Source organism: Neomonachus schauinslandi, chromosome 5 (genome assembly GCF_002201575.2).
Source record: "Neomonachus schauinslandi chromosome 5, ASM220157v2, whole genome shotgun sequence".
Lineage (NCBI taxonomy): Eukaryota > Metazoa > Chordata > Mammalia > Carnivora > Phocidae > Neomonachus > Neomonachus schauinslandi.
In genome coordinates, this window is record NC_058407.1 from 47040147 (window position 1) to 47112235 (window position 72089).

General features: G+C 37.5%; 1 long non-coding RNA gene across 1 annotated transcript; it reads right to left on the reverse strand.

The window, feature by feature from the left end:
* Positions 1 to 5334: 5334 nt before the first annotated feature.
* On the reverse strand, positions 5335 to 56581 carry LOC110570558. Its single transcript, XR_002479733.1, has 3 exons — positions 56456 to 56581; positions 6479 to 6574; positions 5335 to 5362 (listed from the first exon to the last, which is right to left on the reverse strand). It is a non-coding gene; the product is annotated as an uncharacterized LOC110570558 (long non-coding RNA).
* Positions 56582 to 72089: the final 15508 nt, after the last annotated feature.

The window sequence follows — 72089 nt, forward strand, 5'->3', positions numbered from 1 at the left end:
TCATTCCCAGTATATCTACCATCAAACACCCTCCCCTTCATCCAAAACACCTTGTAAGGTAGATGTTTTCAATCTAAACTGTAAGCCTCTGGCTCACATGAAAACAAAACGATTTTAACCACACACAAGCTCTAGCACTCAGATTTGTAGTTTCTACATGCTGCCCACACAGCACTTTGTGAGCATGTGATTAGGAGGAATGATGCACAATCACACCACATTCCTTCCCTCAGCTCACACATCAAGAACTTGCCCTCTCAGCTGCATTCTTCTCCAAACAGCCATGGTCACCTTAGCAACCCAATGCTCCTAATATGGACAGCTGGTCCATTTAAAGTCAGCCCTTCTTGGCAGGAAAAATGCTTGTTCTTCAAACTGGGGGAGAGAGGAGAGGTTTTCCTTTCAATACACATTACAGGGGTTGATTTAACTTGATCAGCACTTTTGTTCTGTGGCAGCAATTTGTGTCAAGTTTCAACCTATTCTGAGTTTTTGGTTTTTGGTTTTGTTTTTCTTTTTTAAATCTGAAAGCAAGCAGCTAAAAAAAAAAAAAAAAAAAAGGCAGCTCATATGGAATTCTAAAGAAGACTGGAACGTGAAACAAAAAAGGTATCTGAAATAACTGTATTCTTTCATAAAAAGATAAAGTTATCCACATTTTTTAAAGTTCAGATTTACTTAAATTACATTTGAAGTCTTAATATACAGTAAGAAATCAGAGTCAGAAGACCTGTCTTTTTAACACCATAGCCTATTTTTGAATAACAATAACATTGCTAAACTTCAAAGTCCTATAACTCCAATCTACTCAATAGACTATGAGTCAATCTGTGTTCCTTTATCCCACCACCTACATGTGAAATCTCTCACAATCTTTCCACAGGATCAAATGTCAACGAGGTATTGAAACCAAATGGTTATTATATCCAAGGGCACTCCAGACCTAGAATGCCCCAGGATAAAACTGGATTCCTCAAAACCAAACTTGATCTGTACTTATACCACTAAAGCTGGGCCTGAACCAAATTAAGTCACTCAGGAGAAAAGATACAGGTTTATAACACACTTTTCCTGATTTTCATACTACAAACAAATGATCTGGGGGGAAGGGATTACCATATTCTGAAATATGTGAGATCAAATTGCTCGTTCCATTCCCACAAACTGGGGATTCTAATTTTCCCATCCATCAAAACTAGACACCTAATCCTTAAGTAAACAGGCATATTCTAAACTTTAAAAAATCTAAATTTATGGCATTTGTTATAAATTGGAAAATTTTTTTAAGATTTATTTGAGAGAGAGCGCTCAAGTGCATGAGTGGGGGGGGCAGGTAGCAGAGGGAGAGGGACAAGCAGATTCCCCGCCGAGTGGAGAGGCCCACGTGGGGCTGGATCCCAGGATCCTGAGATCATGACCTGAGCTGAAGGCAGACGCTTAACAGACTGAGCCACCCAGGTGCCCCAAACTGGAATTATTTTTGAAATAATCTATATAACAGTAGCAGACAAAATTCAAGTTAGTTTATTAAAGCTATTTTAATGAACCTTAAGGTTAAGTGACTATCAATAATTATTTGTTGGCTAGATTTTTGTTTGTATATGTGTGTTTTTAAAACTTTTTAGGCTATGAGGCTCTTCCAGGTTAGAAACATTTTTTACTTTAAAACTAGTAATTAAATATTCTATATAGAGAAAATATCAGTTGACAGGGTGGCAGTGTAGATTAGTAAAAAGAACCTAAAGCTCACTCCACTCCTAGTTTCATCATTTGTAAAATGAGAATACTATCTGTTTTATTTATGCCATCTCTTAAGATAACAAAGTGAGAATAATGAAATTACTATGCCGTATAAAATACTCAGAAACTAATGAAACTAGAAAAAGGGACTATGTTACCTGATGTCTAATTCTCTGAACTGTTATTTTTAAAAAGAGTGTGGGGAGTATTCAACAATGCATGGGATACTAACTCAATAACAACTTGCAGAGTTGCTGGTCTTCCCATCAAAGATCTTATAAATACTTAGGTGCTGACATATAAATAAATAAATAAACCTCAATATTGGCTTCACTTTTAGCAAACATGAATTCTCTTACCCTTTTCCATTCCATTACTGAATCAGTAACACATTTTCTCTTAGCTCCCAGAACTAAGTGCCCCTAAGATCCTCCTCCCACACAAACTGCTCCCCACAAGGTACCTTTAGATTCTTCTATCTGTTGGAAGCCCTTCCCTGATCCAATCACAGCTATCATTATCCTTCTTCTAAAGTCAGGGATCACCCTATCCTCTCATAGGAGTGTTCCTCTCTTTCCTCTTCATTGCTGCAAGGCATACCATCACCATGGACCTGGAGCTTCTAAAGTTCCCACTCTCTGGTAGTTTCTAGTTAGGGGATCCAAGAGAAGTTGCTTTTGCTGATAATGTGCTACTACAGATGAAATGGTATTTCTGCATCCCAAATTTAGAAACCTGCATTTGTACTCTTCTTACTCTGTATTAGATTCAGTGATGGGAATTCACAGAACATGGTTATGCCTCAAAGAAATAAAAGAAAAAATAAGATGAATGTTCAAATATAATACAATGTAGAAATTAAAAAGTAATAGCTAATGTAGAAGTTCCAAAATATTACTGCTATCTTTCAACTATTAAGCTTTTGTAGCTAACACTGGAGATTCAAGCATTTTTTTTTTAAAGATTTTATTTATTTATTTGAGAGAGAGAGAGAGAGCATGAGAGGGGCGAGGGTCAGAGGGAGAAGCAGACTCCCTGCCGAGCAGGGAGCCTGATGTGGGACTCGATCCTGGGACTCCAGGATCATGACCTGAGCCGAAGGCAGTCACTTAACCAACTGAGCCACCCAGGTGCCCAGATTTGAGCATTTTAACACAGTTTCTAGAAGAAAAATACATGTTTTTGTTAGGCCCCACAATTCTTTCCTTTGACTGTTCTAACAGACTCTTAGCCTTTGAGACAGATGTTTATATTTCCTCTTATCTTCCATAGCATCTAATTCCATTCTTCAGATTCAATTCTAATATAAAAAAATGACCACAAATTGGGACTTTTCTTAAATGCTCATTTAATGTTCCTTATACACTTAAGGAATTTTACATTAACAGTTTCATTTTAATAAATAACCTAAAATACAATGTACCAGTTAGACAAAACAAATTAGATGAACACTCAGCAACATGGCCTAATCTTAGAAATAAAGAGGGAGGTGGGTGAAGGGGACTACAAGAATTTGACTAAGATCTAATGTATAATTTAAAATACATGAAATAATAAAACCTTTTATAAGACATAAAGGGATACATATCAAATATATTAAAAGGTCACTTATATGGGGACTAGTTATAAAGGAAAACAGAAAAACAGTCCTTTAATGAACCAATGATGATGGGTATGACACAAACTGAGGAATATCATTAACTCAGTACTCCTGTACTTGAGGTTAAAAACTGATACTTCAAACATAACCATCCTCTTTCATAGTAAACAGAGTTGCTCAAAAATTTAAACAATTTTTTAAATTGTGGTAAAGTATATGTAACATAAAATTTATCATTTCAACCATCTGCTAGTGTACAGTGAACAGTAATTTTTATTAAAGTTGTCATTGTCCTCTTAATACCTCTGACTGTGTAGGAGGATGATACTATATAGATATGAATAATCTTGTTTTGATTATCTTCTACTCTAAAAAAGCTATGGGGACACCTGGGTGGCTCAGTCAGTTGGGCTTCTGCCTTTGGCTCGGGTCATGGTCCCAGGGTCCTGGGATCGAGTCCCACATCGGGCTCCTTGCTCAGCGGGAAGCCTGCTTCTCCCTCTGCCTGCTGCTCCCCCTGCTTGTGCTCTCTTTCTCTCTGACAAATAAATAAATAAAATCTTAAAGAAAAAAAAAAAAGCTATGAAAGAATCGGCTTTTATAAAAATAAATATTTACCCAACACTTACAGGAGAGCCCTAAGGGTACCAGACAGTAGTATGATCCATCTTCATTGTATCACAGATTGTATTAATGTTTAAGAATTCAAACTTCATTTGCCCAAAGAACAGGGACAAAATGTAACAGATCAAGTTCACTAAGATTAAATCTTCTGAAATTTCTGTTTTCACTTTAAGCACAATGGTCCAGGAAAAGAACGATCTGGATTTCTCCTGAAGTACTGCCTTTGAGTAGTGCCCTGGAGGATCAGATAGTGCTACACACAGGTTCCACGACTCCCTCCCTTTACCCTCTAGAGACAGAAGAAAAATATAGGGGAAAAGCTTCACAAGAACTTGGAAGTAAAAACTATTGATGCTTTGCTCCCCCACTCTCTCCTCAGCAGCCAACAGGTCTCTTTATTTTAACCCTTTGTTTTCAGTTATCAGGATAAAAACTGACCTGATTAAACCTGTGGCAATTCCAAAAATAGGTGGGAAAGATGTGTCTGGGAGTGCATGTTCCCCTCAGCACAAAGGACAATAAATGAGAAAGAGTTACTGATCTGAATAATTCACTTTATAAACATTTTCCAGTTGACAGATTAAATTCATCTGCAGTGATCACTACTACCTATACCAAAGAGTTCCTGAGAAAATTTAAACAATGTAACTTCTTAAGGCCAAGCAATTGATTTTAAGCACACCAATAGGTGATTTTACTATCTACTCATTTGACCATTTCATCCTTCAGAAGTCTAAAAAGTATAACAATCTAAATCAATGTTGATTTAAAATTCATTGTAAAGATGATCATTTAGATTTTTTAATACTAAATGTTACTAAATATTTTATTAGCTACGTAGTAGAAAGCATTCCACTTTTTAAACTAAATGTAGGAGTTCTATAATTTTCATTGGTGGAAACATAGGTAAGTAATCTCCCTTAACTTAAAGCCCCTAAAAGAGCTTCCACGACTCCTCTACCACCCCAAGTCATTTAGGTAATGTCCACTGAGGTAAAAGTTGAATGGGCCCCAAGGGAAGAAGAAAACTTTTTTCCTAAAATGGAAAAACCCAATCCTAAGGATGCTAAGAATAAGTTCCTTAATAATGCTAAGAATAAGGATGCCATGAAAAGCAGTACTTGAGTTCCAAAGGTGACTACTTTTATCACACCCTTTTAATCTTAACTCCAAATAAGATGAGGTGCACCTTGTTTGCAAATTCTGAGGTAGTAAAGGAGGAGCTAATAGTGATAATCTTGTAATAATCAAGAAAAGATATGAAATAAATATAGGGGAAAGGATTTAAAAAATCAAGAGCAATTAAGCCTATATTCAACTATATTTGTTTTATTACTATATTAACAATTTCTTACCTTGTGGAATTCTCTTCTGAGAAAAACAGATACAATTCTGTTCCTAAAAAAATTTCAGGTAGAAAAGTTGAAATGTTAGTTTCAAAACAGGAAGCCTCTTAAAAATAAAAAGTTAGCAAAATGCTGATAGAGTACATTCAGAATATCATGACATTTGGTATTACCAAAACTTAAGAGACAATAAGTCTCTAATAATAAAAGTATTTTAATATTTTTATTAAAATATTTATAAAAGTTATTATTTTTATTATTAAAAAAACACTATTCTACTATCAGATCATTTCTTCTAGGTACATCATAATGTCTTGGCACATTTTCATATTCTAAAACATCAGTACTCAATTGGGTTTTAGTCTGACCAAGATTTAGTATCCTGAAGGGTAGTTTTTAGGTATAATCTGTATGTCGTAAAATTCACCCCTCTAAAGTGTAAAATTTAGTGGTTTTTTACCATATTCACAAAGTTGTATAATCATCACCACCATATTATTCCAGAACATTTTAATTACCCCAATAAGAAACCCTGTACTGAAGAGTACATTTTTATTTGCAGGGAGAAACATCTGAAACAAATTTAATTTTAAAAGATATAAAAGAAGCATAATCTTCATGACACTATGATCAAAATGATGGGTTTTGTTTTTTTTTAAATGTATAGAACAGAGGCTGGGAAGGAAAACAAATATCCAAACATTTTAAAAGTAGCTGTGTTCGGATAGTGGTATTATGGTGACTCTTTTTCATATATTTCCTCTAAAGCTATGATTTTATAATATTACCTTTATGGTTCCTAAAAAGGTACATAAGATGAGGTGCACCTTTTTTGCAAATTCTGAGGTAGTAAAGGAGGAGTTAATATATTTGTGATAATCTTGTAATAATCAAGAAAAGATATGAAATAAATATAGGGAAAAGGATTAAAAAAATCAAGAGCAATTAAGCCTACATTCAACTATATTTGTTTTATTACAACACAGACATACATTTTCTAGAGCTACATGCTCTAATTTGTACTACAAACCAAAGTAAAAACAGAAATACAATCCAAAGTAAAAACAGAAATACAAGTTGACACTTATGTCCACTATACTTTTTATTCAATGCTTTTCAAAGTAGATAAAATAAGTATAAAGTTTAAAAAATTTTTGGCCACACTTACTAATCTGGTTGAAAAGCCACAGCTGCATCTTACTTTATGACAAATTGACTGTTTCATCACTTTTGCATCTGGGCATCTACTTCTTAATGGTCATTTCTGAAATAAAGATGTAGTCATTAAGAATATAACAAAAACATCAAATCTTTAAGACAATTTTCTAAATTTTCGTGTCTATAAAAGGAACTATCAAAAAATTTCTTGAGCAACCTTCTAATAAAAAACATTAACAGGGCTGAGGATGAGGTGTGAGAGATGGAATATATGCTATCATCCCACAAGACCAGAATTATACAGTTAGGTTACACACACTGAGTATAAAGATCTATAAATTCTTCAGTCCTCAATGCCTTCCACCCACCAGGGTCTTGCAATTCCTAAGAATGTCATTTACAGACTAGAAAAAGAAAAAAGGAAGATGTAGGAGGGGAGCCCTAAAACTCCACATTTGAAAACAATAAATTAGCTGATGATGCATGTTTGTCTCTTTCCCCCTCACACCTATAGAAAGGAAGCTCCAGAGGAGATTTTTATTGGCTTTATTTACTGATACCTTTTGAGCACTTAAGACAATGACTGCCATGCAGTAAGTGCTCAGTAAATATTTACTGAAAGAATAAACTGATGAGTGATGTAATTTTAATTGATGAGATATTTAACCTGGTACTATTTCAAAATGGCAAATTCTCAAAACGCCATTTTTCCACGCATAACCATTGATATCAATGCCAACTACATCATCATTATTGTTTTTTCCTCAGTAAACAAAGCCATAATTAAAAGACAAGACAAGGTACAAGCCTTCAAGGACCAGAACAAAGGCACATATCATTTTGTAATTTTGTTACTGCAATCTTTGGGGAAAACTTCTAAAAGGGGAATTGCTACATATATAATTTTGCTAAATATTGCTAAATGTTACAAGTAGGCTTTTTTTTTTTTAACATGTATGTTCTTTAGCTGCTTGTTGTGGAGACAGGTAGGAATATGAGAAACTCTTTTACATGGAATAAAAAGTTGACAAGTCTCAAGAATAACCCTCAAGGAGACCAGTAGTTCCCTACTTCCCATGCTATACCTGAATTAGTATTACACACAATGCTATTCTTTTTGTAAAAAAAAAAAAAGAAAAAAATGGGAAGACTACAAATATTAATACAGACTTGGGGTTTTTTTCTTTCAAAAGGAAAAAAGCACTGGAAGGATAAACCCAAATCATTTTTAAATGATTATCTACAGAAAAAAGAGAAAGCAGGCTGGAAGGGACAGAGATGGAAGTCAGACTTCTCAGACCTTGTTTTACAGTTTTTACATTGAAGACGTATTTTAAGATCAAATGAACATCAAATGATAATGACATTTTGAACATCAAAATGGTAATGACTACCATTGAAACATTAAATATATTTTTCTCTTTTAAAGATTTATTTATTTATTTGAGAAAGAGAGTGCACGCAAGCAGAGGAAGGGGCAGAGGGAGAGAATATCCAAGCAGACTTCCACTGAGCGCGGAGCCCAGCGTGGGTTCCATCCCATGACTCATGATATCAGGACCTGAGCGGAACACCAAGAGTCAGATGCTAGACTGACTGAGCCACCCAGGTGCCCCCGAAACATTAAATATATTTTTTAAAAATCATGGTCATCTTTAGAGGCTGCTACAGCACTAACTTATTATTCTGAAAGTTGATAAAGGGAAAGAATCAAGCACTTATCCTGGCTTTCTTATATGAAAAATACCTTAGAGTAACCAAGCAGCCAATAAGTGAAAGCTCTTTTTTATAGGATTCCAAATTATAAATGTAGAAGGAATGATAAAATTAGAAAATCATTTTTTAATACCTAATGAAAAAACGGATCTAAAAAATGATCAATGGTTGCTAAAACCATTAGGTAAAAGACTAATGGGAAACTTTATAATGGATAAAATCAAGTAGACAAAATTTGAACACAGCAATAACATCATTTAAAAATGGGTCAAACACTATGTGTAGAAATATTCATCGCTACGCATTAAGTGTTCATCCTGGGAGCTCCAGTTTCAAAAGACATCCATAATGTTACCACTTTAACACTTCCATTTTGACCACCATGATCCACGCCACCTTAGTTCTATCTGCATTACTCTAATAGTTCCCTATCTGATCTCCCAGCCTCTCCCTTTGCTCACCTCAATAAGTCAGTCAGATTCGTCCTTTTCAAAAGAAAGTCAGATCATGTCATTCTTCTGCTCAAACCCTCTAATTGAGTCCATCTCACTACTCTAAAAGCCAAAATCGCTAACAAAGGCCTTAAGGACCATGATCTGATATTTCCCTTCCACATCTCTCGGACATCATCTCCTACCACTTTCCCCCTTATTCACTCCATTCCAGCCACATTGGCCTCTTGCCTCTCCTTAAACACTTCAAGCACGTTCTCACTTCAGGGCCTAAGGACTTGTCTTTCCCTCTGCCTGGAACACCAGGTATCTGTCTGTCTTATTCCTCCTCCACTTCCTCTAGGACTTAGTTTTTACAAGTGATCTCATCAAGAGATAGGTCCTGGTACCCTAGGCAAAATATCTGCCTCAGATTTTCTTATCTGGCAGAGAATCTGTAAGGAGAAATATTCTGGAGATGATAATCATCCAAAATATGAAAGTCACCAATTACCATATCTTTGTGTCTAAATATCTGAAGAATTATACTGTCCCTTTTAAAAGATTCTCATGGTCCCAACTTCAAAGAATTAATGAAGATATAGCACGATAAAGAAGCACAATAGTGTGGGGGGTTTTTTTTGGTTGTTGTTCTATTTTTAAATCATCTGTATTATAACTCTAGGAAGGAATGGTATATGATGTGAATTAAATGCGTCCCATTAAAGGGGCACCTGGGTGACTCAGTCGGTTAAGCATCTGCCTTCAGCTCAGGTCATGATCCCAGGGTCCTGGGATCAAGCCCCGCGTTAGGCTCCCTGCTCAGCGGGGAGTCTGCTTCTCCCCCCTGCTCATGTTCTCGCTCTCTCAAATAAATAAATAAAATCTTTAAAAATAAATAAATAAATAAATGAGTCCCATTAAAAAACAACAACTAGCAAAATAAATGGCCCTTTCCTTGCACTCCTTTAGGGACTTCTCTTTGGGATTACATTATAAAGTTCCAAGCAATCTCAGGAAAAGTTTAAACTTTCAAATTTGTTACCTTTAGGCACCATGACCACCAGAAAGAATCAAAAGAACTCACTAACTCTAACATGACTAGACTAGCTATGACATGGTAGGGATGTTTGAACTTATTTTTCTTTAAATAAACAAACTCCCCTGGGCTAAAGCCTACTCTGCCTTTTAAACATCCTGTGGCTGGCAAGCTTCAAAATCTTAAGAGAGATAGCCAGGGGACAGAGAAAACAGCAAGTATGACTCAGTGATCACATTTAATAGTCTCTGAAGACCAAAACAAAGATACCAGTTCTGGCAAGAGATCTCTAGAACAGCCCCAAAACTGACTTATCCACATACCTTTCATCTGAACAATCTATTTTCACTTAGTTTAAGGTTCACAAAGCACTTGTTATGTGCCTATCAGACCTTAGGTACAAAAATAAACCAAGAGCACAAGAAAACAATCAGCAGTTTAATGTTAAAATCTGCTTTGTTTGGGGAGGGGGGGTGAAGAGAAGTCTTGAGTATTTTTGTGCAGAAATAACCCCACTCATTTAGAAATCAGACTTCAGCAAGATCAACCATGTCAAAGAAGGCTTGTGATATTAAAGTAACCCTTCTTGAGCAACTCTTTTTTGAGAGAGAGAGAGGGCATGTGCACACAGAAGGGGGGGGGCAGGGACAGGGACAAGGAGAGAGAATCTCAAGCAGGCTCCACACCCAGCGCAGAGCCCCAAGCAGGGCTTGATCTCATGTCCCTGAGATCATGACCTGAGCAGAAATCAAGAGTCAGTCGCTCAACCGACTGAGACACCCAGGTGCCGCCTTCTTGAGCAACTTCTGTGTGCCAATTATTTACATTAGCTCACTTAATTCTCAGAACTTCTCTATGGAAAAGGTATTAACAAAGCACACAGAGTGGTTAAATAACTTGTCCAAACCAGAAAGAAACAGCTCCAGGATGCAAAATCTGTTTTCTTTTCACTATTATAATCTGCAGTAAACTGGAATGAAATTATTAGTCACAAACACAACATATGCCCTATAGGAGTAACATGTAAATCCAGGTGGCTCATATAAGAAATGTTCCATTCTTCCAAAGCTGCTTTAGATAAGAGGACAAGGGGGGTGCTGCCTGGGTGGCTCAGTCGTTAAGCGTCTGCCTTCGGCTCAGGTCATGATCCCAGGGTCCTGGGATTGAGTCCCACATCAGACTCCATGCTCAGCGGGAAGCCTGCTTCTCCCTTTCCCACTCCCCCTGCTTGTGTTCCCTCTCTTGCTGTCTCTCTGTCAAATAAATAAATAATAAATAAATAAATAAAAATTTTAAAAAAGGACAAAGGGGAAGTTTCACTGTTACATATTAATAAGAAACTTATGGCATTAAGAGATGAATCAGAAAAATATGCAACATTGAGGTCTAAGGGAGTCGCACCATAGCTCACTAACTAGTATTCTTTCACAATGATTAACTTGTATCACCTCTAAGTCACTGACGGCTATTCCATACACTCAGAGAAGTCTGGGAAGAAACATTAAGATTTAACGGACGGGGTACACAGGTGTTTATCAAAACAGTTTCTGTACTTTTCCAGATGTTCAAAATATTTCTTTCACTCTTGATATATAGATACGTAGATATATACAAATACATACATTAAAGTATCCCATTAATTTCTTAAAATTTACAACAAAATTAGTAGAGTTAAGATTCCTAATTTTCCTTTTCTAGAAAATTCTCCCACGTGGAACACCTTAGTTCCTGACTCCACGGGATGACACTTATTGGCCTCAGTTCTTTATACTCAACAGAACCTAATGAGTCATCAGTCAGAAAATATTTTGTAGAAATATTTTTTCAGAAATGTAAATTTGATTATTATTGGATGCACCCACTGCCTAAGACACAATAAAATAAATAAAAGTAACATGCATATTGTAAAATAAAAAGGTAATTACAATCAAGGACACATCACTGAGGAAAGGTAGTCTTGCTTCACTAATGTCCTTAGTTATGTGAAGAAAGTGAAAATTCCTTGGAATGAATTATCCCCATTGACTAAAAAACACGCCATTTAAACAATGGACTCCTTTACAGAGAAGAGACTCAACAGACTGATGATTTAAAGTTTCCAAAGGCCTAAATACATATGCTGTTCTTCTAAATACTTGATTGTGTCCTGGGAATTGTCAGCATAAATTAACACTTAAAAAAAAACTCTCAATTTTAATTCATTGCACTGATGGTTAGGAATGATGAAAGGGAGGACACACTCTCCCCCAGAACACCAATTACGAATAATACAACCTATTTAAAAACAAAACAAAAAACAAAAAATAGGATTTTAGTGTTTCTTTCTCAATGACAAAATACTTTGTGTGCAGACCTATCATTAAGACTAAATAAACATAATAGGATAGCCTGCATGGTTTGAAGTCAATGTTGGGGGGCATCACCTACAGCATTTGCTATTTTGGTTTATATTTTAACAAAATGGAAGTGCATAGCATACAGAGTATTGTTTCTTAGAACTTTATCACACATACAATCTCTCCTACAGTTAATGTTTTTCTTTCTCTCTCTCCTTCCTTTCCTTCCCCTGGCACTCACACACACAGCATGAGTAACTATTATTTTTAAAAACTTTTGTTTTGAATACAAACATGCTAGGCACATGCTGGCCATGATATAAAATGTATTTCTTAGTAAGAAACAATAGGCCATCTTAACATGTGATTCTATGTAGAACATCAAGGTAAATATTTCCAGAGTTAATTTTCTTCCATATCTTCAACATTATACATAACAAGGAGATTTATACAAATCTAAGTATCAGAGTTTGTGGCTTTATTGTTTTTCATGAATTTTAATACTATACACAATAAAATAGTCACTATGGAGAGTGGCTTGATATTAAAGTAGGTTTACCTTTCTTTCAGGGAGCTGAGTTACTTAAATAGCAAAAGACCTCAGTATTTGATACCCTCCTCTTGAAGATGCTGTCATCATAAGTATGTGTCCCAGGAACTGTCACCTAACTCCATGAATGTCCTCAAAAGTGGAAACAATTTTTATAATACTCACTTCAGCCCTTTTCTTTTCTAGGTGGTAACCCATAACTTCAAAAATAGAAATCAACCAAGAAGGAGTTATAATTTTTTTCTACATTCCTCCTTTATCTGTTAGGAGGAAAATACCATCTTCATTCTTTAGTAGTTCTGGTGGGCTCTAAATATTTTTCAGCAATATATTAGAGACATTTTTTTCTACAACCGAACTCTTTTAAGATAATTTCTCAAGAATGGGCACTGTACAAGGGACAAAAGAAAGAAGGAATGACCAATGTCTTCAACTAGTTTCCAGCGAATTAAAAAGCAGAATTCATGTCACATGAAAAGACCTTCAATAAATCCATGTCCTGAAACACTCAATACAAGCTATACCTGGTTTTCTTTGAACTACAGCTATTAAATACCGTTTCTCCTAAAAATCCACAGAACTTTTCGGTACAGCCATCAGATAATTCAAAGGAATTCAGTGGCCCTACATAACTTGTCCCTCCTTCATGATATTCTATTTTTAAATGGCATGTAGGGGGGAAAAATGCTAGGAAGGAGGGTGAGAAAGACAAGCCTTATGAATTGGCCATATTAGAAATAACAGAACAGATTTTGAGAGTAGCAGAGAAAAAAAGACTGTGAAATCATTTTATATTTCACAGGTGAAGAAACTGAAACAGCTATGGGCAAAGAAAGAACTGAAGTTCACATTATAAATGGTATTCTCCCCCAGAGCTACCCATTCCAACAAATTTATAATAAGTATTTTAGCTTAATGCATATATAACATAAACAGAATGGAGTGCCATGCTGAAGAGTTTAAAAGAATGCATGAATTCTGAGTACAATACATAGGTTAAGGGAAATTAGAAATGGCCTGTGTGTCCTTTAGGAATGACAGAATTCCAGTAAGTAACCTGTTTCCTTACTGGAGCTCTTTAGGACAGTCTGGGTTGGATGGATCACTGTTCTGGCCCAGCAGGACATCTCTTAAAAGATGACTAATTAAATTCACCATTAGCTAATGTCCATAAAGAAAAGAAACTTGTCTATATGCCAATATCATACTTACAACCTGGTAGCTTAATAAAAGGACTATGCCCATTTGAGGATTGCTGGCCTGCTAAAATGTTAATAAAAGAGGCATAAATCTCAAAGTAAAGTAGTAGAATAGCCGAGTAAATAACATCAATTGCATTTATACAAAATTCCTTTGTATACAGCCAGCATTGGACAAAACAAGAAATTCATAGAAAAATAAGAGTTCTCAAATTAAAATGTACATCCTAAGAAAGATCAGACGAAGGTAAGGACAAAAAACATAGTATATTCAATATTAAAAATGTAATATGTAAAGAAAACAAAAATCACTTTTAATTTCATGGACATTTACCTTACATCAAGTATTTCTCTAGCACCGAACTCACATTTAGACTGCCTACAAGAGTATGTGTGTGGAAGGGCACTTGACCTACTCACTTTCACAAAAATTACAGCTGCCCATTTAGTCCCAAAGGCACAAGTGAATAAAATAACAGTATTATAAAGCTCTATTTTGGTAGCATAGAAAAATCTGAAGGACAGACAGACTTGTGCTAAAGCAATAATTAACAAGAGTTGTGGTTTATGAAGAAATACTCTAACTTGGCCGACATCACAGTAACTATGGGAGTTTCTCTTTATGATTCCTCCCCACAAAACCAAGTTGGATACACCCCAAGTTAAATAACAGCTCCTGTTTATTACTCCTAGATATCACATATTTTTTTACTTTAAAATAGAAGTACATAAGTCAATTTAAAATGCAAACTGTTACAGAGGCTTAAAATTTACTGTTTACTCTAGAGAAAGCATTGATTCCAACTTAAAAAAAAAAAAAAAGGCCTCAATGACTTTCCCAAAGTAGAGGAGGGGGAGTTCCACTGTGTTTCAAGCTGCCATTACAAATAACAAAGGACACAAAGAATGATGCCGCTTGTAGGATAACATGTGTGTCGCGTGCCCCCCCCCCATTCCTTCCATATGTATTTGTCTGTGTCTCCCTGGGGTGTGTGTGTATGTGTGTGTGTGATGTTTTCTCCCTTCCTGCCTCAGTCTTGGTCATGTCTATGTCCCCTCTCCTTCTTGTCCATCTGTCTCCCCTTACACTCAGTAACTGGCTTCCAAGCACTGATATTCCGAAAGAAAGCACTGTGTCAGGCTGTAGCCTGTGGCAAAGTCACAAAATGTGAAATTACAATTCACAAAATGAGAAAAAGAATCAGAAATTAGTCAGTTGAAAATAGAGAAAATTAAAGCCACAAATTTTCAACTTCCTTTAAAATGCCTAAATACATATATATGCCATACATAAGATTTTAATAAATTGAGTGGTCAAGCTAACAGATTTATTTATAATATTTTGAGATAAATGTATCGGGGGGATTTTTTAAAGAATCAGTTTAATACAGAGGTTATAAGCACAGGCTTTGGAATCATAGCTCTGAGTTTGTGTTTCAGCTCTAGACTGACTGTATGAACTCTCTTGGCCAATTATTTCATGTCTAATGCTGTGAGGATGGTCTGCGACAGGGCTTGTAAGACACTGTTAGCATGGTGACTATCACATAGTGAGGACTCAACACATATTACATATAAAACATCAGATGCAGTCAATGTTTATCTTTTTTTTTTTTTGGTCTGCTTAGCATCTGAACTTTCCCTTAAGTTTGGGAATTTCCCCACCTTATGATTTCAGAAGGTCAAATAGTTTTCCCGCATCTTAAATTTGAGAATCCAACCCCCCCAATTTTATGGTTTCAAAAGATTAAAGACTTTCTCACGTGTCCTATACATGTAGGACATGGGCTCTGCCAAATACACATGCCTAGCCTAGACTACGAATGGGCAACTAGTGAGCAGGCAAAATAGAGACCAAAAGGAACTCTTTCCCACATTAACGGTGGAGTAATTACAACAAGGTCAAGTTCAGGGCAGAGGTGGCAGCATTTAGAGTCATCCAGAGCTAGCCGTGTCACTGGGGCAGGCTGTGGCGTCTGTCAGTCTGTCTCTAGATGCTACCAGCATCCTCATGGGAATCATTGTGCAATGTGATTTTGGGCATTGTTTCTGGCTGCTTAGCCCTGAATACTGGTTCTCTAACCCTGGAGCAACAATTTGATGAGCCTCTGAGCTCTACTCAGTATCCCTTTAAAATACGTGATATGCTTGAATTGGTTTTTACTGCCACCAGGAATTCTTACTGACAAATCAGGTAAGGGTAACAACCATTTTCACTTGCCCCACCCCCACATGGGAAAAGAGACTCTACTTTAAATCTCTCCAGAGACACAAAAGTATTGTTCACTTTCAACCAACTGCTTTATCCTGTAAGGTCTTAGAAATCTTATCCTTATACATTTTAGATAATCATTTTCCTAAGAAAAATTATTGAATGAGAATGAGAAATAACATCAATTTTAGATTTATTTCAAAGGAATACAGTCAATAATAAGCAATGACACAAAAAAATAACTAAATGGAAGGAGTGACCATCATTGAGGTAACAGAAATTACCCTAACACGCCTAAAACCACCTTGTATCTATTCTCAACAGCTTTCTTCCCAGCAGGAGCTATTTACTTGAGGTTCTACAACCAAGGGGCTCCTCTGCCTCTTAAGGGTCATTTTAAGGTCAAAATTTTTAAAAATTATTATCAAAAAGCCTTAAATAGTCCTCTTTTGTTTTAACAAACAACTCGGTAAAATATATGTATTTAACAAAACTATTCAATTCTCTGTTAAAACGGTGCAGAGCAAGTAAGTACCTGATTGCCACAGGTTGATTTTTTCAATATATAAAACACACTCCTCTTCCTCTGCCAGATTTCTCTGCAGGGCTATTTTACAGTTCAGTAATGCTTTTTCCACTGTTTAGAATGTTACAGCTCAAATATGTTGGGGTTTTTTTTAAATATTTTATTTATTTATTTATTTGACAGAGAGAGAGATAGGGACAGCAGGAACACAAGCAGGGGGAGTGGGAGAGGGAGAAGCAGGCTTCCTGCCGAGCAGGGAGCCCAATGTGGGACTCGATCCCAGGACCCTGAGATCATGACCTGAGCCGAAGGCAGACGCTTAACGACTGAGCCACCCAGGCACCCACAGCTCAAATATGTTAATTTTATTACGTGTCAATATAAATGTGATACAAGGTTTGTGGGGAGGGTGAAACTGGGGGACTAAATGTGTTTTGTTTTGTTTTGGATCTCAGGAGCCAGTTACCATACAGAGTTAAAACTATGCTTTAATGACTAGAAGAACAATCTGAACAAAATCAAATATAGCCTTAAAAAAAAACCTGATACTCTTTTCAGATTAAAATTTAGAAAAATAATCAAGCATTTGACATCTAATATATAACTAATGTATTAAAAATTCGGTAGAATTAAAAAACTGAATTTTGGCAGAGATTTGTGGGGGAAGAAAAAAGGCCGCAGATTTTTAGGGTTCATGACAATCATGCATTAGATATCCTAAATTATGTTATAGGACAGAAGTAGCTGAGGCCATAAGCGTTAAACACATCTTACCCAAGGAACCTATCTTATGATTTCTAGCTCAGTAATATCATTAAAACATCTTCAGCCTGTCCTTCACATTGAGTCAAAATAAAGTTAATTTAACATCATATGGTTTTAATTCCTGGATTTTAAAATAACAAAAAAAATATTAAAACCAAGGCAAGGGATTTCAAAATCCAACTGTTAATATTCTTTTTAATATAAATAAAGGTCTGATTTATGATACTTTACACATACCCTGGACTTATCAATTAGAAAAAGTCATCGAGAAAAATAAAGACTTTTATAGTGGTCCATGACTTCATTTCTATATAACTTCCAAGATGTGTTATAAAGCGAAATCATGGGGTGCCTGGGTGGCTCAGTCATTAAGCGTCTGCCTTCAGCTCAGGTCGTGGTCCCAGGGTCCTGGGATGGAGTCCAGCCTCGGGCTCCCTGCGCTGCGGGAAGCCTGCTTCTCCCTCTCCCACTCCCCCTGCTTCTGTTCCCTCTCTCACTGTGTCTCTCTCTGTCAAATAAATAAATAAAATATTTTTAAAAATAAAGTGAAATCATTTTTGCCTATGTGCTAAGGGATATTTCACTAATCACCAGTTTTAATTTATTGGTTGTAGTTTACTGCATGAATTATACCTAAACAACATAAATCAAACTTATGGTATTTAACAATGACGACAACAAAATTTTTCTGGTTATAATCCACCTGCCCTAAAAGAAGACTATAATCCCTTACAGAAAAGTTCCTTTGCATTCAGTTAAAGCTAAACGTAGCTTTCTACTTAGGGAGTAAAAAGAAAAAGTTCACACAGAACCTAACTCTTCTTTAAATGACACATGTTAAAAAAAAATAAAATAAATGAGGCATGTTCAAGTCAGGCTTACAAGCTAACTATATTTGTATTTCATGAGAGGCCTAGAAGACACAAGACTAAAGAGGACTTAAGGCTATTTCTGGATTACTACTCTATAATGAGGAGTAATTTATGCTGTCAAACAACAGTAACAATCAAAACGCTTTAAAAAGGAGGCAGATGAGAGCTAACAAAGTCCTATCAAAATAAGGTACAAGAAACAAAAAATACCTGAAAACCCAAAGAGAAATGGGAGTAACTATGTGTATAAAGAGACAAAGTTTAAAGCAAGGATCGCAAACCCAAGGTGACATACAGTACTGCTACTTCCCCTCCTTCAAAAAACTGGCCGAAACAGGTAACAGGTGACAGCTCTATGGAGCTTGGCAGAAGCCTTGGAAACCTCTAGATGGTTATTACAAAGCAATGGGAGTTGTCAGACCAAACCAAACACTGCCATTCCTGGTTTAGACTGAGTGGAGGAAGATTTTAAAAGAAAACCATTAAGGAGGGAATGAGGGTAAAGAAAAACAGTAACACGAAGAGCCCCAAATATATACTGAGGTTTTTTTTTTTTTTTTAGGTTACATACAGTGTTTCATTTAATCCTCACAACAAACTTTAACACAGATCATGGAATTCAACAACTGACCTAACCCTCTATTCATCCTCACACATAATTTGACCAGAACAGAATTTTTTAATACAATTTTAATTATTTAATAATCATGTTTTTAATTGAAAGCCTGGAAAATATAATGGATGTACCAAAATTCATATCTTTTTTCTGCTTTTATAATTAATATTTTAATGAACACCTTGTACATAAATTTCTGTGCACATTTTTATTCCATTTATAAAGTATTATAAATGGAATTCTGGGTCAAAGAGTGTGAGTACATTCTGCCAGAACATCTGATTTTAATATTACTGAAATGATGAAGGGATGATGGCTCCTTGAGGAAAACAATTACGCCTCCTTCTCGCTTTGCATCCACAACACTCAGATGCATAAGCAAGTTTTCTATAACTGTTGACCTAATGAAGGCGGGTTCTTCCCTCAGCACACAGTCTCAGAAGGGAGATGTTAGAAGACAGCAAGCATGCCAAATATCAAAATCATCAATGAGCTGCCTAAAACTCTTCTTAGGAAGAAAAGAGCGTGAATACTGACACTGCTATCTAATATATTTCTGTTGAAAAGAATCTGGGGGCTCAGTCGTTAAGCGTCTGCCTTTGGCTCAGGTCATGATCCCAGAGTCCTGGGATCGAGCCCTGCGTCAGGCTCCCTGCTCGGCGGGAAGCCTGCTTCTCCGTCTCCCACTCCCCCTGCTTGTGTTCCCTCTCTCTCTGCCAAATAAATAAATAAAATCTTAAAAAAAAAAAAAAAAAGAATTTGGGGATCTTAGATTGTACTTAAAAAATACAGAACTTTAACCAGTACACAACACATGGAGGACACTATTTCTCCCAGTTAAAATTATCTAGATGCCATAATCTGTTATTGTCCATGGAGACCATTTCAGAACATGTTCATATTCAAAATGCAAAGAACTAAATATTTTAATAGTAGCTAGATTTGTCATTTTACTTTGATTTTCTATCAAAAATCATCATCTATTATCATCAGATTCTAATGATATTATAGAAGGCAATCTCCCCATAAAGATGAAAAAGAGCTTCACTATAAAACAATGTGCCAGGCATTGATCTAGCACTGCAGAAGTTATTGATTTAATCCTCACAACATTACATGGTAGATATTATCTCTATTTCACAGGTTAAAAAAACCTAAAGCACAGAGAGGTTAAGAAACTTGCTTATTTATCTGAACCCAGGCATTCTCACACCTCTATTCTCCACACAGAACTGACCTCTAGTAACAAGCAAAAAGCACTTAACAGTTTCTGGCGCAGCATTCAGTGGACACTGGTGATAAAGGGCATGATGACAATATACTTGCCAGAAAACAGGAAATTCAATCAATCCAGGTGGATTATTTTTTCATTTAGTAAATAATTATTCATTACTCATTATGGACCAAAAGCTGTATTAGAATGTGGGGGTACTCTCCACACCTTGTGAAACACTAGGTCCAAGAAAGAAAGGAGACAGATCATACAATGTAGTTATCTAGTGTAGAGAGATCTAATGTAGTTAGAATAAAATAAAACTGACAGGTGTCATGGCCCAAAAGGAGAAATTAATTCTGCCAAGGGCACTCAGAAGTGGCACAGGGGAGGAAATACCTCAACTACACTCTGAATAACAGACTTGTACAGAAATTTCTAGGTAACAGTCTATCTCCCAAAATCACTCCCCACAGGAGGGCCAGGCTCTCACTGCTGCAGCAGCAGAGAATATGTCTTAGCACAGTGGCACCATCTTGGGTGAGAAGAGGAGGTTGTAAATAGGTCTGAGGAATCAAAACCAGCCAACACAAAAGGAACCAGGGATAAAGAATGAGCACATCTATGAATCCTAATTTGACAGCCAACATAACTATAAAACTGCCTTTATTTGTCTGGCACACCTGTATCTAAATCCCTAATTTAAAAAAACTGGGGTGCCTAGGTGACTCAGGTGGTTAAGCATCTGACTCTTGATCTCAGCTCAGGTCTTGAACTCAGGGTCGTGCGTTTAAGCCCCATGTTAGGCTTTAAAAAATAAATAAATAAATAAATAAATAAACAAATAAATAAATAACTGGGCGCCTGGCTGGCTCAGTAGGTTAAGCATCTGCCTTCGGCTCAGGTGATGATCTCAGGGTCCTGGGATCAAGCCCCACATCAGACTCCCTAGCTCAGCAGGGAGTCTGCTTCTCCCTCTCCCCTGCCCCTGCTCTCTCTCACTCTCTCTCTCAAATAAATATTTTTTTTTCAAATAAATATTTTTTTAAAAAACTGAATTTTAAAAATGATAAATGAATAATATAGGGGGGAGAGCAGACCTTCAGTTAAGCAAGACTGACTTTGACTCCTTCCTGAAACCTCACCTTAAAAGGTTAGAATTTTTAGAAGTATAAAACTCATAAGAATAAAGAAAATGAAGAAAGATACATCAGCAAATGAAAGAAGTTAACAATATTCTGGAAGCTAGAAAGGGAGAAAAGTGGTAACTAAATTAACAAGAGCAAGAAAGCTGAAACCTAAACCCAAGAAGAAGCCATTTAGAAGCAAGCTGGTGAAGACACAGGGAGTTAAGAGTTTGGTAGGTACAGTTTCAGTTTGGGCTGATGTAAAAATTCTGAAGATTGATGGACAGTGGCGATTGTTACACAACAATGTGAATGTACTTAATACCACTGAACTGTACACTTTAAAATGGTTACAATGAAAAATTTTAGGTTATGTATATTTTATCATATTACCACAGTAAAAAAGAGAAGTAAGTGGATTCATGCTGGAGAAATTCAGATATTGGAAGCATGATGAAGACAAAAACGCAGCAGGGGGCTAGAAACGAGATGACAGATTGAAACTTCATTTAAGTGGCCTCCTCCCAAAAACCAATCTTCTCCTCATCCCTGATGAAAGAAAGTCTAGAGATGCATCTCTGGGGAGGATGGAGCAGAGACCCTGATCTCAGGAACACAAGCCACAACTGAAAGCAAGACGAAATTCCTTACTGAAAACCAGGAAGAATTATGTGAAAGTCTGCATTCTACATAGGATACAAAAGGCAGTCTCCAAGAAGAAAATGAGGCTGAGAGATTGCCTGATATATCCAGCCGTATTGAAAGCATCTTAGAGTTGTCAGAGAATTGCAAATGGATTAATAATAGGCACAAAGTACATAAAATTTCAAACTCAGATAATTGAGAAAACAATTAAGTTGGACAATAAAGGAAATGCAATCCCAGTGAATCTGTAACTCAGCTGAGAAAAATATTTCCATAGTCATAATAATTTAAATACTAAATAAAGAATTTACCCCAAAAAATCCGATATCCTATAAAAGGAACATGACAGAAAAGGAAGTTTATGTAAATGTTTGCAGGCAGTGGATTAATTACGATGACTAATCCTCATTTTTCTTAGAAGGAAGTCAAAATGAACTACTACTAAAATGAACTACTGTCTAAAATGAAAAGCCAACACAAAGCAGAACTGACTTAGAAAAATAAAGGCAAGTATCAGCACAAATAGCTAAAAGAACTGAAACTAATTGCCTCTAAAGATTGGGAATTAGAGGTAAAAAGAGGAAAGAGGACAACTGCTGTTTTATAAGCTTTGAAATATTACTCGACTTTTAAAACTACATATATACAAATATCACTTTAATTTTTATTTATTTTTTTTTAAAGATTTTATTTATTTATTTGAGATAGAGAGAATGAGAGACAGAGAGCATGAGAGGGAGGAGGGTCAGAGGGAGAAGCAGACTCCCTGCCGAGCAGGGAGCCTGATGCGGGACTCGATCCCGGGACTCCAGGATCATGACCTGAGCCGAAGGCAGTCGCTTAACCAACTGAGCCACCCAGGCGCCCTCACTTTAATTTTTAAATAAAAATTTAAAGAGGTAAAGCAGATTCTGTCATGTTAAAAAGATCTAAAATTGTCTCAATTGAGTATACATCATTTTTTTCAAACTATCATGTTGATTTCTGTTAATTCTACTGAATTTTCAGTAGTATTGAGGGCTAAATACCTTTCTTATAACACAATTCATGAACTGATACAGTATGCAATTCACTGGAGAAATACTTTGGGCATGCAGCAATTCTAAAGCCTAACTGTTTAAAACTACTCCATAAACACAGTGTTTTATTTATTCCTTTCCCCCTAAGAATATATATTCGGATATATTTATACAAAAGCTTATATTATTTGTAACTCTTGGGTCAAATCCAAATTTTGACATTTTCAATGGCTAGCATTTGTGAGCACCAGGGATGGCAGTGTTTAATTTACCTTTAAGTCTGAATGTCAAACAATACAAGTGGACAAACTGAAAGGCTACCTCATGGAAAAATATACAAAGTACTAAATATGCAAAAGAAAACAGGAAACAATCTTATCTGCAAGAACTGTAGCAACCTGCAACTTTTTAAAAGTCACATTCTTGTGGGTACAAATTCACCAACTAAATATAATCTAATTAACATATTTCTTCTACACAGTCAAAACCAACAACCTCATTCCAGAAAAAGAAAACGCTTCAAAGCACAAGATTAAAACCATGAACAACTACATCAGAATCTATTAATTTTTTTTAAATTAATGAAGTTCTTTTCATATAAAGATAAAAACCATGAGACTTGGTTTCCCTTCCCAATAGTACTAATGGACTATGCTGATTTACAACATATAACTGCTCAACTTCACGTACTAACTACATATTTCCAAATATAAACAACTTCTACAAAGGCTTAAGAGCCTTAAAATCACATACAGTAATCCCCCTCCTCCTGTCCATGTGTTTCAGTTACCCACAGCCAACTGCAGCCTAGAAGCAGATGATCCTCCTGACAGAGTGTCAGAAGATCAGTAGTAGCCTAATGCTACGTCACAATGCCTACGTCATTCACTTTGCTTCATCTCACCACGTAGTCATTTTATCATCTCACATCATCACAAGAAGGGTGAGTACAGTACAATAAGATATTTTGAAAGAAACTACATTCACATAACTTTTATTACAATATATTATTGTAGTTGTTCTATTTTATTAGTTATTGTTGTTAATCTCTTATTGTGTCTATTTAATAAGTTAAACTTTATCATAGGTATGTATGTATAGGAAAAAACATAATGCATAATAGGGTTTGGTACTATCTGCAGTGTCAGGCATCCTTGGATGTATCCCCTGCAGATGAGGGAGAAACTATTATATGTTATATTATTTACACTCAACACCCACATACTGAAACAAGAAAGAGTGAGAGATACAGCAACCAAAGAAAACCTTAAGTATTTATCAATGAGTGCCCACATGTTAGGAAACATGAAAGGGAAAGATGCATATGAGACAAGACTCCTGCACTCAAGGAGTTTGAAATTTAGCAATGCAGAAGAGGTGTGAAGTGTGTGTGGTGAGGCTTGCCAAGACTAAGACATGAAAACAATTCGTGAACAATATAAAAGAGTGAAACTGCTGAGTATTAAACTATGAAATATAAATGATAGTTATAAATTTAGAGAAGAGGGCATGTACTGAATGGAGCACTAGGTGTTATACGCAAACAATGAATCATGGAACACGACATCAAAAACTAATGATGTAATGTATGGTGATTAATGTAACATAATAAAAAAAAAAAAGAAAGGGGCCTATATAAGTACCACAGTGAAACAGAAAAAAAAAAAAAATAAAATAAAATAAATAAGAGTTGCCCTGAAAATGGAAATGGGCCTTGAACTGGGTCCCAAGTAGAAAAGCATCTGAAGAAACTTGGAGAGAAAGATCAATGCCTCTCTTTCTAGATTTTGCTGTATACTTAAATTTTTTCATAATGAAATACTGAAGGCAAACGTATGTAAAATTTTTAAAAAGTCATCTGAAAGACAATGACCCAGAAAAAGGAAAATAAATGAAGCAGTAAACAGAAGGAAAATTACCCACGAAGAAAAAATAAAAATCAACCACATATATTGTGTATCAATAAATGTTCACATTATTTTGATTAGTCTCATTCCATTATTTGAGGATGAGTAAGAGTGTTATAATCACACTTCCATAAAGAGACTAACAAAGTTTTGTTTAGCAACAAAACTGTTTAAGGACAGCTGAGATTTCCTGATTCCCAGTCCTATAATCTATCCATTATACTGCAGAGAACTTTACATGTTAAGTTTTTTACACTGGATTGACTTCATTATCAACCTCAATCTCCTACAACATCCAAAAGTATTGGAATGCTACAGCCACTGTAAAAAAGAAACAACACCCATTTTTGAGTAAGTATGATATAATACACGCTAGTCAAATGGGTCTTACCATCAAACTTTTATGATCAGAACCATGGTCTTTCCAATAAATTGAAATATGCTACCATTCCAGTGTGTCCTCTAGACAACAGGCCATTCTAATGGTCAGAGAAAGGGAGGATGATGCTCAGGTAGCAAATTTCAGAGCTAAAGTCACTGTTTCAAGAATTCATATACAGAATTTTTTCAATGTTTTATCTAAATTATTTTGGTTGTAAGCTGAAAGCAACATAAATAGGGATTAAAAATCAAAGAAGGGGCACGTGGCTGGCTCAGTCATAGAGCATGCAACTCAATTTTGGGGTCATGAGTTCCAGCCCCACACTGGGTATAGAGATTACTAAAAAATAAATGAATAAATAAACTTTAAAAAAGAAAAAGAAAAATGTTTAATATACCTAAATGAAACACTGTAAAATAATCACATTCATGAAATGCACAAGTTATTATGCCATATGGTTATCAGTCACAAACTTATTACAAGGTTTCTCAAAAATTATATTACTTGTTATACCTAAATTTTTCCCTTCTTTAAGTTAATAAGGTATACATCTACAAATGGTATCCATTCTTACTAGTGTAAGTAGCTTAATGTTCATCAAAGGGGCGCCTGGGTGGCTCAGTCAGCTGGTCATCCCGACTCTTGGTTTGGGCTCAGGTCATGATCTCAGCATTGTGAGATCAAGCCTCATGTCAGGCTCTGCATGGAGCTGAGAGTCTGCTTGTCCCTCTCTTTCCTTCTCTGTTCCTCCCCCTGCTTGTGCTGGTGCACGTTCTCTTGCTCTCTCTCTCTCTGCCGTAAGTAAGTAAGTAAATAAATAAATAAATAAATGAAATCTTAAAAAAATATATTCATCACAAACTGAAAAACACTCACTGGTCCAACAGGTAGGAGTCATAGTCCCTTAGAGTCTCTCTCACTTCCTTCTGTTTCCACATAGGCAAAAGCAGAAGACTCTCATGCTTCCCCATTACGCTTCCACTGAAACACCCCTGAGCAATAGCCAGGTGCTTGCTTCCTCCTCCTTCCACAGAAAGCCACCACTGAATTAATCGATCCCATTTACTTAGTATACAAAGGGTGTAATTAAGTTTCCTTCCAATATTTTTATGCATGTATATGTGTGACTGGGAGAAGCAGGGAAAAGAAGTCTTGAATAGAGGCACAAAATAACCAAGGACAACCTTCAGCCCTCTAAAGCAGCCATGGCATAATACATAGGCAACGTACCTGGAGTGGAAGACCAGAGTCTTAATCCCAGATCTGCCACTTTACTACTTCTTAGTTGAGTGACCTCCTCCTTCTAGCATTTCAACTTGCCATGTTTAGCCTCCCGTGGCACATCTTGAAAACTACCTTAACTTAGCAGAGTCTTTAATGATGATGATGATGATGATGATGATGATGATGATGATGATGCAGATGCAGAAAAAGGAAATGTAGCAGAAGCAGCAGCAGCAGAAGTAAAAGAAATAGAAATACAGAAATAGAAAGAGAGAAGTGGAGCTGATGGTGGTAGCAGTAGGCCTTAGGAATTGGTAACCATTTGAAGGCTGCAATATGAAGAGACTGGAGGATCCTACGATTCTGGTAAATGACTAAAAAAGCGCAAGAATTATCCTGTAAACTGTAATTTAAAATCTTATTTAACCAACATTTATATAGTGCTTATTACGTGTATCACTATTCTAAGCACTTTACAACTTATTTAGTCTTCATAATAACCTTATGACATAGGTACCAGTATCCCCATTTTACAGATGAAGAAACTGAAGCACAGAGATATTAAATCGCTTACCCAAGTCACCCAGCTAAGTGGTGGAGCCCGGATTCAAATTCAGGTCATCTGACCCTAAAATCCATGCTCTTACTCCACTAAGCAGCCATGTAGCTGTGGATGGATTATTTCTACTTACCTTTGGATATATTGTGTGGTTTTTAGTACACATCTTCCTGACCACATCTGTCTTAGATTAACATTTAACTTTTTAGGGGCGCCCAGATGGCGCAGTTGGTTAAGCATCCCACTCTTGGTTTGGGCTTCGGTTGTGATGTCAAGGTCATGAGATCAGCCCATGAGGTGGGGCTCTGTGCTCAGCCAGGAGTCTGCTTAAGACTTTCCCTCTCCCTCTGCCCTACCCACCCCCCCACCCGCCCTCATGCACACTGGCTCTCAAATAAATAAATAAATCTTAAAAAAAAAAACCTTAACATTTTATTATCTGTATCCTATCAATACGGAAATAACTGTAGTGGGTATCAAGAACAAACCAGAAACTGAGATCAGTGTCTTCTCAATCACATTCACAAACTCAATAAGGAATAGTAAAAATCACTGAAGTACTACATTAGTCTTTCAGGAATTTATTATTTTTAATTTTTTGAAAATATATCAGTTCATGTGCCATGCACACAAACACACAGAATATGGACTATTATGTATTAAATTATTAGTCTGTTTCAATGATCGTGTATTAGACTAATTAAATATTTGACCAACAAAATATAGCCTAATGGACACAGACACCATTTCACTTTAGTTACATTTCACTGATAACTATATATAAAAAACTCTATATAAACTTCCATATCTTACTAAAAATTACATCATATAATTTTTAATTGTTGCCACCACAAAGTTTTATCTAATAGCTGAGTATAGTATCAACATTTATTAAAGCCTCACTAAATATATTTGTTATTAATAGTAATATATCTTACTCAAATAATTTCCCCGAAAGAATACATATCGGCACTTCCCAAATTTATCAGCACAATTATATTTGTAGAACCATTCTAAAATACTGGATAAACTAGAAAGAGGACTAAAAGTTAATTTTAATTTTATGAAGGATCTAGGATCAAACCAAATATTATACAACCCAATTAAAACAACAAAATCAAATATATTCCTTGGAATATAGGACCAAAAACCAGACTTCTGGAAGTCTTATTAACATTAAGACAATAAACTAAATTTTGAAACAATTCCCAGAAGTATTAATGTTAGATGGGACTCTTCTCCATGAGGAGAAATTTATGCAAAATAAGCATGTCTTAAAAGCCAACTTAAACAGTATTAGGGTGAAAATAAAAGACATCTGAAGGTAACTTTACTGAATACTGGGAGAAAATTTTAGGTTAAAGTAGTATAAAAACATTAATTGAAGAATATGTGAAGAGAAGAGAAAAAATAAAGACACAGAACAGGGGGTTCTAATTAACCAAAGATGAAAATAACAGAAAACAAACAAACAAGGAATTCATATGCAGGAACATTTTTTAGAATTCACATTGAAAATTAATGGTACAGAGTAATCATCAGAAAATATGAGGTCCCATCTAAAGCATAAAGAGCATATATCACATTTTTCCATGCATACTCAATGAAGACTTTCCCTCCCGTACAAATACACAAAAGGGTTTTGTTGGTACAATTTACTATGCCTATTCTCAGCCCTAGGATATTTTTGTACCTAATCGCAAATTGGAAATGGGATGCTATCTGTCCTCAAAATGTCGAGTTACTGGCAGAACATAGCTCCATGTCTAATAAAACTTTTATGCTCCACTACAAGTCTTTTAAGTGGTATTCTTGTTTATTTGTAACTAAGACCACCTGTGTATTTTAAAATATAAATCAAAACTTATGGGACATACTGTTCACTGACTCAATAGATCTGAATTTTTCCCTAATATGAGAATACAATCTTAGTTATTAGCACTTATCATTAAACCCTACTGTTAAACAGATTAACTCATAGTATGTGTATCCTTCATCTTATGAAATTAGTTTTCCAAGGTTAATACACAGTGAATCCTACTTTCCCACCACTAAAAAGCAGAGACATGTTCCCACAGAAATATACACCCAACACATAAGCCAGAAACCGTCTACTACAAAGGAAGGTTGACATTTCCTTTGCTTCCATTTCCTCAGTGGTAGTATCAGGTACCATATGACATGCAGTACTCCTTAGGAATGGAAAGTGGAAACGTGTTAAGAATTAGAAGATTTCTACAACCAGATGCACAATTGTGACCAACTTAGGAAGCATGGAATTAGAACTGGTTGTCCATTTACTCACATGAGACTCTGACTACTTTGATGATGAAGGAAAAGTTTTGTGTGTGTTTCTAAAGTTATATTAATGTGCATTAAACAGAAAAGACATTATTACATTGTAAGAATTTTTCTACCTGAAAATATATATTTTGTAATGGGATGCAATTGCTAATATAGTAGACAAGTTATTTTCCTCTATAAACTATACTTTGTTTCATCAGTTTTCCTAAATAAACTCTCATTTCAGTCTCCCAAATAAACTCTCATTTCAGTCTCCCAGATCTATGCTTCAAATTGCTTTAAAAGCTCTGTCTAGTAAAAAATCTGTAAAGGGGCGCCTGGGTGGCTCAGTAGGTTAAGTGTCTGACTCCTGATTTCAGCTCAGGTCATGATCTCAGGGTCATGAGATTGGGCCCTGCGCCAGGCTCAGTGCTCAGCACAGAATCTGCTTGCGATTCTCTCTTTCCCTCTTCCTCTGTCCCACTCCCCCCACCTACCCTGCTCGCACTCTCTCTTTCAAATAAATAAATAAAATCTTTAAAAATCTGTAAAAATATTTAACTAATACCAATTTTCTTTTTGGGGGGGCAAAAAACCCTTGGTGATCTCATTTCTATGAAACAGCTAAACTCTGAGCCCCAGGGGTGAAGTAGGCCTTGAGAACCTACCCTTCTACTCTGCTTTCTCTCCTGAGCCACCATTCCCCATCTCATTCCCAGCACTGAAGAGGAAAATGGAGAAACACTGCTCCACCACTCTGGCTACTTACTACGAACAACTTCTGATGAAACTCCTCTTAGGAGCCCAAGGGAAATCCATTACTACCACTGTAGAAGCTTGTGATATCTAATAAAGGTACTGAGGAGATCTGTTGATGGTCCTCTTCACACACAGCAGTGGCAAGTGTAATACTTATGGGCAGCCATGCAACGGAGACCATCTGTGGTATGCAGAATTGTAAGATCCAAGATCTCTGCTTCCCAGTTACATACCCTGCACAGTCCATGGGACTGTGAATATGATAGATTTCACTCCCATGATCATGCTGACTTTTAAAAAGTTGGCTTTAAGAAAAAGTGATTATCCAGGTGGGCCTGAGCTAACCACATAAACCCTTTAAATCTAGGTCTAGAAATAAGACAGAGAAGCAGGGAGATTGGAGGGTGAGACAGATTAGACATGAGGGATATTCTCTATAGCAGGCTTTGAAGCTGGAAAGGGCCATGTGGCAGCCAACACAGGCAGTATCTATGAGCTAAGCGTGGCTCCTACTTAACAACCATCAAGGAAATGGGATCTCAGTCACACACTGCAAAGAAGTGAGCCCTGCTAACAATCTGAGCTTTGGAAGTAAGCTTCGGAAGATCCTCTAGACAAGAACTCAGCCCATATGACAATTTGATTTCAGCTTTGTGATACTCTGAGTAGAAAACCCAGCCACACTGCACCCAGACTTCTGACACACAGAACCATGAGCTAATAAATGTGTGTTGTTTTAAGCCACTGAGTTTGTGGCAATTTGTTACACAGCAACAGAAAATGAATACAAGGACTCCTGGGAGGGAAAGGGTATAGGCTGATACTGCGGCAGGTTTCCTTTTACCAATAGCAACAACACAACAGGAAGGCCTGACACAGAGCATAAATTTGCCTGAAAACTAAAGAAGGGTCAACATAATGAAGAACATGCTTGGAAACTGGAAATTGCCCTGCTTTCATTTCCTTCATATTTATCATTACCAAGCCACACATATTCATTTGTTTGCTGCTTCTTTGATTCACTGGAATGAAAGCTCCACAGAACAGGGACACGTCTCTTATTCTCTGCTGTATACCCAGCACCTTAAAAAATGCCTGGCACATAGACAGGCAATAAGTATTTCCTGAATGAGCAGTCCACAACCAAATTCACAGTAAATTGTATTATATATGAGGTTTCTTAGAATAAGAAACTGAAATAACTACATTATCAATTGGACATGCTGCACCCAGCAAAGTCCATCTTAATAAATAACTTCCCTTTAATACAAAACAGATACGTGTTTGTCCATACATAGTTGTTTCACAGATGCTCTTATAGATGCCTAAACTGATGCAATCCATTAAAGAATGTTTGCAGCCTGGTAACATATCAATAATAATAGAATGGCATTTTAGTAAACAATATGATAATGAAATCCCAACATAAAACTACTGAGGAATTTACTTTCAGTTGATGGGGCCAGTTCAAGTCCTTGCCTCTTTCCACACTCTGCAGAGCCAGAATTGAAGAATCCTAATATGCTTGAAGAAACTCAGAACCAGAAAAATCTCCAGAAGAGCAGCAGAGCATATTTCTACATAGTGGATCACATTTCCATCTGGTTTCTTTGTTGTAACAAATAGAATGTTGCTCAAAATAAGTTTAAAGGCCCTAATACAATATAAAAGAAATATCGTAATAATCATACTTCCACTAGATACAGACTTCAGACTCGGGCACTTTCCAGAGCATATAATGGCAAAAGAGATACCCAATTCTCTTTTAACACATTTCTTTTCTGCCAGAATCAATTACTTCTACAGCACTTCCCAACTTAAACACAGTACATTCCAAAAAATGATTTCTTGGTTGGTTGCTTGGGAGTCATGAACGTCTTTTTCCCCACAGAATCACTGTTATAAGTGGTGGTTAGGTGATGCAGTACTACACTTCAGGATGGTTATAGGGTTTAGGGGCCTGGCAACTGCCACTATGTATTTTGTCTACTTATATTTCATCTCATTCTTTAAAAGGGGGCAAGGGACTAAGGCTGAAATCATCATATGTATCAATTTAATGAATTTTCTCAAGTACTGCAATTCCTATATGTCTTTTTTTTTTTTTACATCTAAAAAGGTTAATCTTAAACCAGAACCACCTAAATTCAACTTAAAAAAAGGTGTGGAAAGCACATATTCTACTTAGATATTCTTGAAAATAAATTTTATAATGTAGAGAACAACAAAGTACTATTATGGGTAATTCACAGAATGATTTTAGCATTATAAACTCAAAGAACTTCCAAAATTTATTCAGAGTTCAAGGACAAATTTTCATTTTAAGGACAACAAAAATAAAAGTAAAGTGTTAATACACTAATTTCACCAACCCACCAAAAGTAAAAAGAACTTCACATCTGTCTGTGACCAGTGTTGGTTCATGCCCTGGAGTATGACTCAGAGACAAAAACTCTGCATAATAACTATTCCTCAAAATTTTTCACTATTCCTATGAAGATATACAATCAAATTTCCTCAAAATAGGATCCAAAAATGGGGGAAGAAGTCTTCTTCTTTAGGGAAACCGTAACTGTGTGCATGCACATGTGTGTGCATAGGTGTGTGTGTTATGTATTTGTCCATATATATGGCAACCTAATTCATGTTTACGCCTGGATCTACAAATTTCATTTACTGAATCATTACTATTGAAGTAACTAGTCCTACTAAGATCTCCGTCGTAAGCGTAACATAACCAAAATAATGTTCTAACAGTTACTTATTTGAAAGCCATGAATGTATTTTCCTCGTAATTGTCTTGTTCCTTCTCCACATTTTTCTTCACTATTTATATATACCCCAGATAAAACTGGCTAACACACCAAGAAAGTATTTTATCAATCTCTACATGTTTGCCGATGGGAATTGGCTGAATCCAAATATATGAGAATAACCAGAATGCAGAAACTTCTTGGTGTGCATTAAATAGACAACACCACATCTTGATACGCAAGTTATCAAAAACCTTTCTTTGATTTTTCAACAGCATCACACATACCTTTTTGAAACTCCCTAAGACTTCTAGGACATCATCGCTCTCTCCTGGTTCTCATTTGTCTGACCACTAGCTGCCTCTGTTTCCACAGCAGATTCCTTGCCCTCCCATGCATTTCCCAAAGCATGGGATATACACCACAGTAGGTGGCACATACGTAATAATAAATCATTTCATGAGAAAGTTATTAGCTTGTCAAGCCCTTGGGCCTTCTAATTACAAAGTCTTACTGTTTTTTCATTTCATTTGGTTTTTTATTGAGTAGACTTAAACTCAGAGGATTTAACAGGTAATGGTATCTAGCTAAAATTTAATACCATTATATTTGGTGTCACCACTTTCATTTTTCCATTGCCAACTGTTTAAAGCAAGTTACATCTGTTTGCCATTTTTAGTACCAATATAATGTTTCTCTTCAAAATAAATGTATTTAAGTAAAAGAGTCACTTAAAGAACAATAGTAAGGAAACAACTGCATTTTGGAGTGGTCCTCAAAACACTGGTGCGTCAGAAACACTGTTCTGACCAGAACTGTGGCTATTTCTAAACTCAATTCTTCCTCCACATTTTCTCACTGTGATCACCTCAAACACTCAGCTAAGCGCCAGATTTCAATTTCGGATATTGTGCCAGCACATCTGATTCAATACCCTTCAAATAAAACCCATTCTCTTCTGGATCACTCTATCACTACCAAAACTTTCAACTTCACCATCAAAAGCTAGCCAAATTCCCCTTTACCACTACTCACATACTCTCAAAACATAGGCATTATCTTCGTCTTTTCACTGAATTCCAGCAGTTACTAAATTCATTCATTCCACAAACATGTGTTGGGTTCCTGTTGCATATGAATAAAATTATGTCATCTTAGAAAACCATTTTCTTTAAAAACTTCATAATCTATGAGAAGAGAGTCTGGCCTTGTAGACTCTTTCTCCAAAACTTGGGGTGGGGTGCACTCAGGAGGACATAAGATGAAAGAGAACTAAAAAGGAATGCCTGAGAATATTAAAGCGGTTATATTTCTGAATGATAGAAACAAAAATAGGTACCATCTTCTCCACATTTTTCTGCATTCTATACATTTACTGTATTTTTATAATCAAGAAAAAATATATTCTACAAAATGTTCCCATCCAGACTCACTTCTCCATTCCTATTCAAGCATCCTAGTTCAGACTCACATTATGTCCTCTTGCCTAGCCTCTAAACTGACCTTTGTGAAGGTTGCTGCCCACTACGTTATACATACAGTTATGAGAATGATATTCCTGAAAAGTTATCTTTACTAAATTACTCTTTTATTCAACAACCTTTAATGGCTCTCTATTGCCAGTAATAATAAGAGTTGTCTGCTCTACTAACTTTTCGGGTTAGCTACTACAATCTAGCCCCAATCATGCCAATATAAAATAAAGGAGAAAAACAGTATTATCACAAGTCAAATATTAATGCTTTATCAAACAGTTAAATTTAAGTTAAAACTATATAAGATTCCAAATCTGGCATGCTATTAATAATTCTGTAGGTACTATTTTCTCAATATTCCTAAAATTCAGGTCTTTATTATATACTCAATTTTTGAAAGAATCCATTTTAGAAAACTACACCAACAACTTTGAGTTTAGCATGCAAACTACAGTCCAGTTAATCAAAAGGTATTAATGGGTGTATGCATACAACAAGGATATACTTATATTGAAGCAGAGATATGAGAAAATAATTAATGGAATTTCTAATGGTGTAAAATCAACACTAGTAGGGGCACCTGAGTGGCTCAGTCCTTAAGCGTCTGCCTTCGGCTCAAGTCATGATCCCGGGGTCCTGACGGCTCAAGTCATGATCCCGGGGTCCTGAGATCGAGCCCCGCATCGGCGGGCTCCCTGCTCAGTGGGAAGCCTGCTTCTCCCTCTCCCACTCCCCCTGCTGTGTTCCCTCTCCCGCTGTGTATCTTTAAAAAAAACTAAATTAAATTAAAATAAAATAAAATCAACACTAGCAAGAAAGTGCTAGGCCACCAAGCACAAATTAAGCTCAATATATTCAATATATTGTTTTTGCTCTATATTTATGTATTTATATTTAATATAAATATATATTTATATATGTGATATAAATATATATATTTAATATAAATATATAAAAATATATTTATATTTATATTCATTTGCTCTTCATTTATTTGAAGCAATTGGTATCTTTGTTCTGTAACATATCACCTAGGGGTTATAAGCTCTGTAATATTTAGAAGGTATTTACTTAGCGCTTTTTTATGCCATTTCTTTTTTTTATTATTATGTTCAGTTAGCCAACATATAGTACATCATTAGTTTTTGATGTGTTCAACGATTCATTAGTTCTGTATAACACCATGCTCATCATTTCTTATTAGTCACTTTTGCCCAAGAATATGTGTTCTAGGATGGGAGACAAAAGATGCAAAAAGCTCCTCTCATACTATTCTTCAGCTCCCAAGGAACATCTAAATGCTTAGGGGTTTTTTAGTTCTCATATCATTACCAGATAATATTGAATCAAAATCTAGAAGCCAAAGGGCTGGTGTGGGAGAACTTTCTCAGATGTGAGAATTAAATGCCAGGTAAGCACTTTGAAAATCCTTAAATTTTGTGCCTTAAGGGCCTAGGGGCCTCCTTGCTTCACCCTAGTCCTGGCCCAGGGCAGAGCCAGGGGTACTGCTAAACATCCTTCAATGCACAGGACAATCTTTCACAACAAAGAATTACTGCCCAAATGTCCATAGCGTTAGAGTTAAGAAATCCTGGTATAAATGAAAAAACATTGTTAGATTCCCAACTCTACAACTTATTAGCTAAGTGACCTTCAGCAAATTATATAACCTCTCTAAAACAGTTTCCTCATGTTTAAAATGGATATCATCCTTATGCCAAAGGATTTAGGAGGATAAACTGACACAGAACCCTTTAGACACCTAAAAATGTTAGCTTCCATTCTTCAGAGAGTACAAAAACTTTTCTCAGAGGTAGAGCTCTGGCCCTCTCAAATATAACTTCTAAATATGAATGACACATGGAACTATAATTGATTTATTTTCTGAATTTCTTATCAAAAGTCTATGCAACTTGAAGGCAGAGTCCTTACCTTTGTATCCTGAGCCTCTAGAACAAAGTAAGCCTTGGGTAAATATCTATTAAATGGCCAAACAGGCAAATAAGTTCTAAGCATCTACCCACAACAAGGCATTCACTGCACTGCATTGTGGAAACTACCAAAGAATATATGAAAACATAATTCTTATACTGGAGAAATTTAAAAATAGTAGGAGATACCTAACAAAATAAAATATACAGATAGATTTAACACAGAATAAGCACTCAAAAAAAGCTCATGGATTGGTGGGCAAAATTTACATAAATACTGAGGCCACAAATGAATACTAATGGCATGCACATAAAAGTTAGAATTAAAGAGATTTAATCAGGGAAAGGCCTATTTTTAATTAGTATAATCCTTCAGGGTACCTGCAGCTAACCTCTTCCAAAGGCAATGAAACAGTACACTTAAAGAACAAACAAGTGCTAGCATTTGTCATTTTAGCAATACTCAGCTAAATTTCATAATTCATATGATGGCAGCATATTTTAACATATTCAAAGGCCACGTTAAGCAATTTTTTAAACCACATTAGATTTTAATGGAAGCTTATCAAATTCCTAACATCCACAATCCATCTTAATTATCTTAAATGGTCTGAGACAGAGTAAGACCAAAAGGGCTGATGCCCAAATGTCTGAGTACTTTGCTGAAAAGGCTGAGCTCCAGCATACCCAAAGTGTGTTAAAAGCAACTTTTAAAATGCACAAATGTAACAATTATTTTTAAACCAACAATTTTAGAAAAATAGCAGTTCCTATCTAAAGCTTATATAAATATAAGACATTGGGTTTGCAAATGTCAGCAGAGTTTTAAGATCCCTTTCTAAAGTAATAGTCTCCTGTTTTGCGTGGTATCTTAATTTGCCTTTAGTTTCAAAACTAAGCTTGCCAACACTATTCCTCTCAAAACCTCAGGAATTCCATTACTAGTTTTAAGCTAAATTAAAGGAAAATAGACGCATTCAAGCCATGGCAGAAGTATGCACAAAGTGTTTGTTGATGCTCATAAATAGGCTGAGAAATTTAGACATGTCTGAAGGACAGCGGCTGAAGTCAACTCTGTTTTGCTCCACCATGGAACCAAATAGAAAGAGAATTATTGCTACCACTTCAAGTGAGACCAGCCCAGATACCTTTAAACCAACTGGGATATAATAGAACACTCTCTTTAAGTCAGAGCTTTTGTGTATGTCTCCTCCTCAAGGAAGAAAGGTTAGAGTACCCTTTAAAAAAAACCACATGAAGCCAAGATATCACTGTCCTCTCCCCCACCCCCCCCAAACAATGCTTAAAATGCCCTCAGCACTATTCACCCACTTGCCTCCAAAAAAATATAAAAGATTAAAAAAGAGAGAGAGCTTTAAATGCTTTACAGATGGTTCTTTGTCTTATCACTAGAAATCTTTTCTATTCTACTTCCCTATCCTCAGCCTCTATAAACCTTCTGACATTTACAGACATTTCCACTCTTCATCCCTCTCCATCACCTCTGTCAAGCCTTAATTCATCTCAACTCACCTGAATCCCAGATATCAGGATCTCCTGAATGGGACTAATAAAAGGGGAAAGTTACTAAGAAGGAAAAGGAAGGAAAATCCTATCTTTCCCACTTCCCTGCTCCCTCCCTTACCCTGTCTCAGCACAGCCAGGTAGCAACAAAAGGAAGGAATAAACCACCTTAAGTTCACTCTTTTACCTCCAACTCATTCACTGCCCCCTCCAGGCATTCCGCTTCTCAGGCATCACCCTATCTAACCCCTAGTCTCCAGCCCCAGGTAATGGAAATCACAACCCAGCTCCCTAAGGTAGGGATGCAGCAGGATGAATGAATTTCCACCAGTGTTATAAAGGGTATTTTGAATATTGTGATATAATGAGTTACATCATTTTTTATGGCCTGACCTAGTAAGCTAAACACCATTTTTATATGACTAATTAGAAAAATAGGCTCCTAATTCCAAATTCCTTTTTCTCAACTCCCCATTTCCCCTACATCCAGCCCCTAGCCAAAATCCTTTTTAAACAATTCGTTTACAAGATAGAGGCTACCTATGTAAAAGAGTAAAATTATGACTGCTAGTAATTAAAACAATACATTTTGACAAAGTAAACAAGTGAATGTCAGTAGCTTGTGCAATGTGAACAATCCATTTGCAACTACCTTATTAATAAAAATAAGGAAAACAAATCTAGCTATAAACACATAACCAATTAGTGATCATACTTTTGCAAACACTGCCTTATAAAACTAATATTCTAACTTTAGAAATGAATACACCAAAAACAATTTGTCAGTATCTATCAAAAATTTTAATGCATATGTATAGTATTGGCAAAGAAATTACACTTCTAAAATTTAAAGTACTGATATATTTGCACAGGAGTGAAATGCATACAAATACTCACTACCACATTATTTATAAGAGATAGGAAACAAGCTTAATGTCCACCAAAAAGGGAATTTATAGTATATTCAACACAACGGATACAACACAGCTAAGAGTGGATATGGTTTAAATGTAGAAAACTTGTTACAAACAGCAACTGTCTCAAGGGAGGGGACCTACAAGACAGGGAAGTAGGAGACTTGCTTTTCACAATAAACCCTTTTTGTACTTTTAAATTTTGGACCATGTACACATACTGCCCTTTTTGTTAAAAATGAATAACAGGCACCTGGGTGGCTCAGATGGTTAAGTGTTTGACTTTTTTTTTTTTAAAGATTTTTTTTATTTATTTATTTGACAGAGAGAGACACAGCGAGAGAGGGAACACAAGCAGGGGGAGTGGAAGAGGGAGAAGCAGGCTTCCCGCCGAGCAGGGAGCCGGATGTAAGGCCCGATCCCAGGACCCTGGGATCATGACCTGAGCCGAAGGTAGACGCTTAACGACTGAGCCACCCAGGTGCCCCTGTCCGACTCTTGATTTCAGCTCAGGTCATGATCTCAGGGTCATGAGATGGAGCCTTCTGATGGGCTCCACACTCTGTGGGAAGAGTACTTGAGATTCTCTCTCTCCCTCTTCCTCTGACCCTTTCCTGCTCTCTCTCTCTCTCTCTCTCTCGCTTTCTCTCTCTCTCTGCTCTCTCTCTCTCCACTCTCTCTCTGTCTCTAAAATAAATAAATAAGTCTTTTTAAATAACAAATAAGTTAAAAATTTGTTAAGGAATTTAGACAATTCTCCCTGATCTTCTGATGCATAATAGTTCTACTTCCTCATCTGCAGGCAATGTTAACTAGGGCTGATAATCTACGCTACTTGAGGTTACCCAACAACCAATGTACCAGAGTAGAGGGCTCATCTCCTCCTTAGAGAGAAGATGTATAACTATGGCAACTCTGCATCACTCAAAACAAAGTATAACAGATGAAGAAATAGGTGAAGAATTTATCTCACTCAAAGCAACCTTGATTACAGAAATAAAACTGGATGCAATATAATCCTGTCAGCACTCTTAAAAACTGCTTTACCAAAAGGAGGGAAAAAATATATATCTTGCTGGAATTCCCGGTTAGGGTCTAAATCTCAAATGGCTACATGCACCAGAAATATTTAGTAAAGAATCTAAGTGCCAAAATCATTGAATCCAAAAGGCAGTTAAAAAACGGGGGGAAGGGGAAGGACAAAGTCATGGACAATAAGTTTCAAATGGCAAAATAACAAACTTTTGAGATACTATTTTTCTAACAGAATTCTTCTCTTTATCTCTTAAATTCCAAGTAACATTGAACACAGTAGTCCCTCAACTAAAACTCAAGAAATTAAAAGAAGCAGTTCAAACTCTAAAGCTAATTTTTAAATGTTGCTATTTAATATGATTTTTGGTTTTGCTACTAGATGAAAAAAACAGATAATAGAGCTGCTAATTCTAATCTAATGCCCTCCTTCCTCCTATGCTTTAAGTTTCTTACAGTCTGACTGTTCAATTATAAAACTAGAAAATTAGGGGAAAAAATCTTGAAGGGGGATGGTGTATATAACATGGTAATATTTAGGGAGAGGATCACATTTATTTTTTGTAAAATAAGAAATCCTTCTATTGGGTCTCTTGTTAACAACACTGACTTGCATCTAAGCACACAGCTATATTGCTATGAACCATTCTAAATTAACAGACTTAATGATCTGTTTAAAACAAAACAAAACAAAACAGAAAATCAAACTAAATAGCACAAAGGTTTGTTGTCATAACCAATTAGTCTAATAAGGTCTAGAATACATCTAGTAAATGAAAGGTGCTAGCTGGCATATCAAAAAATCCACACATTCCTTGGCCAGATTCAAATGTTCAGACTAATGCAAACAACAAACTCATAAAATAAAGATATACTTAAGAAAACAGGAGGTAAAAAGTGCCTCAGCATTATTATGTGGAGTTTACGTATCTTGACATTTACAAAGAAAAAGGACAAGAATATTATCAATTGACAATTTTCATTTTTATTCTATATTTATTACTAAACTATTCATTATGTTCAAGAGTGTCTGAGATACTTGATACACTCAAAGAGTACTGCTTTAAAAAAAAGTACTGCTAATCGTAATATTAATTATAATCAAATCAAAGTCAGGGATTAACAACTACACAAATGAATATTTAAATTCATATCAGTGGTTCCAATCCTGAGTCAAGGACCACCTAACGTAAAACTGAGAGTTCCTTAAGCTATTTTCAAGATTTAAAAATAGCCTAATAGTCTCATATACTATCTGAAATACAGCTTCCTATGCTAACTAAAACAATTAAATTTCTTTTTGGAGGGCTGGAATTAAAACTCAATGTGGTAACACCAATTATCTCATAGTGATCAGAAGCCCTGGTTGTAGTGATAAAAATAGAAAACCCAATGAATTATTGTGTAATACATGTATTTTATTTTGTGGCAAACGTTTTTGGATTCTAACATCTGGAAATTAATGGACAGAGAGTATTTTAGGTTTTTCTTTTTTTTTTTTTTTTTTTTACTGTTCTAAAAAAGCAAAATGCAGGGCGCCTGGGTGGCTCAGTTGGTTAAGCGACTGCCTTTGGCTCAGGTCATGATCCTGGAGTCCCTGGGTCGAGTCCTGCATCGGGCTCCCTGCTCGGCGGGGAGTCTGCTTCTCCCTCTGACCCTCCCCCCTCTCATGTGCTCTCTGTCTCTCTCATTCTCTCTGTCTCAAATAAATAAATAAAATCTTTAAAAAAAATAAAAATAAAAAAGCAAAATGCAAACTAAAAATACATACCAGACTCTAAAAGGTGACAAAACATTTATCAGGAAAAGGTTTATGTGTTCTGGGTGAGCACAGAAAGACACCTATGAATTATAAGAAAATATCCTTTTCTTTAAATCCTAATGGCTCAACTGATGCTTCAGGAAATAACAAGTAATGACATGGATAAATATGACTGGTCTGATCCCAAACTATGAAGGAAATTTAATAGGAGGAAAAGCAAAGTTTATGTCTGTGTTCTCCACTCCATTTTTCCCCTTTAAGTTTTTTATTTCACAATTTCCTCAGCAGTTACAGCACTGCAAGATTTTAGCCATACTTCTCACATATATACATCCAATATAAAATAAATGATTATAAGCCTAATTTTCACCTGGGTATGCGCTCTCATTTTTTTTTACAGAGTTAGTACAAAACAAATACTAAAGTGCAAAATAAAACTAGGACCTGCGATGTGGAGTAACTACAAAAACACTATCCCCAAGCATGACCTGAAGACCACTCAAGTGTACTCGCTGAACTGGCTAAATCAGATGACCTGAAAGGCATTGGGCACCTGCACAGCAGGTATGAGGACGTGCTATGTTTGAACCTATACGTGGGTCAGGTACAAATCCTGGACTCTATCACTTATTATCTGTCTGACCTCGGGAATGTTACTCAACTCTCTGAGGCCTCAGCTTTCTCATCTATAAAATGGAAGTAAGGGGCACCTGGGTGGCACAGTTGGTTAAGCGTCTGCCTTCGGCTCAGGTCATGATCCCAGGGTCCTGGGATCGAGCCCCGCATCAGGCTCCCTGCTCCACGGGAAGCCTGCTTCTCCCTCTGCCCCTCCGCTCATGTTCTCTCTACGCCCCCCAAATAACTAAATAAACAAAATATTTTTTAAAAAAATAAAATAAAATGGAAGTAAGAATAATAATTCACTAGAAACTCTTTTAACAGGCCTCTATTTCATCGTAACTTACAGAAATAAAGCTCTCCAATCCCTCCAAAAATCACTCCCTGATGCCCACCACGGGCTGACCACTTGCACCTGTAGAATCTTCTAAGTAGACCACTTTCTTAGTATGTCCCCACCCTTCCACTCTCACCCAATGAGCTGGACACTTAACAAGAGCCAGCTGTTTCTGACAGGTTATGGGTGTGAAAGGCGTTGTTTTCTCTGAAAATTATGTTGAGAAGTTTAACAAGATTCAAAGGCTAATTATTTTTTAAAAAGTTATTATGGAATTAGGTGTATGTAAAACATCTTTAGAAGAATAAGGAAAAAGGCATAAAACCATAGAAAGATTTTATAGAACACACTGAAAAATACCTTAAATTCTCTCTTCTGTAGGAAAGGGATACTGTTAGGATATCCAATAGATAATGCCTCCTGGGTGCAGATTATGCTAAAAAGACAATCCAGATATTTTTTTAAAGATTTATTTATGTATTTTAGAGAAAGAGAGAGAGCAAGCAGGGGTAAGGGGGAGAGGGGGAGAGGGAGAGAGGGAAACTTAAGAAGACTCCACACTGAGTGCAGAGCACAACATGGGGCTTGATCTCAGGACCCCGAGATCATGACCTGAGTCAAATCCAAGAGTCAGATGCTCAACCAACTACGCCACCCAGGTACTCCTAGACAATCCAGATTTCTAATCAAAGGACCCATCCACAAAGAAAAACACTGACGCCGTAGAGGAAAAAAAAAAACGGTGAAGGAATGTAGTGTATATTCAAGGTAATATTACAAATAATGTATCATTTTTTTATGATTCCCTGCTAACCAATTTTCTCAATTATCTACTCCACATCACATATGAGATCTTCATATCTAGCTACCCCCAAAAAAATTTATGGGAAAATTGTGAAGACTAAATAAAGTACTTGCACAGTGCATGGCACTTAGTAACATTCAACTAAAAACTTCTGCTTTACTTTAAGGGTTTTGTTATTACCCTGATGGTCTACTGCTCTAAGAATATAATATTGCTGTCTTCTAAAACATCCAGAAAAGTAAAAGGTGTACAACTTCCTTGTATCATGATTTTTTTTATATTCATGCACATTATATATACCCCATACATTATTGGTCATATTAACTTCTGTGGTGGCCATCAAAAAAGTGAAGACATTTAATACTAATGAATGCCCCAGGAGACTGTACAGAGTCCCCAGGATTATACTTAACCACAAGGATAACATCACAATAATGCATTAACACGTCTGCATGACCATGCACTTAAAGCTGACAAGAACATAGGAAAAATGATTGAGGTACCAGTGTGGTACCATTGGAGGGGGCGGCCATTCTCTGATGAGGGAACAGATGGGGAAAAGGTCAAGGATCCAGACCGAGGACAGTAACTAAGAGATAATGGCAGAGACCAAAGAGAAGCATGCAGAAACTGGCAATCATTTGGCAGGTAACAAACCTGCCAACTAAGGAGGCTACAGTTAAGGTAAAGAGAAAGATCTGGTGATTCAACCTCTTGCTCAGAACTGTTGAACACTAACAGAGATATTAAAATGCTTTTCTAAATTACTTAAAAGCAAAATCACATTTTTAGAAGTTCATGTCATTCTGACATTACAATCAATTTTCCTCTTCAAGGAAAAAAAATGTTACATAAAGAACAGCACTCTAAAATTAGAACAATGAAGTACCTTTTTTACTTTATTCAGTTGTGGGGGAGGGTCAGGGAAGTAACACTAATATTCGATTTAAGAAGGATACAGTGAAACAGTACTAGTAATACTATCCTCTTGAGAAGCAATTTGACCAAATGTTTCAAGACTAATAAACCTTCATATCCTTTGGCCCAGTATCACACATCCGGGAATCTGCCCTAAGGAAATAACTAAAAATATGAAGAAATCTATACGCTCAAAGGTGTTTTCTGCAACATTTCTTATAATAGTGAAAAGTACGATGATAACAGAAAATATTTAATATAACATTGTTAAAAAAAGCAAACAAAATTGAGCATATACTAAAAATATGACATAAAACATCATATGAAAAAGGCTGAAAAAAACTCCAAACTGATGACTATTAGAATGGTGGTTTCAAAATGTTTTCTTCCATTGTCTAACATTTCTGAAATGTTATTTTACTTTTAGAATTAAAACAAATTATATTTTTTAAATATGTACCTCAAAAGATTACATACTGTATTATTTCATTCACACATTATTCTCATAATGGCAAAACTAGTGTTGGGTAGGGTTGTGAATACATAAAGGTAGCACTAGGGAATTCTGTGGTAATGGAACAGTTCTGAATCTTGATTATGGTAGTTACACAAAAGTATACATGGGCTAAAACTGTACAGAACTATACACATACACAGAAATGCAGATTTTAAAAAAAAATGGTGAGATCTGTACATGGTCTGTAGTCTAGTCTGTAGTCTAGTTAACAGTAATGTACCAATTTCAACTTCCTGGTTTTCATACTGTATGACAGCTACATAAGATGTCACTATTGGGGAAACTGAGTGAGGAATATATAGGACACTACGATTTTTGCAACTTCCTATGAGTCTCTACCTCAAAATAAAAGTTTTTTTAAAAAAATACATATGCTTGCAAATATATTATGCTTTTTTTGAGGGGGTGGGAGATGGAGGAATGTAAAATGAGCCATGAGATATAGAACTTCCAAGACACTACTACATATTAACTATGCACAAAACCACATATGAGGCAAATAGCAGTCTTTAGATTGAACCATAACTTACTTAGGTCAGGCTTTAATAAAAGGCTTCAATTTAAATGGAAGTATCAATTTTCAGAATATGCTTAACTGAATAGTTCTGAATCTCAAACTTTATACTTACATATTCCATTAAGCAATAGCCCTCAGAATCCTCTCTCTTGCCAGAAAAGTCTAAACAGATATAAATATGATTTTCTTACATATATTCAATTTAAATATATAAATGACTAATACAGACAAAGGATATAATAGTTCATGACCTCTAGTCTGTGCTACATGACAGCAACCACATCCATCTTAATCCTCCATTTTAACCTCAATGCCTAGCATGGTTCTTGATACCTACTGGGTTCCCAAGAACTATTTACTGACTCAATCAGTGAATGAATTCATGTTCTAGCCAAGATTCAATGCGCAAGTCCCTCCAGCTTTAACCAAGAACGGGAGATAAAAATTAAGAGGAAAGGGGCGCCTGGGTGGCTCAGCCATTAAGCATCTGCCTTCGGCTCAGGTCATGATCCCAGGGTCCTGGGATCGAGCCCCGCATCGGGCTCCCTGCTCCGCGGGAAGCCTGCTTCTCCCTCTCCCACTCCCCCTGCTTGTGTTCCCTCTCTCGCTGTGTCTCTCTCTGTCAAATAAATAAATAAAATCTTTAAAAAAAAAAAAAGTAGGAGGAAAGAGGAAAATAGGCATGAATTTGGCTAGGGCCCAGCTTCTACCCATTCACCAGGTCAAAAGATTACATTAACCAACACTTCATCCTACTTTATCAATACAAAAAGTGACCTTAGGAAAACCTTGAATCATTTCCTCTGTTCACCTAAGTCTTAAAAGAATTGTTTAATAATTAGAAAAAGAATTGAACTAATATCAGAAAATCCACCTCACTAATCTTTATCACCTAATGTTTTCAAGGAAACCAAATTTTCTTTGCTATAGGCAAATACATCAATTTTTTATCTGAAAAATCTTAGCTAGAGTTATGCAAAGCATCAAAAACCCCTTCCACACAAGCTCTAAGCTCTCAATGATCATATGTACATAATTATACATTATATATATATGTATATATAAACATAAAATACATAAATAACACAATTACAATAGAACTACTACCTTATAAGACACCTGTCAGACAGCAACTCATGTCTATGTTGCTGGGTTTTTTTAAAGATTTTATTTATTTATTTGACAGAGAGAGAGAGCACAAGCAGAGGGGAGTGGCAGACAGAGGAAGAGGGAGAAGCAGGCTCCCAACTGAGCAGGGAGCCTGACATGGGGCTTGATCCCAGGACCCTGGAGTCATGACCTGAGCCGAAGGCAGACGCTTAACCAACTGAGCCACCCAGGCACCCTTATGTTACATTTATTCATTCAAAAGTCCAAGGTACGGGCGCCTGGGTGGCTCAGTTGGTTAAGCGACTGCCTTCGGCTCAGGCCATGATCCTGGAGTCCCGGGATCGAGTCCCGCATCTGGCTCCCTGCTCGATAGGGAGTCTGCTTCTCCCTCTGACCCTCCCCCCTCTCATGCTCTCTGTCTCTCACTCTCTCTCTCTCAAATAAATAAATGAAATCTTTAAAAAAAAAAAAAAAGTCCAAGGTACTGAGAGTGTACAGACCATGCCCTTAGATTACACTCTATCTAGTAACCTAAAAGGCAAGCATAGCTAGTAAAAAGAATCATAAGAAAACCAGGGTTTGAATTCCAATGCCACCTCTTTTTTTTTTTTTTAAAGATTTTTGTTTATTTATATGACAGAGCGAGAGAGAGCACATGAGAGAGGGGAGGGTCAGAGGGAGAAGCAGACTCCCCACCAAGCAGGGAGCCCGATGCGGGACTTGATCCCGGGACTCCAGGATCATGACCTGAGCTGAAGGCAGTCGCTTAACCAACTGAGCCACCCAGGCGCCCCCCAATGCCACCTCTTATTAGCTATGTCTCTTGAGTCTTTATTTCCAGAACTTTAAAATAAAATCATAAAATATAAAAATGCTTGGCAAACTAGAAGGCCCCACACAAATGTAAGGTATAGTACTGTACTTAGTTTTTCATCAAGAAAAAATAAAACACTAGGATACCTCCCTACAGGTTATTTATTAGTTGTAAGGGGAAAAAGAGTAACTATACAGTAAATAAACCAGATTAACACCTTGAGCAAAATTTAAGAAAACAGGATACTAACCTCCAGGGGTTTATTTATAAGCTCCAACCTATACAATTTTAAAGTACTATTAAAAATCACTCTGCAAAATTAATACAGCAAAACAAACAGCAGAATCATATCTGCAAAGACTTCAGATATTGGAATTATCAGAGACAAAGTATAAAATAAGTACATTTAATAGATTTTTAAGAAATAAAAGATAGCTTGAGAACACGACCAAGAAAAAAGTGTAAGACTACCAAAAAATAATAAAAATAAAGCAGTCTTAAAAAGGAACTACATGAAACTTCTAAAAATGAAAATAGTAAATAAAATTTTTTTTTAAAGATTTTATTTTTATTTATTTGACAGAGAGAGACACAGCAAGAGAGGGAACACAAGCAGGGGGAGTGGGAGAGGGAGAAGCAGGCTTCCCGCCGAGCAGGGAGCTCGATGCGGGGCTCAATCCCAGAACCCTGGGATCGTGACCTGAGCCGAAGGCAGACGCTTAACGACTGAGCCACCCAGGTGCCCCTAAAATTTTTAAAAACTCAATGAACATGCTACAACATGGATGAACCCTGAAGACATTATGCTAAGTGAAATAAGCCAGACACAGAAGGACAAATAGTATATAATCCACTTACATGAGGTACCTAGAATAGTCAAATTCATAGAAAAAGAACGTAACATAGTTCTTGCCAGGGGCTGGGTGGAGGGGACAATGGGAAATGATTGTTTAATGGGCACATATGGGGAGTGGAGAGTGGTGATAGTGAATGTACTTAACGTCACTGAACTGAACACTTTCAAGTGGTTTAAAGTGAATTCTACTTATGTATATTTTACTATAAAAATGAATATAATAGTTACAACAAAGTGGAAAAATTTTTTTAAATTCAATAAACTAATTGAAACACAGCTCAAGCAAGAATTAGTTAACCGAGGGGCACCTGGGTGGCTCAGTCGGTTAAGTGTCTGTCTGCCTTCCGCTCAGGTCATGATCCCGGGGTCCTGGGATGGAGCCCCGCGTCAGGCTCCCTGCTCAGCGGGAAGCGTGCTTCTCCCTCTCCCACTCCCCCTGCTTGTGTTCCCTCTCTAGCTGTGTCTCTCTCTGTCAAATAAATAAATAAAACCTTAAAAAAAAAAAAAAGAATTAGCTAACTGGAGGAAAGGATCTAATTATCCAGAACACAACACAGAAAGGTAAAAAAAAAATGGAAAATATGAAGACAGATTAAGAGGCATGGAGGGTAGAGTAAGAAGACCTACTTCAAATACAAGTTCAGATAAAAAATATAGAAGGTAAAATTTGAGGAGAAAATGGCCAAAAGTTCTCCAAAACTGTTGAAAGACACCAATCGTCAGATTCCATGGCCTAGTGAATTCCAAGCATGATAAATAAAAAGAAATCAACTTCTAGACATATCAAAATGAAAGTGTGGAACACAGATTCTTTTTTTCTTTCTTTCTTTTTTTTTATTTGACAGAGAGATAGCACAAGTAGGCAGAGCAGCAGGCAGTGGGAGAGGGAGAAGCAGGCTCTCTGCTGAGCAGGGAGCCCAATGCAGGGCTCGATCCCAGGAGCCTGGGATCATGACCTGAGCCGAAGGCAGACGCTTAACCGACTGAGCCACCCAGGCGCCCCTGGAAAACAGATTCTAAATATTCTAAATATTTATATAATAAAAGAATGACAATTAGATGGATCACAGAGTTTTCAACAGCAATAAAAGCCAGAAGAGAATGGAATAAAGATCTATAAGGAACAAAGGAAAAAAATAACTGCTAACATAGAATGCATACTTAGAAAAACCTATCTTCAGGAATGAGACTTAGATAAAGATATTTTCAAACAAATGAAAAGTTTTCCAACAAAAGACCCTCACTAAAGAAAATTCTAAAGGATATATTTCAGGCAGAGAGAAAATGATCTTAGATCCCAAACAAGAGGTCTGAGATGCAAATGAAAATGATGAGCAAAGACACTTGTAAATGCAGAGGCAAATTAAAGCAACAGTGTTTAAAACGGTAATAATATCTAATTTGTTGGGATTGAGGGAAAACAAAAATAAAGGAAAACTACATAAAGTTTAACTTCCAAACTGGAAGAGAGAAGGAAATGAAATTTTCTTTAATTCGTGAAAATTAAAAGGAAAAGGGAATGATTAACAACAAAATTGAGATGGTGGTTTCTTAGAAGGAAGCATGTCAGAGAACAAACACAAGTTGTAAGGAGCATAAACTGACTTCAAAGATACTGGCAATGTTCTAGATTTCAAGCTAGTTGGTGGTAATTCATTTTACAATTGTTTAAATTGTACATTCAGTATACTGTATGCTTTTGTAATAAAAGTAAAATTTTAAAATCAACATAAGAAAAAAATCAAATAGTGATCACTCTCTAAAAATCTAGAATACTTAACAAACTTTGGTCTTAAAAATTGAAACAATAGGGGCACCTAGGTGGAGCGGTCGGTTAAACCTCTGACTCTTGGTTTTGGCTCAGGGTGGTGAGATCAAGCCTCGCGTGGGGCTGCACAAGCATGGAGTCTGTTTAGAGTTTCTCTCTCCCTCTCCCCCCAACATGTGCATACCAGCACGCACGTGCTCTCTCTCTCAAATAAGTAAATATTTTTTAAAAATTGAAACAATAAAAATATTATTTCATTTAAGAAATACTTATCGAGGGCCTAATTTTGCCTATAACTGAGCTGAGGGGTGGCATGAAGATTTCTAATCTCCCTTCTCCGCGTCTTCCTAACCCTTGAGAGCAGCACCGTCTAGTACAGTACAGTACTCACTGGCCATAAGTGGGACTATTCACATTTAAATTAACTAAAACCAAGTAAAATTTCAAATTTAGTTCCTCTGTAACACCAGACACATTTTAAGTGCTCAGTAGCCATATGAGGGCCACTAGATTGAATAGCACAAATATAGAACATTTCCATTATTACAGAAAGTTCAATTAGACACTGCTGCTGTGTTTTTTATAACACTAGAAATATATTGATAATTGAATAATCTTAAATACAAAAGAACACCTTAAAATTGATTAAATCTCCTTTTAAAGGCATTTTATTTCTATGAAACTGCAGCTCCTTGGTAGTATTCAAAACAGTTTGCTGTTTGTTAAAAACATATAAAAGTGTCAATAATTGTCCACCATCCTGTGTCCCACCAAAAACCATCAGAACACAGCATTTTTTTTAATGAGCCAAAATTAAACAGTTAAGCACAGTGCCACTGAACTGTAATACAAGCCATGTCATAGAGATACGAAAATCCACAGGATGAACGTATTGCCCCTTCTTGGGGGCACCAATTTTAGTTGACTTTAAAACACTGTTTTACATCTACATAAAATAGCAAAACATGAAATTCATGTGATTTTTAAAAATAAAACCCTATAGGAATCATGAAATTTTCTACTTATAGCAGGACACTTTGGGCTACCTCTCCAGACTTACGAGCGTACCATTCATTTCTGCCAAGAGGAGTATTTTGGAGGAAAAATGTAAGCATTGTTAAAATAAATGAATTCTATATGATTCTTTTATTTACCAGAAACAATGATATACAACAAAACTCTGTAAAACAATAACATCCTTAGTATCTAAAGCAGCAAACCTCCAGTCGCCTTTAAAATTAAAAGACAGAGGGCCTAAACTACTTCAGCCTAATCTGAAATTTTGCTTTAGGCATTCTAACACATATTCAGTATTTCTATAGCACTCCCAATTTTTAAAATTACCTAACCAAAAACACTAAAAGGAAACAAATGTTAAGCCTTACTTTAACAGTCATTTAGGCTAGGTCTGCACCTTAAATTTTCTGCACCACCCCCCCCCAACGCTGCTAAGTGGACGAGGGAGTCAAAATGCTTCTCATCTAGACAACTGAATGCAATTTCAATAGCGCTTATGCTAATAATTGGTTTATGCCCCCAGGAGGACTTCTGTGGCTCCACTTACATAACCCATTATGCAAAGTGCTGAACTATTCTTTCTCTAGAAAGCATTTTGAATACTGATATTTGTACAAGGTTTACTTGCTTTATTAAATAAAAAAGCTTTTCTTGCTCTAGCTTCAAAGATCTTCCCTGCAGAAGAGGTGAAAAGGAAAGCCAGTTTCTACTACTTCACTATGTCAAAGGCCAGTTATTTATCTTGTTGGCTAATCAACAGAGTAATGACTTACAGCAGCACCCCCAGGCAGTCTCCCCTGCCCCCCCCCCCCCCAGTTCACCAGTTTCCTCTTGGGACTCTGGTTGAGAAATACAGCCTTAAATAATTTGAAGCAACTTGTTTGTACTGAAAATAATCTGAACTGCTCCTTGAAAGTCTTAATGTAAAACATGACAACATTAAATTAATTCAGCAGTGGTGAGAATCAAAATACAGTTCCTATAGGGTAACAGAAGGGTAGAATGTACCCTCAAACCTAACTTGACTATGTATAACATATTAGATGAGTAATCTCCCCCAATTCCCTGGTTCTGTTTAAGCCAAGATTTTCAGAATTCACAGAACCATCATCTTAAAAACAAAACTGGGGGACCAGCACAGAGTTGCCAACTTTTATTTTGCCAAGAACATTTAAAAAGAAAATAACTACCAATTACCACCACCATTATTTCATAAAATAACTAATATGCTTACATCAAAAATGGTAAAAGACAGTTTTAGAAAAAAATATTATCTTTTAAATTCAACAGAGTTAGCTTTATGAAAAGCTAACTCATTCTCATTTCAGACAAGTGAAAACTCTGTCATGGACTGACACCTCTCCATAGTCCAGCATTGGGGAACCACAGGTCTAAGCAGCTAACTCCCACTTGGAAAAAGAAAACAACAGTAGGACATGCCCAAACCAAATATTAACCTATTCAATAATGAGGAAGTAGATGCTTGAAGAGGTTTAGGGACTCTCCCAACATCTCGGACAAAGAATTTTGACACAGGTCTGTCTAATCCCAGAGTCAGAATGACTAACCATTATGCTAAGTTTCCTCTAATATTCTTTCAGTGGTATAAAGATCCATCCTAATCCAGTCACCTTTGTGACCAATGACAACTGAGGAATTTCCAAGACAGCTGGCTAGAGGTGTACTTCCCTGGCCATCACTCAGACCCAAGCTAAATGGAACTCCTGACCTTTGCCTCATTAATACCAGGCTCACTGCAACTAAGCCAACCAGCCCAGACAAAGCACACACAAAACCCCCTGCCTCCAACAAGACTGACGCAGGACTCTCAGGACATTCCCAAGAGCCTGTGATATAGTAAAAAACATATTTCTCAGAAACAAAAGGAATGTATTAATTCTCAAGAAGGAAATAAACACTTCCCTGGTAACTCAGTCTAAAAATAATAAACCTGCCCTCAAAAAGTTACAACTCTCAGCCTCATTCTGCAAACTATTACACATTAATACACAGGTTCCCCATATTTAAATATCAAACAGAAAACTACATGAAATTCCATAAGTCTATAGTCCTTAGTTTCTAAATAAAAATATGTAGTTTTTATATATGTATCATTACATGATGGAAAAAAGTAGCTTATCGTTCCATCCCTCTAGGATAATCAAAACATTAAAGACAAAACTACCTGTGTTAATCAAAAGTACTTATAAAAGAGAGTTGGAAGAAAAGTATGTAATTAAATACCATTTTCCATGAAAGGCACTATTAGCAGCCAGTAGGAATAGGAGACAAAAATTATATTTGGATATTCAAAGGCTTTTGATATTAAAACCAAAATTGAAAGTCATAAATATGAATAAATAGAATACCTATCAGAGATCTGCTTCCAAATCCTCACGTATCACTTGCCAACAAATGCCCAAAAGAAACGACTAAACAGCTCTTAAGTAACTAAAGCCTAACACTCTGGAACCAGTGAGTCTGAAATAGTTCATCCTCCATGAAATGGGGTAATGACAGCGTAATATCCTTGCCTGCAAAGGCAAGAAAATTTTATTTCCCAACTGGATTTTCAATGATCGGATTCTTTGTACTCCATCTGAATCTGCGATGGGAGGGAGCAGAATACAGTACAGACTATCTCTTCCTTCTGTTTTAAACAGATGCCATCTAAAATAAAGGTTCATTTTTCTCTTTCCTTGTAAACTCCGTCTCAGCTCTTTCATCTCTTTATACAGATTCAACCAGTACATCCATTTGTATCACTCTCTACACCCATGTTTAATATATGCCTAGTACTGACCTCTCTCATGGACTACAAACCCGTATTTCCAAAAGCCTCTGGGCAATTCCAGTGTTTTGCAAGTATATAAAAAACTCAACATATTCAAAACTGATATTATGCACCTCCTTGCCTATATTTCTAGTAATAGTACTACCATCACCATCACCTACACTTAAAATGAATGTAATTTTCAACTTCCAGTTTCTCCAAACCTTTCCCAACAATCCCTCCTCCACCCACTCTAGCTCAATGCCACTGCCCTTGCCCTGTGTGGATACTATACTGAAAACTGGCTTTCTACAACAAATCATTTCACATACTACACTATTAGACCTAGTAGTTTCTCAATACCTCCTAAATGTTGAACTCCTAAATACAGCATTTAAACATGCTCCTCAATCCAGACCCACTTAAAATTTCAAACCTCATCTCTTATTTCCAAAAATGAACCCTATATTCTAAGAAACCTGTCCACTAACTTTTCTGTGTATACAGTGAACTTTCCCACCTCCACCCTTGTGCTTACATCACTCCCTTTATTTGAAAAGCCTTCATCCACCTACTCCCAACCCCTAAATTCTTGTTTTAGAAAAGTCTTACCCTCTGCAATGTGAAACTCAGGTTACCAGTTTATTGAGAGGTAGCATGATATCGTGGAAATGCACAGGCTTTGGCACCAGGTGGACCTGGATTCAGACTGAGGCTCAGCTACTTAATATACTTGAGCATTGCCCTCCTTATTTATTAAGAAAGATGCTTCTATGTTGTTGTGAAGCTTAGAAAATGTATGGAAAGCAACTAGCACAGAGCATGATGCTAAGTGCTCAATAGCTTCAGAGTATTTTTTACCTCCACCACCTTCCACTTTTTAGCTGATTACTCCAGTTAAAAATGAACCCATTTTCCTTTCATATAACTCCAAACTTTAGGTCAAACCACTCACACAGTAAGTATTTACATATTTTTATGTAAATATCTTACATCCCCTTCTAGATTTCAAATTCCTAAAGACCAAATACTTAATCTTTGTACCGTATAATGCCTAACAGTGCTTTTCATGAAACACACAACGCCCACCTACAATGAAAAAACTTTGTAATACGCCTAAGCAATACAATTTACCTCTTCCTGATTTCTGATACACCTTAGAAAATTATTGCCAAAACATGAATTTTAACGTTATGGCTGTATATTTGTTCCTACACGGTTGCCCAACATAGCTTGATGCCTAACACAGCAAAAATTCAGTACCCACTGACTTGAATAATACAATAAAATTTACAATGCAAATATTCAGTATCTATTGAATGGACTTGAACATAATAAAATTTACAGTGCCTAAGGGTACCTGAAATTCCCCGATTACCTTTTTCTGCTCTTACAATTCTTGAAATATTTCCCTTCAAAACACATTAGCTATCATACTCTATGTATGGATCCATAATCATATCTAACTGACTCCTTTTGCAGATTGTCTCGATTCAAAATTCCAATCATAAGCTCTAAACAATTAAGTACTTCAAACAGCTAAGAATCTACAGTTTCCATCTAAATCTAAAAGGTGGGCAACTAATCTTCCCTCCACAATTTTTTCCAGAGACTTTAAAAATCAACCACCCTTTGACCACAGTCAGTAAAGGAATAAAAGAAACAATTTTTAAGAAGTCATCCACCCTTTGCCTGCTGAAAATCAACAACACTGAAATAAATTTTCTTTTGCAAAGGAGAGCTCACTTACCACTGAACTTACCACTTCAGTCTATTTTCCCTAATGCATGACATTACCTCCCCTTCCAGTAGTGGGAGGAGATAGAATGAGGTAAGTACCCAAAAAACTACAGTATAAGTCCTAATATAAGCACAAAATGAGAAATGCAGTTACGTGCCACTGGTTTCACAAAGGTGGTCTGTATATACGACAGTCACAACCTGCAGTAACCGCACTCTCTTGTGATCATAATTTAAAAATCACTATTAAATGTGGAAAGCCCTTATCGCCTACAAACCTTCCAGCAGCGTACTACCTGAAATCTGTTCACTAAAAAAACTACCTACATCACTTTCTCCTCTAGGAAATTCTCAATTTATCCGAGGTAAACACTTCAAAATATAGGTTCACACACACACACATACACACACACACACACACACACACCACCTCTGTCCACCTGTGTGAACCTCTGCATTGCAGCACAACTCTAACAGTATAGGGAACCTCTAAGGAGTTACTGTGAAAATTTTTTCTTTAAAAGTTAAGGAAAATGACAGGTCCAAATATGAAGGTATACAAACTTCGGAGAAGAGGGGGTACAAATAATTCTCCAACCCTCTGTAATCAATTCGTGCAATAACCGCAGAATGAACTCGCCATTCAACTGTGACTTCAGATGGCCACCAGAATTAGGAGTGCATATTACAGAATGGCATCCTTTTTTTAGGTCTGCAAGAAAATAAGGGAACTTAACTACTGATTTTCCTCAAGCAAGCTGTTTTTCTAAATGACTTCAGCAACAGCTTGAGCAAGCTTTCCAGTGAGTAAAGATCATGGGAGGCACGCCGGTGCCACACTGATCTACGTATCCAGAACCGGTCCTGAGCGCAGTCCAAATCGATCCCCGGGCAACCCCTAGGCGGGTCTGGATGAAAAGCTTTGCAAAAGATCCCCGGCATCTACACACGCATCGCCCAGCCCTGGGACTGAGAAGACGACACCCCTGGGACCCGGGCTAATTACTGACCCGAGGACAGACCCGGAGGACGCGAAAGTCGGGAACTGGAGCCCAAGATTGAGTCTGGTGTCCAGGTTCCCAACCCCAGGTCGACAGAGAAAACCAAATCCGGGAAGCAACGCGAAGATTTGGGGGAGCAGAAAAGAGGAGGTCGGACTGACCGAGGCCCAGCCCATCCCCACTCTCAAGTCCCAACGGCTACAACAGCTCCAGGAACCCCCTCCCCGGCTCCGCCCCGCCCACCCCAAGGCCCCGCCGCCCGCTCCTTCCCGCCCCGCGGACTCTGCGAGGACGTCGGCGGTAGACAAGCCCCTTCCCCGCACCCCGACAGCCGAGCCCGCAGCGTAAAGCGGGCAGCGGGGGCCCGAGAGCACAAGCCCTGACGCGGCCCGCGGCCGTCCGGGTGTGCTCCTCCGGCCACTCACCGTCGGCCTGGGCGCTGGGAGGAGGCAGGCGCGGGTCGGCGGCCGCGGACCCCCGGGCTCCAACCCGGGCAGTAGCCCCTACTCGGAGCCGATCGAGGCTCAGCAGCTGTGCCTACAAGGCCTCTCTCCGGCCCGAACCTTGGAAAAGCACTTCCGGGGAAGCGGGGGAGGGAAGCGTTTTGGCACCGGAACTGCTCGCGGGCGGGCGCTGCCAGGGCCTCCCAGGCGGGGCGGGGCGGGGCGGGGCCTCTCCCGCTGAGCGCCGTAAAGCCGCCCCCAGACTCGTCACTAACCCTTTCTGCCCCGAGGCCTCTCGGATCTCCAGGCAACGGCTGCGTCCCTTACTGCTCTTCCAGTTAGTCCGCTCCAGCCACCTAATTTTACGGACCAGGAAACCGAGGATCGGAGAATTTGGGTGCAAGGGTCCGGCGTATACAGCCGGCCTCCCGCCTCTCCAGTATGCTCTCCATTCCAGTCCGCCTCCTTTAAAAATAGAGATAGTTGACATTTACTGAACGCTTACTGCGCGACAGGCACTGTATTACGCGCTTCGGATGCTTAACTCGGTCAATCATCCCCATACCTCTTGAGGTTGTTATTCTTATCTGTATCTTGCAGAGAAGGAGGCCGGTCAAAGATACCAAACCCAATACCACAAACAGTGGCTCTCGATTTTAACTTGTGTTGTGTGTATAAATCTCATCTAGCCCTAACAAGATTTTTAAGCTCTTTAAGAACAGGAGGCAAATTATATTCCTATACTTGGAATTTGAACAGAAGCCAAGAGCCAGGAGATTCTGGAATCTTATTGCCTGCATCCTGTTATGTACTTTTACTTTTTCACCTTGAGCAAGTTGCTTGACTTCTTTAAGCCTCGGTTTCCTCATTTGCGTGTGTGCGTATACATATACGGACAATCATCTCTGGATTGTGTAGGAATTCAAAATGAACATGCATGATAAACCCTCCAGTGTACTTAGTACCAAGTAGGACTGGATAAAAGTCAACAATTCTCCTCCATCACCATCAAGAGGAACAATTTCTCCTCCTGTGGATCACTCTAGTAGGGGGGCAGTTAGGAAAACTGTGGGTTAGCAATAGGCGATAGAAAAGGTTAAGGAAATAAAGAGTAGAGGGTTTTGCAATAGGAAAATGAAGGTAGGTAAGCCAAAGAATGTCCTGGGGCCAGCCTGGATACTTGTGACACTGGGAGCTAGGACAGTCTGAGGACCCACAGGGTCAGATGCCAAGCAGGAAAAGAAGGGGGGGGGGGATGAGGAAGGAATTCCTCAGCCACAAAATCAGGAAAGCACCGAACATCTGAGGCAGATTCTGTATCTGAGGCCAGATATGGGAGGGAGGATGGGGGGGGGGATCCTCTTAACATGCATACTGTCTGCAAAACAAATTTACAAGCAGCTCTTAAAACTGTGGGGGAGGAAGGTTTTTAAAAATTTTCTAGCAAGAAAGGCAGGAAAATGGAAATGGTTCAAAACCCATTATTATGAATTTAAGATGTAAACAATGCCTTTGCCATTGGCTTTATTTACAGGGCTGTCTTGTTTATTTTATTTTTGTGTTTGCAGAAGTGTTTGTAATTACTTCCCTAATACCCAAATTTAAGCAGCCTTTCGTGCCTCACAGTGTGAAGAAGTGAAAAACAGAGCCTGGATTGGCAGGACTCACTAACTTCTCTTTCCACAGAGAAGCTTAGAAGGATAGTGAGAAGGAATCCTGACCTTGTCAGCCTCCCGCAGGACTCAAATATGCTAGAGGTCTATCACCGAACTAGTTATCTAACTAGTAAATGGCACAGTCAGGATTTGAACGTGTGTCTGTCTCCTCGGATGCTTTTCATCACTATGCCAGTGGTTTTCAAACTGGTAAGTGCATCAGAATTACCCAGAGGTCTTGTTAAAACACAGATTGCTGGGCCCCACCCCCCGAATTTCACTTAACCATGCTAGTGCTTCTCTGAGCTGTCCTCCCTGGACTAGCAACATCAACATCGTCTGTAAACTTGTTAAAAATGCAAATGATTAGGCCCCACTCCAGACCTCATGAATCAGAAACTCCAGGGTGGGGCCTAGCAATCTGTGTTTAAACAGGCCTTGCAGGTGACTCTGATAGATTCTCAAGTTTTAGAAACACTGCACTCTACTATCTTGTCTTCCACATAACTCTTTTTTCTAATTATCCCCAACAGGAATAACTCCACCGAAGCAAAAGTTCTCCCGTTGAATTAAATGATGTGTGGAAGCATTTCTATTCATGTTTTGCTCTCAGTGGGAGATGAGGCTAGAAAAAAAAAAAATGAGTATTCATGGAGGATTCTTTTTTGATTACTTTAAATCTGTACTGAAATTTAACCAGATAATACTGGGTTAGGGGTGGAACTAATCTTATTTGGGAACTGCTCTGTGGCAGGGCTTTACATGCATTTTCTAAATTAATCTTCACTACACTAGTATGAGGTTTATGGTCTTAATTTTACAGAAGAGAAAAACTGAGACCTAGGTGAAATAAGTGACTTAAGGCCACATTCTTATTGAAAGGGCAGAACTCTGGGTTGTTCAAACAAAGATTTCTCTAATTCCAAAACTCATGATCTCTCCACTTCGTGGCAGGAGCTTGGAGAACCAAATTCCAGTGTGGGCTCCACCACCCAAACTATGCAACATTGAGTAAGCGACTTAATCTCTATTTCAATTTCTCCATCTATAAATAATGTTATCATAAATCTTTCCCTCCCACACTGGAATGTTAGAACAAATGAGGAAATAAAAGTATAAGCACTTTGAGCTTTTTGAAGAAAAACAGTAAAAAGGCAAGTTATTACAGTATTGTATATTTAACCAAGTGTTGCTATGTGAGCCTGAGCATCAAATCTTTCCTGGTTATCTGCTGATTCATACATAAAAGGTTCAAAGGCTATACTTGAAGCCAAAGAAAAAGTTGTTTGACTTCATTTGTCAGTGTCTCCTAGAAGTTAAAGAAGATGACAGAGGATTTTATGCAACTCTTTAAAAAATTACAGGGACTCTCTCACCAGGTTCATAGGCTCCAGGTTGTTGCCAAATTGCTGGCCCACCCTCATCCTAGAGATCTTTCCTCCAAACCTTTTTCTTCTCCCCATTACAGGCACCCCTCCACCCTCCTGCCTCCACCCGCTAGGCAAAGATTTAAAATTCCTCTTTATTATGTAGAAGGATTTAGCTCAATCCTCCTCTCAGGCCAGACTCCAGGCCTATCTTTGTTGACAGAATCGCCAGGTTGCACAAATCCAGGGGGTACCATTCATAAAGAATACAACCTGAATGGTGCTCAAGAGGGTGCCAATTGTACAAGCCACAATAGGAATGGTCCCCCTGGAACCGTGCAAGGTTTGGTCCTGTCCATGCATAGCTTCCACCCCAAAAATCCATTAAGGTGTTTTGTGAAACAAAAGAACCATCTACTTGGGTGTCCACCATTTGCCAAACTTTCAAATAATAGGCTTCTTTGTTTTTTGTCTGTTTTAACCTAGGCCAGATCAAATGCTTAACTCACCAGGCTTAAGTCGTGGGTTCCACACTCTGCTATAGCATTTTTCACTCTCTTCTGTGACATTATTGCCTATTTCCCCATTAGACTTGTGAGTTTTGTAAAGATTTTGTCATATTTTGTCTTCCCCACCTTTTATTCATGCCTTAGCACAAGTGCTTGGAAAGCATTTGCTGATTTGACTAACAGCACAGTGTACTTGTATGTATGTGCTAGTATAACTGGCCGATATTGGACATTAAATGGCCCTCAAATGTGTTGTTTGACCCACAGACTTTTGTACTAAGAAACAAACTGAGAGGTAAAAATTAAAAAAAGAGAAGAAATAAACAGAGTCAAAATTTTTTAAGTGAGAAATATCATGTAAAGTAAAAATCCCAATTTCTGGCATCTCTTGAAAATTTAGACACTCTGGCAGACTGGATGTGCATCCCCCACGGCGTCAGTGTCTTTAGCTCAGATGCAGCTCCTTATTCAGGTAGTGCAAGAAGTCAGCCTCACTCACATGTGAAATCTTCGTGGTGGGCACTGAGTTTGGAGCCTCTGACTGGTGTGTGGGATCATATGGACGTTTTGAAGAAACAAGTATAGAAGAGTGTAGATTTCACAGGTGCTCATATCTGATTATTGCAATGTATTTTAGGGTAATTTTAAATTGTTTTTCCGGGGTAGACAATTGTGGGATACCATGTTGTACCATTTCTAAACGAGCCAGGCAAATGGAGACATCAAATGATAAATATTACCACCAACATTTTAAAGGCGTTGTAGCTAATGTTATTTGTCAACAGCCTTGAAAATCGAAAAGACAAATAATAGCAAATACTTGAATAAATGTCATGATAACTAATGTAATGGAGTATGAGCCTTTTCTCCGCCCGACCCCCTCATGCCAGCTGGAGAGACACAAACACCACTAGTTCTAGTAAGTAATGGAGCCAGGACTGGAACCCAGGCGATCTGTCTCCACAGACGTGATCTTAACTACGAAATTAATATTTATTGAGCCTTTCCCATGCGCTAGAGCCATGACTGCCTCTCAACTGAGACTACCAGATTTATGGAAGAGTGCATGCTATCCCTTCCAGGTTTTTAATAGGTGCTGTAATAAACCTACACAGAACCTCCTCATCTCTCTCTCTCCCTCCCACCCCAGGTCATGTTGATATGTTTATAATCTTCAGTTTTGAAGTGTGTAAATCTAAAACTGAATGCCAGAAATCTATGAGTTCCTTTAATTCCAATATAATTCTTGCACAAAATTTGGTTTTTTTGCAAGTTATCATGAACAGCCCTATGCATGTGACAAACAAAAGATATCTTTTTAAAACAATGGAAGCAATTTGAAGCAATATAATATTGACACTGGAAACCAATATCCGTAGTTAAATTGTGCTTGTGTGGAGAAATGGGAGATAACAAGTTTGAATTCAAGCAAAAATGTCACATTGACATAAATGCAGTAAAAGTTCAAAAATGAAAAAAAAAAAGAAGTTCAAAAATGGAGGATCTGGGATGCCTGGGTGGCTCAGTCAGATCAGCGCCTGCCTTCGGCTCAGGTTCTGATCCCGGGGTCCTGGGCTCGAGTCCCGCATCGGGCTCCTTGCTCAGCGGGGAGCCTGCTTCTCCCTCTGCCTGCCGCTCCCCCCTCCTCATGCCCTCCCTCTGACAAATAAATAAAAAATAAAATCTTCAAAAATGGAGGATGTAAAAGGGAATGGTCATCAATTTTTAGCATATTTTACATTTAATTTTTAAGTAAACATGAGAAAAAAAATATTAGAACTGACACCTCCCTTTAAAAGGTTTCAAGAATTAAACTTCTGTTGTTGTCCAGATTGGGCTGTTCAGTGAGTCTCCAGACCTTAAGAGGTTGCATTCCACCCTCGTTGTTTCTCATGCAACTGTGGCCCAGTTCACTCTGCCTCAATTTCTCTTTCTGCAAAATATGCGCAATAAGTGCATCTTGTACCACAGAGATGTTGTGAGACATAGCTAATAAAGGATTATAAAGCACAGTTCTTTGAAGTATAAAGTACTGCATAATTACTAAATACTATAAGAATCATCCTCATAATAATAGTAATTTTCAACCAACACATCAACCAGACCCAGATGCTTATTCACCTCCCATTTAGGCAACAGTGTATCTGCCACCTATGAAGTAAAGTAAAAGTCTTAAACTACAGGCGAGCTCCACCTCTTCCTCTTCCCTATGCAGAATGTGAAGTCGGTCTGCCAGAGATCTATCTCAGTTGCCTCACCTGCTAGCTGTATGATCCAGCTTGCATGAGACAGTGAAACCTCTCCAGCCTCTACTCCTTCCACTGTCAAATGACAGTGATAGTGACGCCCACCGCACAGGATTGTTGTGAGAGGTCAACCAGTGAGTACATGCAGAGCTGTGCACAGTGCCTGGCAGACCGTAAGAGCTCACTGACTGCTAACGGCGCTAAGGACTAATGTTGAGTAGCCGTCTAACCATGGTACTGAATGAAAAAAAGAAAAATCAGTACATTCAGTTTGGAGGATGATCTGAGCTGCCCTCCAGATGATGTGAACATTTATCAAATATAAGCAGTTAATATTAAAATTTGATAGCAAAGTAAAGATTGAGAGGAATTTGTGGTGGAACCGATACATATATATTTATTTTTATATAGTGGAATATTACACAGCTATAAAAAAGAATGAGATTGTGTCATTTATAACAACATGGATGGAACTAGAGGGTATTAAGCTAAGTGAGATAAGTCAGACTGAATAGCATTGTATGGTGACAGATGGGCGCTACATTTGTGGTGAGCATAGTATAATGTATAGACCTATCAAATCACTATGTTGTACGCCTGAAACTAATGTAACACTGTGTGTCAACTACACTCAAATTAAAAAAAAAAGAAAGAAAGAAAAGGTGAGACATTTTACTTACCCAATGTGTTTGTTTGTTTTAATAATTGTACATGAAATAAATGACTACATTTTGGGTATAGATGATGAGGGGAAAAAATAGAGTAAAATGGAAAAGTACAATGCTCCCCATTCCCCAGCCCACTCCTCTCTGCAGGTGGAACCACTGTTAATAATTTGGTGTTCTCATTCCAGACCTTTTCCTGTGCATTTACATTCATGTAAACAAAACAGAATTACCCAATAAATAGGCAGATAAAGTATGTACTTAAGGCACCAACAAATCAAGACCCCCCAATTTTTTTTTGTAAAGAACTTGACATTTTTATAAATGCATAGATCTTTAAAAATCAGAATTTGTTGGGACTTCCTTATGCTTATTGAATTTTAGCATTGTTTTAATCTTAAAGTAAATAACAGGGATGTTATTTCATATGTACCATAAGCTCTTTAGTGCTTAGGACCTTTCTTAAGATCTTAATCCAAGCTTGCTTTATAAAGGATATAAACACCTATATTTTACAAAACGTAAATATAATCATATTGTTTTGCAGCTTGCTTTATTTGTGTGAGTGATTTTAAACATTGTGCTATTTACTTACTGGCAACCCAAATAGAAGGAACTTTCCCCATATCTGTCATTATACCCCACCAAGAACTATCCCTGTGTAAGGGACTTATTAGGACAATTTGAGTTTCAAAAGCTTGCTTTCTTGGTAAAGCAAATTGCATTTTCCATCACATTTTCAAGCCAACGTAATACAATCCTTTTTTAATCTCCTCAGAGTGCATGATGGAGAGAAATCCTGCAGACCAGGAGCTTTCTAAATGGTGACTATGGAGAGACGCCAAGGAAATCAAATGGTGCCAAGTGCAAAATCCTCAGGTTGCTCTCTGAACTAACAGAAATTCGTTTAGAAGCTGGATTTTACTGAGGCAGGAAGCATTTCACCCACAAAGGTAGAGCACATGGGGAGACTGTATTTGGGACCGGGGAAGAAAGAAGAAAAGTAAAGCTACATTGTACTTCAGAAGACAGTAAGAAGAGAATACTCCCTGAAGAGAAGATTAATGACCTTTTGTGAAGGAAGAAAGAATGCTTAAGCAGTAGTTTATAACTACATGTATTTAAAATATTTCCCTTATAGTAAATTAACTGCTGAAATGTTATTATTCCTTCAATAAGTTCAACATACTTAGAAGATACAAACATAGGGGCGCCTGGGTGGCTCAGTTGGTTAAGCGACTGCCTTCGGCTCAGGTCATGATCCTGGAGTCCCGGGATCGAGTCCAGCATCAGGCTCCCTGCTCAGCGGGGAGTCTGCTTCTCCCTCTGACCCTCCCCACTCTTGTGCTCTCTCTCATTCTCTCTCTGTCAAATAAATAAATAAAATCTTTAAAAAAAAAAAAAGAAGATACAAACATATATGTAAAGAGATAGATCAAATATATAGAGATATAGATCTATAGATCTAGGTATACTTGAAATAACCCCGACTCGAAACTACTACAAATGTTTATTACACACATACTGTGAGTAAGACACAGGGGGTATGGGGACACTAAGAATTCTAGTCACAAAATCTGCCCTCTAAGAATCAAAAGGCCAGTTGGAGAGAGAAGTTATGGACTCACAGAGGAGGAACCACAACAGTGCAAAACAGGCTGTATGGTAAATGCTAAATGAATAATAGAACCTCTTATCTTTGGAGACCTCTTCCTTCATGCACATTCTTAGGACCAAGTAAGAGGTGGGACTTAAGTCGTGTTTAAAGGATTTGTAGAAATTATAGGGAAAAGAGGGAAATAAAAAGGATCCCAGCTTTCAAAAAGGCATAATAGTAGAAAAGCACAGAGCACATTCAGAAGACCTTGAGCAGATCCCTTTAACTGAAACAAAGAGTTTGGGTAAGCAGGTTGGGCCTGTAGTCTGAAGGGTGCTGACAACTAAATTAAGATATGTGGGCATTATCTTTTCAGGCAGTAAAGAATCAAAGCTGGTTTCCCTACTATGAAGCAACATAATTGATGTACACTTAAAAGAAAAAACAACAACTTTTTTATTTTTTAATGAGAGACATTTGCAAAACACAGAAAAGCCTAAGAAATAAAAGTTACCTGGAAAACCACCACCCAGAAATATGTTACACTTTTGATGGGATCACATATACCATTTTTTTCTGGTCTTCTATTTGTGTGTGTACGTGTGCATGTTTACGTATAAATTGGGATTATTCTTTCTTAACATGATTTTGTGAGTACTTTCTTATTAAAAATCACAGCTGCACTGTATTTCATCATATAAATGTAATATATTGTACTTACTCAATTTTCCATTTTTTCATCTGGTCACAAAAAACTAAAATTCATCCGAGGTTAACCTAAGGAGTATGAAGAGAAGATTGGAGTAAAGGATAAGCTGAGAGTGGGAGGAACAGTTAAGAAGCTATTGGTAGAGGACAGCTTATATAAATTAAGGCATATTCACTCTCTAGAATAGTTTATTATATTACAGCATAACTATTGTTTCAAAGAATGATGTTGTTCCTCGTGTACTATTATGGAGTGGTCTCCCAGATATATTTTCTCTTCTCAGTCCCCTGAATTTGGAGTGTCCCAGAACTCAGTTCTCTCTTCTTCCCCATCTACATTTATTTCCTCCCTTGGCGATCTCACCCAGTCCCAGGGATTTAAATATTGTCTACATGCTAACCACCTGATGGCCTGTGGAAAGAAAGGGTATTCTATATTCAGGGGTGGATACAAGTTTTCTGAAAAAGAATTTGAAATTGTAAATAAAATATGCCTGCTCCACTCCGACGCTATCCAATAAGAGACGTTACAAATACAAAATGCTGGTGTCCTGCTCCGAGAGGGGTCCTTGGAAGTGAGGGGCCTTGTATGCTAGAGCCTAGGCAAGGGCCTGGAGACAAGAGCAGAATGATATGATGAAGGCATCAGTAAGGGGATATCACTATTTCAAAGTCAGGGGATGGGGTGGGTGGAAAAAAATCACCCATCGATTTGGGCAATTTGTTCTTTGCTATCTATTCATTCAGATGCCTATAGAACAATAACCTGAAACTATCATTTGATTTGGCTTCCTAAAAAATGGTACATTACTCATTGTGAAAGCAGGGGAGAAAAGAGAGTTTCTGTGGGGTAATTAAAAAAATAATGCTCCTGAGACAGCAAGCAAATGTACATGATTCTTTATTTCCAATATCATCTCCAGAAATCAAAGTTTCTCTCACTGCCTCTATTGTAAGCTCTGCTTTTCAGCCAATAACACGCTCAGCTAAAATTCGCAAAGAATTCTTTCTTTCCGCATTGAAAAGCCTGGCGACTTTGATATGACTGTAGTCTGCCCCTCATTATACGTGAGTACAAACATGTAAAAAATATTTATACATCTCTCCAATCTATAGAAAACCATTTTGGGGTCTTGAAAACAGTCTCTTTACAGATGGAGAGAATGTGAGAGAAATGCCCTCAGTGTGCTGGCTAAAAACTGCAATGTCTGCCCAGCACTGTGCTTCCTCTCATAACAGGGGATGCTCTGCTGAATGAGCCCTTGTATGTCAAAATTCAAAAACTTCTTGTTTGCTCCAGTTGAACAAAGCTCTCACAGACAGTGGGATCTGCAGGGTAGCCACCAAGTGTGTTGAACCAATGTTCCCTCCACCACACTGCCGAATAGTTTATCGTAATGGCAGTTCTCACCTTCATGTATAGAGCCCGGTGTTCGCGGTGCCGTCCTGCACAGAGCTCCCACTGACTTCAAAGGAAATGACATAGAACAGAACCCCATGGTGTAAGGAGAAACAAGCAGCATCTGATCAGAATCAGGCCATATTTTTTTTTCATTCTCTCTGTATAAATGGCTAAATTTATATACAGAATATTTAAAGGCCACCTTTCACTGCAGCAGTTTATGAATTGTCAGATGTACATACACTTATTAGGGAGCTCAACACTGAACTGCTTATGTAGGAGGGAAAGGGAGAGGGTTGTGTTGTAGAGAAATCCATCCCAGTTCCACGTTTTTCTTGGTCTACAAGACCCCCTCCCAAGAGACCAAAGTGATTGGGGCTGGCTTAGTGGCTCGTTTAACTTAAAGCTGGCCTTAAGGCAAACCTTAATGAAAAAGAAGGAAGAGACAGAGGAGAAAAAGAGGAGAGGGAGAGGGAGGAGAAAGGAGAAGGGTGGGGGGAGGTATGTTTGTTTAAATCCCTGGATAGGGGAGGTCTCTTTCTAAACTTAAAACTAAGGGGAGGAGGAGTCACTAAAGAACAGTAAATTTAACTACAAAAAAAGAAAAATTCCTCATGTCAAAAATCAAAATAAGATATATTTAAATGACATAAAAAACTGGGGGAAAATATCGGTGACAACTTAGATAGGTAAAGGATTAATATTCTCCTGAATTTACAAAGAACTCAGGAAAGCTGATTTAAAAAAAGAAAAACACTCCCACAGCTAATATCACACTCCATGGGGAAAACCTGAAAGCTCTTCCTCTAAGATCAAGACCAAGACAAGGATGTCCACTCTTACCACTTTTATTCAACATAGTACTGGAAGTCCTAGCCAGAGCGATCAGACAAGAAAAAGAAATGAAAGGCTTCCAAATTGGTAGGGAAGAAGTAAAATTGTCACTATTTGCATATGACATGATACTATATAGAAAACCCCAAAGACTCCACCAAAAAACTATCAGAACTAATTAAATGAATTCAGTAAAGTTGCAGGATACAATTAATAAACAGAAATCTGTTGGGTTTCTATACACACATAATGAAGTAACAGAAAGAGAAATTAAGAAAACAATCCCATTTGCATTTGCATCAAGAAGAATAAAATACCTGGGAAAAATTAAACCAAAAAAAAAAAAAGTGCTAAAATTCCCATAGAGTAAACAAAGGATCCATACAATTCACAGAAACATAAATTTAAATGGCCAATAAACATTTGAAAAATGTTCAGTGTTACTAATAACCAATAAAACCAATGAAATAAAAACGTTTTCATTTCAAACTGGCAAATAGGAAAAATGAAATCACATATTGTAGCCTTTTCAAATATAAGCAATAATCAGAAAATGTAACTCTTTAAAAACGCCTTTTCAAAACACCAACAAAAACAAATAAAGTACCAAAGGCTATACATAATAAGATATGCAGAACCTAAATTTTAAAAAAATGAACTTTCTTCCTGGGCAGAAGAGCCTCATGAGGGACAGGGCCTGCTCAGGGAGGGTATTCTAGCATGATGGCAGCCTACAGGTGTCAGGAGATTAGCTACTCATGGGGAGGTCAAGCAAATCAGTAGAATCCTGAGGATAATGATAAGCAAGTTTCTCACTGTGAGAGAAGAGTGGTATAAATAATGATAGGAGAAAGCTAGAATGAGCCCCGTAGTACTGGATTGAAATGGAACATTTCAGTGTGAACTCACGGTTTTCAATATAGGTAGATAGACACAGAAATAAATATGGATGTGAATGTGGTTTTTATCTATGTATACAAGTGTATGTATGTGAATACATATTTATGTGCATATGTATATGCATAGATTTATTTCCTAGCTCAGTCCAATGACAAGGCGGGGGAGAAGAGGCACTCTGGTAACTGATCTAGTATCTAAATAGTACCTTTTCTTCTCCACGTGGACTTTGTTCTTTGGGGAGCTCAACCATCTCCTAAGGCTTCATGCTGAAGCCTACGTCAAGATTAGACCTTTCACCTAAGCTCCAGATATTCAATGTATTCAACATTTTCAAACTGCTAATATGACTTCTATACTTGGTTGTCTCACAAACATTTCAAACTTAACATAGTCAAAATAGAAAGTTTAATTTCCCTGTGTTCTCCCCAGGCCTCCCAAGTTCCTCCCCATTGTTCCAACTCTATAAATAACAACACAGGTCATTCACTCAGTCACTGAAGTCAGAAGTCTGGGAGTTATCCTAGCCTCCTCCCTTTCTCTTACCCTTCATAGTCTCTCCGCCAGCAAGTTCAAATTGTTCTACTTACAAAATATACCTTGAATTAATTCACTTGTCTCCATCTCTACTTGTGACCATGCTAGTTTAAGCTACCACTCCCCCTCTCCTAGATTACCGCAAGAGCTGTCTAACTAATCCCTCATATCCATGGGGATCTCCTTACGTTCCATTATCAAAACAGCCAGAGTGAACCCTTAAAATGTAATTGAAGCTTGCCTTTCTCCTCCTCAAACCCTTAAAACCCTTCTAGGATTTTCCAGCCTGTTAGAACAAATCCAAGTGTCTGGCTATGGTAAAAAGACCCTGCATGATCTGGCTACCTGCCTAAGGCTTCCGACTTCATACCATGCACTTTATCCCAGCAGTTACAACTCTGCAGTCAGAGTTCCTAGAACACACCAAGCTGTTACCTGTTTCCAGGTTTTTGCACTTGCCTTTCCTTCTGCTTGCTATGCTCTGCTTTCAGCTTTTCACATGATTGTCCCCTTCTCATTCTTTAGTTCTTAGCTTAAGTGCCAGTTCCTCAAAGCAGAATTTCTTGGCCATCCTATCTAAGTAGGACCCTCTATTAGTCCCTATCACAGCCAACTGTTTATATTCTTCCTAACCAGTTGCAATTGATTTTTTTTAATTTTTGTTTTGTTTTGTTTTATGTCTCTCTCACTAGAATATAAGCTGTATGTGGGGAGTGATCTTGTCGTTCCTGTTTTCTCTTTCATTCCCATAGCTCAGCATGGTGTCTGCTACATACCATGTAGTTGATAAATTTATTTTATTTTATTTTATTTTACTTTATTTTATTTTATTTTATTTATTTGAGAGACAGAGATAGGGAGAGAGAGCATGAGCGGGGAGGAGAGGGAGAAGCAGGCCCCCCGCTGAGCAAGAAGCCCAATGTGGGGTCTCATCCCAGGACCCTGGGATCATGACCTGAGCCAAAGGCAGACACTTAACCGACTGAGCCACCCCAGCGCCCCTGTAGTTGATAAATTTTTATCAAATTCAAAAACAACTTGTAGAAATTTACTATGTATTAGATGCAAAGGATTCAGAAGTAGAACACAAAATTTCTCCAACTGACTTACAGTCTAGACGGGAAGCAAATAAGCAATTGCAATTCTGCATGGGTAGTACTGTAATAGGGAAAGTCTCATATGGGAGAGGCCCCTAATCTGGGCTCAAGGCCGATCACAAAAGGCTTATTGGAGGTTGTGACATCGTAGTAAACCTCCTGGATAGATGAGTTAGTCAACAAAGATACAGTGGGGTAGGGCAGAGGCCAAGAATAGCATGTGCCTAGAAAGGAGGCAGACCATGGCATATTCAGGAGGCTAAATGCCTTAGGGGTGGACAGTAGAGATGAGGGTGAAGAGAATGAATGGCAAGAGATGAAGCTACAGAAATAAGGTGACATAAGGGTAAACCCCAATAAATGGTTTTTACTACATCTTGAGGGAGTGAGATGGTCAGTGGAAGGTTTCATGCAGGGAGTAACATGATCAATTTTGTGTCACACAAAGGTTATTTCGACCACAGCATGTTTAAGGAATGGAAGTCCAACAAGGGTTAGGGGCTAGACGGCAATCTAGGTAAAAGTCGACAGGATGACAGTGACTGAAACTAGGGCAATAACAATGGGAATACAAAGACTAAGACTAAGACAAAAAAAAAAAAAAAGAATAAGACAGACTTGGAGAGTATTTAAAAAATAGCAAGGGCAGAAACTGGCAATTCAATAAATAATTTGTTAAATGATATGAGGACAAATGGTTAGATATTTGGAGGAAGACTTAGAGCCCTACTTCAAAACTGTATCAAAATAGGGCATATCAAAATAGAAGCACGAGCAGGGGGAGTGGCAGAGGGAGAAGCAGACTCCCCACTGAGCAGGGAGCCCAATGTGGGGCTCGATGCTGGGACTCCCGCATCATGACCTGAGCGAAGGCAGACACTTAACCGACTGAGCCACCCAGGCACCCCTGACAATTATTTTTATTTATTTATTTATTTTTATTTTATTTATTTATTCGTGAGAGAGAGAGAGAGAGGCAGAGGGAGGAGCAGGCTCCCAAGGAGCAGGGAGCCCGATGCGGGACTCGATCCCAGGACCCTGAGATCATGACCTGAGCCGAAGGCAGACACTTAACCATCTGAGCCACCCAGGCGCCCCTGACAATTATTTTTAAATAAATGTTTTTAGGATGTTAAAAATGTAAGTCAAGGAATAACTTCTATTAATATTAATAATAATTTGTAAAAAGTGAGTATATGGAAAATAAAAAACATCTGGATATAAAAAAGGAGCAACCAAAGATGATTAGAATTTACATATTTTTATAGCCATTACAAACTTAATAGATGAGTTAAACTCTAGACTAGATACATTTGAAGAGTGACTTTACTGAATTGGAAGACGGTGCTGAGAGATTTACCTAGAACACAGCACAGCCAGCCAAAGAGCTAGCTAGCTAGCTAAAGAAAAAGCAGTTAATTAGGAAACATGAAAAACAGATTGAGAGGCTCCAGCCTACATTCAATACAAGTTCCAAAAGAATGGAGGGATGCTGGAAAAACAATATTTGAAGAAATAATAACGAAGTAATTGTAGAATTAAAACACACACACACAGAGTACTAAGCAGCATACATCTACAATTAATACATTACATTAAAATGAACATCATCTGGGATAAAGAGCTAATTTCAAGAGCTATTACAGAATTAATATGATGGTGGTAACACTGTAAGAAAGAGTGAACTTCATGAGGTTGTACTTCAGAAAATAGATTATATGGAAAAAATTAAATTTGTTTTCTATCTCATACCATACATAAATATAAACTTAAGAGGAATTAAAAACTTAAATGTGAAAAGCAAATCTATAACACTTTTATTTTTTATTTTTAAAGATTTTATTTATTTGACAGAGAGAGACACAGTGAGAGAGAGAACACAAGCCGAGGGAGTGGGAGAGGGAGAAGCAGGCCTCCCGCTGAGCAGGGAGCCCGATGCGGCGCTCGATCCCAGGATCCTGGGATCATGACCTGAGCAGAAGGCAGACGCTTAACAACTGAGCCACCCAGGCGCCCCTCTATAACGCTTTTAAAAGAAAATTTTAGGTAATATATTTATGACCTTGGGATAGGGGAGGATTTCTTAATTAAGATTTAAAAAT